The 70,614-nt window shown below is 44.8% G+C and overlaps 3 protein-coding genes and 1 non-coding gene across 5 annotated transcripts in view; 2 read left to right on the top strand and 2 right to left on the bottom strand.

Moving 5' to 3' along the window:
* Positions 1-4,834: 4,834 nt before the first annotated feature.
* On the bottom strand, positions 4,835-8,098 carry S100A9 (S100 calcium binding protein A9). The gene is made up of 3 exons (XM_002810166.5): positions 7,965-8,098; positions 7,413-7,577; positions 4,835-5,214 (listed from the first exon to the last, which is right to left on the bottom strand). Exons 2-3 carry the CDS (start codon positions 7,560-7,562, stop codon positions 5,020-5,022), a joined length of 345 nt encoding a protein of 114 aa, XP_002810212.1. The 5' UTR covers positions 7,563-7,577; positions 7,965-8,098; the 3' UTR covers positions 4,835-5,019.
* Positions 8,099-17,727: 9,629 nt separating this feature from the next.
* Positions 17,728-40,900, top strand: PGLYRP4 (peptidoglycan recognition protein 4). 2 transcript variants are annotated; one of them, XM_002810165.3, is made up of 8 exons: positions 17,728-17,981; positions 19,352-19,441; positions 20,157-20,370; positions 22,550-22,668; positions 23,985-24,137; positions 25,173-25,371; positions 33,803-33,921; positions 40,076-40,900. In XM_002810165.3, the coding sequence occupies exons 1-8, from the start codon at positions 17,735-17,737 to the stop codon at positions 40,252-40,254; spliced, it is 1,320 nt and encodes a 439-aa protein (XP_002810211.2). In that variant the 5' UTR covers positions 17,728-17,734; the 3' UTR covers positions 40,255-40,900. The 2 variants fall into 2 exon arrangements, with proteins under 2 accessions (XP_002810211.2, XP_054383657.1); XM_054527682.1 differs by having other exon boundaries at positions 20,169-20,370; positions 40,076-40,696.
* LOC112130951 (U6 spliceosomal RNA) lies at positions 39,293-39,399 on the bottom strand. Its single transcript, XR_002913117.1, has one exon. It is a non-coding gene; the product is annotated as a U6 spliceosomal RNA (small nuclear RNA).
* Positions 40,901-60,493: 19,593 nt separating the features above from the next.
* Positions 60,494-70,614, top strand: part of PGLYRP3 (peptidoglycan recognition protein 3) — a 16,646-nt gene continuing 6,525 nt past the window's right edge. The window contains exons 1-5 of the mRNA XM_002810168.2: positions 60,494-60,803; positions 62,737-62,832; positions 66,195-66,396; positions 68,396-68,514; positions 70,221-70,373. Coding sequence (XP_002810214.2) covers positions 62,778-62,832; positions 66,195-66,396; positions 68,396-68,514; positions 70,221-70,373 — 529 coding nt within the window. The 5' untranslated portion in view covers positions 60,494-60,803; positions 62,737-62,777. The remainder of the gene's footprint in view (positions 60,804-62,736; positions 62,833-66,194; positions 66,397-68,395; positions 68,515-70,220; positions 70,374-70,614) is intronic.

Below are 70,614 nucleotides of genomic sequence, written 5' to 3' on the forward strand. Positions count from 1 at the left end.
CAAACCCCTTCCTCACTGTACAGTCTGCATGCAGCAATTTTGGGTACGTGGGCAAGAGTGGGAGAACTCATGCAGAAAAGGAAAGCCTAGATGTAGTTGTTTTGAGCCAGCACCAATAGCAGTGCTCTGCGTTTAGTTGGGACTCTGCATTCCGTGGGACACTCAGGAAGGAGGCCAGCTGGCTGTCCCTCAGGGGCTCCCTTTCCCTGTCTCCTGTGTCTAGGAGTGAATCTCTGAAGACAGGGGTGGTCTGATCATCCAGGGACTGATTGTCATCTTGGGATAGAGAAACTGTTTCAGGTCAGAGCAGGCAATAGGACTTGAGAAACCAGTTGTTTCAGTCCTGCTGTCACTTTGGTAACTGGAGTGTCAAAATCCATGACACGGGGCTTTCTAAAATATATGTTTTAAGCAACTGCTGGAAGAGGGGGCAGTTGGATTATGGAGCTTACTTCAGAGCAGGGCTGCATCAGGGTTGTGTAAGGTTGGCTCACCGGGCTGGTGAAAGCTGAGATCTTCCTTCCTGGAAAGGTCTTGGCAAATAGCATGAAATGATCTTATTTATCATGTTGCAGTCACACCTAGCCTAATTGAGGTGAAGCTTGGGGTAGTTTGAGGCTCTAGCATTACTTTTTCTGAGAAGCACCGCTTAGACTCTTAAGTGCTCACCTGTGCTATTGCAACAGACTCCCCACAGGCCATGTGCCTGGGGTCTCATTCCCACCCCAAACCCATCCCATAAAACACAGATAGAGAAACTTCTATGAAATGCAAATGTGATTATATCATTGCCCTCCCTGAAGCCTTCGGGGCTCTGCCCCTGTTCTGCTGAATGGAGTGTGAGCTCCTTGGCCTGGTACCTACCCTGTTCTCCTCTGTCTCTCTTACCTCTCCCCGCCACGCCCCCAGTGCTCCTCATTCCCCCTCAAACCCCACGCCTGCCCATTTCCAGGCCTTTGCATACACAGTCTCCTGAAGCACCTTCATGTTTATCCTGGGATGTCTACAGGTACCAGCCTTGATGTCACACTGATACTCACCCCTCCATGGAGATGGCCCCAGTGAAGGGAATCATTCCCACCTCAAAGTCCCACCGAACTATATCCCACTGAAATCTTTTAGCTGGACCTCCCTGGCCTCTCATTTTCCACATCAGATTAATTTGAGGAGCTGTCTTGTCTCCCTGCAGGCCCGAGAACTTGACAACATGGACAAGCCTTATTTATCATGAAGGCCCCTCAGAGCATTATACTGTGCCAGACACATAGTAAGCCTGCAGTTAATGTCTGTTGAGTGAATGAAGGGACATACAAGTGAATGGACAAGTGAATTCATTTCTCCCCCAAGTTCTGGAGCCATCCCACCACCACTCAGGCCCCAGACCACATTCAGAGCACTGTGAAGTGTCTGGGAAGAGTTTAGCAGCTTAGACTACTTCTGATCCTTCCTCATTCCTCCCAGAAAGGCATCTAGCAGTTCAGGTTCCACTGCCAACACCAGCCTGGAGGGCAACTCATTGTTGCAGGAATTGTTGGATAGTCATCTGAAGACAGGTTGTCTCTGGTTCTTTAGTCACCTTGGTTCTGGGAAAGTCCCCAAAGGTCATGTTTCCCCAAAGGACTCATTAATCACAGAGACAGCTACTGATTCTCACTTGGAGTGGGAATCTTAACCTTGACATGGACATGGACATGCTTGCTCTCTCTATCTGAGAAAAGAAGCCCACTCTGCTCTACTCAACAGAATGAGGTTTTTTTTTGAATTGAAAGAGGCTAATGAGAATGAAGAGGTTAAGTCACCTTGATGAGTTCTGTTAAACTACGTTTAAAGAAAATTCCACAGGGTGCAAGTGGCTTGTTGTCAGACCTTCCCCCAGGGTCTGAAACAATTGCCTACATGCAGACTGACTTACTAGAGACAAGGCAAATGGAAGAATCCTTGGTACCTGGGGAGGTCTCTGGGTCATCCTCCTACTCAGCTGCTCTGCTATCGGCCAGCCCCAGGTCTCCAGACAGCTGGCACCCCCCACCCCAGTTCCTGAGAGCCACTCCTACCTCACACCCACATTCAAGCAAAGCACCCATTTCTGCTCTAGAACCATCCTATCTTCACTTTGTGGATGAACAAGTGGATGGTCCATGCTGGGATCTTGAATGTGGGGGAAAGTCAGCCATAGTCCCTGCTTTCAGGGGTTCATAGTCTTGGCAAATGAGTATTTGCAATTCAGTATTTGAAGTGCAATGGTGGAATTATCAGAGTTCTGTTGGCCTGGAGGAGGAAGTCCCTATCTTCTTGAGAAGGGTGGATGGTGAGGAAGCAGTAACACTGGCTCTGAGGCTTAATGGATCCTAAGGGACTTACAAGAGACACCAGGATGGAGCACAGCATTTTTGGTGCAAAGGTGAAGAGGCTGGAGAAAGCCTGGATGTAATTTAGGGAGGGTGTTTTGAAGAAGTGGAGGAATAAACATGTGGATGGGAGGATGGATGATAAGGGGTTAGATTTGTTCTGTGTCCTCAAAGGGGAGGAAAAGTAGGACTAATGCTGGGTGGGCATGAGGAGATGGATTTTGGCTCAGTATAATGAGGGACATTCCAAGTGTCACTCCCAAAGGAGGAAATTCTCCTTTCCTGGAGGAATTCAGGCAGGGTTGGTTCAGTCACTTGGCAGGGATGTTGGCAAGAATCACTCTAGAGTGTAGGTGGGACAGATCGGATTAAGTCCATAGTTTTCACACTTTTTTCAAGACAAATCTCTTCCTTCAAATCAAATTGGTCTGATTGAACAGGGGGGTGGAGGGGCCCTCAGATTCCATCAATTTGCTGCTCCTTACCTTCAGGTTTGAGATTCTGTAATGCTAATGCAGAAGCCTTCCATTTGCAGGTTTTGATCTCCTCTTGCCTTTTTTTCCCCACATCATCCCTTGAGAAGAGAACATAGAACACGTGAGAAATTTAGGACATTATACAGGCAGTATTTGCTGAGAACCTTCCATGTAGCAGCCACTACTCTAGGTGCTGGGAATAAATCAGAAAAAAAACAGATGGACTTTGCTCTCTTGGAGTTATCAGTCTGGAGGGGTAGGCAGAGACATAAACATATTTAGGCACATTGTGATAAGTAGTGGTGGGCAGAGGGCGTGGGGGGGCAGTTACTACCCTACTGGAAGCATCTGGTCTAAGGCCCTCCAATCCCCAGGATGCTTCTCTCTCCCCATTACCAAGCTGTGTTCAGAAGGGAGTGAAGACAGTGACTCCTCCCTGGATGTGAGCATGGGAGCAGAAGGGCTGTCAGAAGATGAGTGTCCCCAGCTGTCAGGTCTCCAAGTCAGGCACAGAAGGGACTGATGAGGGCTTCTAGACTCTGCTGCCTAAGCTGTCACCCTGAGACAGTTCCTGGAAACATCCTCATACCCTCGAGTGGGAGCCCTTAAAACCCTGTACCCAGAGCGGAGCCCCCAGGCCCTTAGAGGAGGAGTCTGCAACAGGCAGGTTGGGGGCACAACCATAGCCAGGCTGTGAGGGGAGGGCTGAAATCCAACACTGGCAGCTCTATATCTTCCTGTTCTGCACTGGGGAAGTGGCTGGGGAGGTGCAGCCAGTGGGGCAGATATGATTCAAGCTATTTATCGTACTGCATTATTTTGAGCAACTCTGTCATTTGTATGACTTTGGACTAGTCTCTTCTCCATATTACGCCTCGGTTTCTTCACTTATGAAAAGGGAGAGTAGATGACTGCTAGTCTTCCCAGCTTCCCCAGATCCTAATTCTGTGAGTCTTCTTTCTGCTGAAAGGACAGGGGTCAGAGGACCTTGATCTGGACTCTGGTTTTTGGAAGACCAAATCCCACTGGTTATAACTTAGGAAAGGGACTTTATAGCCAAAGGGCAGGAAGATGGCAGAGGAGTCCCTGAACTGAGCACTTGGATCCGGGGCAGCTTGAAGGGGGAGCTGCAGCAGTAGCCCTGAGGCAGCTGGGGCCAGGCCTGGTAGCAGGCTTTGCAGAGAGAAGCAGATACTTGTGCTGGCCCCAGCTCTCAGCTACCCACCAGAAAGGATAGCTGGCTCTCAAAGCTTAAAATCAGAATCTTCAGACCCCCAGGCTCTCCGGACCCAGAGCACAGACTTCTCCTGGTAGTCACGGAGTCTTTTAGCTGCAGAGCCAGGACTGGAGCTCATTTCTTCACTCTGCCATTCTGTTGAGACCAGGGTGGGCATAGGGCTAAGCTCCCAGACTCCCACTTGTGTGAGCACTCCTGTTGATTAGGGTGGCAGGTCTGTTAAGAGAGACCCAATTGCTCTCTTGGATCCAGAAAAAGTCTGAGAGTAAACACACCGGATCTGTCCTTGTTTCCACTGCCTGGGTGCCGGTATTCCTCCCCAGACATGGCACTGTCTAGGTCCATTTCTGAAAGACTTTCAGAGGAATAGAATTCTGTTAGGAGAGAGAGGGCTGCGTAGACAGTGATGGGTGAAGACAGACTTGGGGCTGGTTGGTGAGGTAGCTGGCATATCAAGGGGCAGGGATAGGCCCTTTTGCTTTCTACAGTGTACAGTGACAAGGGCCATTTGTCAGGCTGGACAGGCTGGACAGGGTGTCTGAGATGGCGCAGGGAGCCTGGGATCTGAGCACTGGGGCCTGAAGTCAGAGGTGAGGACATGGTCAGGGAGGTGAGCCCAAGGGGCCCAGCACAGACCCATGTTTTGCTGCTTCTCATTTTGTTAATACTGAATGAGGGGGCTGAGTCACAGATAACGACAGGGCCGTCTAATGCCCAGAGCCCTGGGAAGGCAGGGTTGGAGAAGAGGTGGAAGAAGCACACAGAGCACTGACTTGGAAGAAGAGACTTTATTTGGCCCCAGCCCCTAGCCCCACAGCCAAGACAGTTTGGCATAACAGGCCCTGGGGCCCTGGTTGGGTAGAGGCAGGGTGGCCTGGCCTCCTGATTAGTGGCTGTGGCCGTGGCCACCATGACTGTGGCCGTGGCCGTGGCCACTGTGATCTTGGCCACTGTGGTCTTAGGGGGTGTCCTCCCCGAGGCCTGGCTTATGGTGGTGGCCGGGGCCCTCATCACCCTCGTGCATCTTCTCGTGGGAGGCCCAGGTTAGCCTCGCCATCAGCATGATGAACTCCTCGAAGCTCAGCTGCTTGTCTGCGTTTGTGTCCAGGTCCTCCATGATGTGCTCTATGACCTTTTCCTTCTTATTCTCCTTCTGTGGGTGGGGAGAGAAGGCTGTGAGAGCTGGGTGTGGCCAGAGGTGGGGACTGGGAGCACAGTAAATGACCAGCTGGCAAATGTACAGGGAAGCCTCACCCTGGGGCTGGATTTAAAAATTAAAAATGACCATGGGCTGAGTGCCCCCAGTGGAGCAGACACTGAGCACATACCAAACGCTCTCCAGTTTATTCCCTCCATGACCCTGTGACTTGGGTGCTGATTCTCTATTTATAGAAGAGGAAGCTGAGTTCCAGGGTCTTGCCCTGGTCATGGCATGAGTAAGCCTGGAAATGTCACCTCATTTGGTGCTTATAACAACTTTAACAGCTAGGAATGGTATCTTCCTGGAGGAAGACTCGAAACCGGTCCTAGAAAGGGTCATTAGTTTTCACAGCTTGACTACTCAGGGCACGCAAATTCAGATCTGACTTAGAGGCCACTTCCACTCTGCTACCCCTCTGCACTTCACTCCTTCCCCTGCCCTCACTTCCCTTCCCTCTGGAGGTTACCAATTAGTGAAACGTATTTCAACCAACACAACGGGGAAACACCTAGAAAAACTAGGTGTGGGCAGGGGAGATGGAGGGTCAGAGAGCAGAGTATGTGCTCCGCTGACCTTCAAGGGTGTGATAAAGTATAAAAGGGGAGACAGCCGGACAGGGTGGCTCATGCTTGTAATCCCAGCACTTTGGAAGGCCGAGGCAGGCAGATCACCTAAGGTCAAGAGTTCGAGACCAGCCTGACCAACATGGAGAAACCTCGTCTCTACAAAAAATACAAAATTAGCCAGGCGTGGTGGTGCATGTCTGTAATCCCAGCTATTCAGGAGGCTGAAGCAGGAGAATCGCTTGAACCCGGGAGGTGGAGGTTGTGGTGAGCCGAGATTGTGCCATTGCACTCCAGCCTGGGCAACAAGAGCGAAACTCAGTCTCAAAAAAAAAAAAAAAAAATGGAGAGACATCAGGGGAGGTAGAAGACCCAGGCGGGGTCCAAGAGAGCACTGGCTGGTTCCGGCTCTGCCACCTTCTGGCTGAGTCACCTTGCTAAGTCCCCTCCCAGAACCTGTGGGGCACCCAGCCAATGCGAGCACTCTCCTGTGCAGCCCATCCATGAGGCTCTGCTTCCTTTCCCGCAGCATCGCTTTGCTTCTGGCGGGGGATGTCAGGTGGGGGGTGAAGCGGGCATAGGGGGTCACATGGAGGATAGCTTTGCCATGCAGCCTCTCTGCTGGGCCCTTTCTTGCCTACCCCACCGAGTGTCCTGCCAGCCTGAGGCTCCCACCTATGGAGAGCTGTCAGGGCCCCTAACTCTGAAGGCTGCAATTCTCCACCTTACCAAGGCAGAGGGAGGGGCACTGGGAGGGCTGGGGACCTACCCCAGGATGTCTGGCTCCAGGAGTGGAACTGAGACTGAGACCCATGTGTTCCACCCTTCTTAATGCAGGCCTCTGTTTCCCGACTTTCCCCAAATTTGAAAAGAAAACAAAAAGGCTGTTGGAAGTGCTCAGCCTTTTTCTTAGAACTGCCTAATCACTTTTGGAGCAGGGGAAAAACCTCCCAGTTCCCTGAGTGCTGTGCAGGTGCTCTCCATGTGCTATTTATGCATTCATTTTCCACCGCAGACCCTTAGGATTAGAAAAGCCCTCCAAGTCTTCCACCCCAAGTTCCCACCTGAGGCTTAGGGTCTCCTCAGCTTTGTGCCAAGTGTCATCCTCAGGGGCTTCCCTCCCCGACATTCGGGGCTCAGCTCAAATGTTACCTCCTCAAAGAGGCCCTTCTCACGTACCCTAACTGGTCACCTCCACCCTGCCCAGCCCCATTGCCCACAGCACACTCTATCTCATTTTCTTCCAGGCACTTATTGGCATTTGGCTTTATCTGTGCTCTTTATTGGCCAACGACTTTACTGTGTGTCCCCCTCCACTGGAATAGTGGGCTCCCCATTTACCACTACATCCCTCTGCCCAGAACAGGGCCCGACAAATAGTAGGTGTTCAGTTGAGCTATTTCTTGACCCTGTTGTCCTGTGTAACTGTGAGCACCTGCCCTGTATAATAGGACACCCGCTGCGTCTTGGGGCTGGGCTCCAGGAGCTCAAATCTTCCCCTTGATTGCTGTAGGCCATACTCTCATCCTCCCTTGTCAACCCAAATTGCTGTGAGGCTGGGTCAGACCTGCCAGAGTCCAGCCCTACCTTGAGAAAGTTTTGCAGATCTTTTTGCACCAGCTCTTTGAATTCCCCCTGGTTCAGGGTGTCTGGGTGCCCCAGCTTCACAGAGTATTGGTGGAAGGTGTTGATGATGGTCTCTATGTTGCGTTCCAGCTGCGACATTTTGCAAGTCATCGTCTTGCACTCTGTCTGTGTAATGGAAAACCAAGAGTTGGGACACTTAGAAGAAAATGCTGTCAAGCTTCTTTGACACTTCCTACTAAGCACTCACAGAAATAGTGGGGGAAGTGCAAAATAAAAAGAAAGCACAGGCTGCAACTTAACTGGGAGATGACCTGTCACACACATGTACAAAATGATTTTTTAGAATATCTACAGAGTGCCAAAAAGCAAAGAATTTGAGGGCAGGAGACCCCAGGGGAACATGACCTAAGAAAATGTGAAAGAAGCTTTAAAGTAGGCAGGGCCAACCAAAGAGGGCTTCCAGGAGGAGGATTTGGAAGGAAGTTGGGTCAGGGAAGGAAAGAAGGAATTGGCAGGCAGGCTTCTGCCTGCGGAAGCTGGCAGCTCACTTACCAAAACCGAGGAGCCACACAGAGTGTTTGCCAGAGCTGTGCAGGCTCTGCATTTATAGGCAGCTCCTGACTGGGGCACTTGGCCCTTTGGGCCTGTCTCCGGAAGATTGCTTCACAGGTGAGCAGTGTGGTAATGCTGCCAGGAAGGGGGCTGGGGCGGGGCAGGAAATGTTCACAGAGCGCCTTTTGCTTTTTTGTGAAATTCCCAGCCCTGGCCTGAAACTGGTTTGGGAGGAAGCTGGTTGTTTAGTTCATTTCCCTTCTATCCTAAGCCCCTGCTCTCCCCGAGTGAGCCTGCTGCTCCTCTGGCACCACTCAGCCCCCCGTCCCCTTTGAGGTTGAAGCAGGCTGAAGACCTATGGGGGCCTGACCCTCTCGGCTGCCCCCCACGGGCAGTCTGCCCCTTCCTTTTAGTCCAACAAGGATGGTCTGAGCCCTCCCCCATGCTTGCCTGGCTCTGTGATACTTAGGATGGTGAGGGGTTGGTATGGGATTCTTAGATTCGTAGGGTGAGAGTTGGGGTTAGAAGTGTTCTCAGAGGTGGGCAACTCTCTTGCATTGTAGATGAAGAAACTGACACCCGGAGATGGACCTGAGCAAGGTCACATAGCTGGTTGCTGACTTGGCAGGAAGGGGACCCAGCTATTCTGGTTCCTGGTTAAGGGCAATTCTGATGATACCTCCCTCTTGCAGTCTGAGTGAGAGAGCCTCAGGGCGAATATGTTTCTAGCATCTCTCAGCATCATTTTTCTAAATCCTGCTCCCAGCAAGGGTTCCAGGGAGACAACTGTTTTTATATAGCCTCCTGGTGGGCAAGACGTGTCCTTCCCCTGCTACAAACCTCCAGTGGCTCCCCATTGCCTATGGAGAAAGCTTGGCTTAGCCCTGCACACAAAGCCCTCTTGGAATGGCCCTGCCTGTCTGGCCAGCTTCCCTTTCACTACCTCCCTGCTCACTGTGGGAACACAGGGCCCACCTCCCATCTTGCCACCCCAGGAGTGCCCTTCCCCCACTCCACAGTGATATCCTGCCCACCTCCACGGCTCAGTTCTAATGCACTCCCTTCCAAGGAGACTGCTCTGTGCTTCCCATTTGGAAACAGTTTCTGTCTTCCTGACAATGATTCTCATACCACTTCTGGCTCTCAACACTTGCTTTGCTGGAGTAAAATTATTTACATATTTTGCCTCTGTCCGACAATTGGCTGTAGCTCCTCAAAAGTAGGTTCTCATTCATGTTCGTGTTCTCCTATGCACACAGCCCAGGGCTTGGCACGAGGGACACCCTTGGATTTGCTGATTGATCCTTGCTGAAGTCCTTGCTGGCATCCTTTCCCCTCACCCCTGGAAGCCAGTATGGATGATCCACCCTGGGACTCCCTCTTGCTTGCTGCCCCCTCTCTCTATCAGGAAAGATGGTTCTCTTCTTCTACCTGCACTGGTTCTTTTGTTCTGTCTCCATGAAGCCTTCCTTTATTGCCCCAGCCCCTCCTGACTGCTTTGTCCTCTGAAAGCCCGAGAAAATCTCTGTGTGTGCTAAGCATTGGCCCTAAGCATGGCCTGCCTCACACCGCTGAGATGCACCTGGAGTAGTGGTTAAGACTTCAGACTGTCTGTGTGACCTTAGGCAATTTACTTAACTTCTCTGTGCCTTACTTTTCTTATCAATAAAATAGGATAATATCAGGACTTACCTTGAGGATTGTGACAATACATGGAAAGTTGGGAAGAGCCCAGTAAATAAAAGGTATTGTTACTAAGAATCTTTTCATTCATTTATGCAATAAATATTTGTTGAGCACCTACTGAGTGCCAGATATGAATGCTAGATGCTGGGAGAACTTGATGAGTGAGTCACAATACAAAGGGGAGACATAATCTTATATCCTGTCTTCCAAATTACATTTTAAACTCTTGGTAGCTAAGGACAGGGCTTGGCACAGTGCTAAGCACACAGCAAGCATTTAATAAATAAACGAATGAGTGCTTGAATGCATGAGTCGTCTATGAATGAATGAACAGTGCAGACACAGCTCAGGAAAGCATGAAGTAGATTTCCTATCCAAGTCCGCCTTCCATTGTTTAAGCTGACGGAGGAAGCCCAGCCAGCAGCCAGCAGCCGACCCTGTGTGCCAATGCAGCCTGTTCTGCAGTCCCTGCACGGCCCCAGGCGCCCTTCCTGTGTGCTCCCATGGCGCCCTCTGCTGCCTCTGACAAAGCACTTCTCACCCTGAACCAAGGATCTCCAACTCACCCTTGCAGGAACCAGACCCAAGGTGAAGCTGGCGGGGCACGAGAACATCGACGGCAGCAGTAGGGCAACTTGTGGCCACTGATATGGGGCCTCAGTGTTGGGGACACTGGACAGTGGTGGCAACTGTGGGGAATGAGAACGTTCCTAACTTGAAGGGACAGCCAGTGTCAGGCCAGGGCTGCCAAGTGGGAAAGTAGACCGGATGTTCTTGGACCTCCTGAGGGCCCAGGACATCTGAAGCTTTATGTGAAAATTCCTGTTTAATACAATTTGTCCATTAATTTAAAATAAAAACAAAAAAAGCATGACAATGAAGCAGGGTGTGTGTTAATCAAACCCTGAGTGATGGTGTGCGGCAGGCATCTCTGCTTTGTCATGGAGCTCTCAACTTTCAGGTTGACTTTCTGACTCCTCCACACCACTGTGGCTCCTCTAGGCAGGGATGCTGCCTGCTCACCTCTGAAGTCTTAGCACTGGGCAAGGGCTGGCTCAGTAGGCACTGGATGAACACTTATTGATTGAATAAATTCAGGAGTGCATGAATCAATGATGAAGTGAGTGAATGTGACATAACCACTGGCCTGTCACCCTCTGTTCTGTGACTTTCTGCAGAGCCACTGACTGTGGTCATTTAGTGCTGATTCAGAATGAAAGTAAAATAAGGAGTCAGGGGAGAGAAGGCTCAGCAGTGGGTGGGAATGAACAGCGGGTCAGGGTTTCAAAACAGATGGGAATCTGCACTTGGGGGATCTGATGCTGACAGTGGGCCCCCATCTTAGAAGGCCACTGCAGGCCCCCAGTTTCTGGGCTAGCCCAGGTGCAGGTGAGGCCAGGGCTGAGCCATTCCGGTTCTGACTGGAGCAGACAATTCCTGGCATGATCAGTAGGTGGCCGACACCCACCTGCCTCCTCACTGCCAGCCGAGGCCAGAGATTGGACTGAGGGATGGTGGGATGGGGGTCTTCCCCTCTGGGCACTGATTTTCCAGGGAAATTCAGAGCCTCCTGCTAGGGCATGAAGTGGGTGGGCCAATTTTCCTGGCTCTGTACAATGACTCGAGGTTTTCACTGGGAGAAAAGGGCGTGGCTTTTTGGGTTAAAAAACAAATAAGTGGCCGGGCGCGGAGGTTCACGCCTGTAATCCCAGCACTTTGGGAGCACGAGGCAGGTGGATCACGAGGTCAGGAGTTCGAGACCAGCATGGCCAACATGGTGAAACCTCCATCTTTACTAAAGATACAAAAAATTAGTCGGGTGTGGTGGTGCGCACCTGTAATCCCAGCTACTCGGGAGTCTGAGGCAGGAGGACCGCTTGAACCTGGGAGGCGGAGGTTGCAGTGAGCCAAGATCGCGCCATGGCACTCCGGCCTGGGTGACAGGGTGAGACTCCATTTCAAACAAACAAACAACCAAGCAAGCAAACAAACAAGCAGGCAGAGGTTCCTTCAGCTACCATCAAATCACTGTGCTCTTTCCCAGATGCCTGGGACCCACTGTGGGTCTGTCTTTTCCTTCTCTGCAGCTCCCACTGTGGCCTTTCAGGGAGCTTTGCCCCTCCTGCGTTGTAATGGGGGTGTTACAGCAGGCACACAGTGGGACCCGGACTGAGGGACTGAGCTGGGTTTTAGTCCTTAGCTTTCCCAGACTTGCTGGTGGTCTTTAGAAGTGATTTCCATGTTCGGGCCTCCATTTTCTTGTCCATTACATAAGGAGATTGGGACAGCTGACCCTTAGGTCGTTTCTAGCACAGATTCCAAGTTTTGATGGACTCTTGGTGGGCTTCATGACTACCACTAGCCTCATGGCCCCTGGGCACTGTCTCCTGGCCTACTTGCTCCACCTGCAGGTGAAGTCAGGTCCCTCTCCTCACAGGGACTCTCATGCCTGAGGCCCAGCCCCACTCAGGCTGCGCACAGCCTGCTGCCTATTCCTCCATTCCCTGTCCTCCTCCTTGCTGGCAGTCCCAGGTGCTCTTCCTTGGAGATCTCTGGATACGGGTCTCCTAACCACAATCCCCCTAACATCCCCCATTTCCCCAGTGCTCATTCTAGACTCTAGTGCATTAGGATGACTTGCAGAAGCTATCCACGGGTAGCTTCAGACCATTGTTCTACCACGTTTGGGCTCAGTCCACACCAAGCTTTGACCACCCCTGGCATCCTTGTGGCCTCCACTGACTGGCCATCCTGAGGTCTCTAAGGCCCCCTGCTGAGAGCAGCCCCACTCCCTGCTCCCATGCTGGGCTGCTCCAGCATCCACAGTGAGGCCGCTCCAGTGATCTGGCTTCTTAGACATTCAACCTAAGCTTCCCCAAGTCTGGACCTCTCCCTCTGTCTCCACCTCGGCTGCCTCTGCTCATCATCCTCCTAATTTCTCAGACACGCCACCTTCAAAATTGAGAAAGCTGGCATTCCCTTTTGTTGCCTGGCTTCTGTTGCTCCAATCATTTCTCCTCCCCGATCTCTTGGGAACCTGGCTTTTGTGCTCACTATGTCCCTAGGTTCCAGATCCCTGCAGAAATTTTTGATGAGTATCTCAGCATCTGGCTTTTGGCATCCTCTGCTCTCAGGACTCCCTTTGAAGTCCACAGCCCTTTGTAAAGAATGAAGGGTTTTCACACTCAGCAGGCATTATAATCACTGGCCTTTGGATCTGTCTCCCTCATTATATTATTAACTACTTGAGAGCAGTGTTCTCAATGTACTCATCCCTGGATGATAAGCTTTGCATATGAGTGACACCTGACAAATGTTTGCAGAATAAAATGAATGACTGGCTTGGTTTGGCCAGAACTTATGCTTAGGAGATGGCTATGTCCTGTAATTATGAAGGCGTTGGTGGATAAAGCTAGTTAGAAAAAAAAAAAGACGTGCAACACAGAAGCATGAAGGTAACGAAGGAAGTGGAAGGGAGTGATGGATGAAAGAGGTTGCTCAGAGACTCCTAGTGAGTGAAAGGTGGCTCCGGAGTTATCAGAGGGCGCATGCTGCCACCTTGTGGCCTATCTGCATCAGGACAGCTGTGGGATTCCTTTGGCCCCAGGTTTTTAATCTTTTTGCTCTCTGGACCCTTTTATATGTATTCATAGAAGTTATTGAGTATCCCAAAGAGCTTTTGTGGATTATATGTATCAGTATTTACTACATTAAAAGTTTAAAAAATTTAAAATGATTTATTAACTCACTTAAAGTACCATTAAACACATTATGTATTACCACATTTTTAAACAATTAAAAATAATTTTTTTATATATATATGTCAAAAGCTAGTGAGAAGAGTGTTTTTTTTTTCACATTTTTGCAGACCTTTTTACTGTATGGCTTCAAAGAAGACAGCTGGTTTATCACATCTATTTCTGCATACAAGGTATTGCTGTATGTTGCTTTGGTTGAAGATTTGAAGAAAATCCAATCTCCCACAGATAAGTAGTTGCAAAGGGGATGAATACATTAATAGCTTTTAAATATATAATTGTGGATATTCTTCTCTCATATTACATCAAAACCCAACAAGTGATGGTTTCTCAAAGGTTAGTTGCAACGTAGAGTCTGAAACCATATCAATGAATTATTTGTTCTCTATTACGTTAGAATCAATTGGTCCCTCTTAAAATTTAATGGATCTTTTATCCAAACTTTGTGACTTTGTGACTTCATATATTGATCATTTGGAAAATATTGGTTGACTGTTATGTACGTCTTCTAAATGCCGACACCATTTATTACTCAATATATATACATATTTATATATATCACACACACATATAAATAAAACACATTTGGCCAGGCGTGGTGGCTCACGCCTGTAATCCCAGCACTTTGGGAGGCTGAGGCGGGCAGATCATGAGGTCAGGAGATCGAGACCATCCTGGCTAACACTATGAAACCCCATCTCTACTAAAAATACAAAAAATTAGCCATGTGTGGTAGCACATCCCTGTAGTCTCAGCTACTTGGGACGCTGAGGCAGGAGAATCACTTGAACCCGGGAGGCAGAGGTTGCAGTGAGCAGAGATCATGCCACTGCACTCCAGCCTGGGCAACAGAGATAGATTCCATCTCAAAAACAAAACAAAACAAAAAAAGCAAGCCCCACCACATTTGTTAATATCACCACTGATCCTATCAGTAGTCTTCAAGTATTGGGAAGCTGTCAAACTCATGGTGGCAGACACAAATTTTCCAAAATTCAAATTTTTGCCTGAAAGCTCCAATTTTATTATGCTAACAAATTCTAGTTGTTTTCCTGGAAGTGAAAGGCTCACTTTGTTAATTTTCAAGAAAATGTATGCCGCATACCCAAATATGAGTATCCATAGTTTGGCTATCATTTGTTCTATGTTATTTGTTCATGACGTCCATGAAAAAGTGGCTGGTTCAGCTCACAACTCTAGCACACAAATGCTTTTCCTTGAGAGAATCAGGGTTGAGATTTAATAAAATGAGTAATTCTCACTGCTTCATCAAGAACATTCCTAAGTGAGGCTCCTTTTCTTGAAAGAATACATTGTGAGGAATACAATGACTGCTAGTGCATTTGATGCCACACATAGGTTCATGTCTCTGTCGGTTTTTTCTACCATTGTTTTTGTGTCATCAGTGCAAATATCAGCACAGTGAGGAAAGTGAGAAGCCGAGAGTCTTGGTTTGTGGGCAGTTTCCTGTGGTGGGCAATTCAGGGAATATTGTTCTGGAATTAGTTTTGATCTCATGGACCCCCGCAAGGGGCCTTGGGGTCCCCCAGTTTCCCCTGGGCCACTCTTTGAGAACCACTGCCTTAGGTACTTGAAGGTGTGCATTATTTGAAGCAGGTCGGTGTGCTCGCTTGCTTTTCCTTTCCACTTCTTCTTTTGACACCTTTTAAAAGTGTGTCCTGTTTAAGTCTCTTTCTTTCTTTCTTTCTTTCTTTCTTTCTTTCTTTCTTTCTTTCTTTCTTTCTTTCTTTCTTTCTTTCTTTCTTTCTTTCTTTCTTTCTCTCTCTCTCTCTCTCTTCTTTCTTTCTTCCTCTCTGTCTTCTTTCTTTCCTTCCTCTTTCTTTCTTTTTCTTTCTTTCTTTCTCTCTCTCTCTCTTCCTCCCTCCCTCCCTCCCTCCCTTCCTTCTTTATCTGACAAATACTTATTGAGTTTCTAACATGTGTCAGCATTATGCCAGACACTAAGCTAAACCCTGAGACTACAGAATAAAGTATAATTCCCACCTCTGTGAAATTCACAGCTGGAGGGAAGCTTAAGACAGAGGACCAAAAAAATGTAAATATAAATAATGATATTATTAAAGGCAGGTAAAGAGACAGACTTGAGAACTGCTCTTGAGGAGATTATAATTACAATTCATACAGGTGCTAGAATGGAGAAGAGAGACTCTGAGCCTCTACCAGTCCTGACTAGTCACGGAGTGCTTTCCAAAGATGCCAGGCTGAAGTGGAGCCTCTGGGCGCAGGTGGGGAGTGAGGCTGGGCACTTGGGAAGGGTCCTGAGATGGTGGAAGGTGGGGCAGAGAGCACAGCCTGCTCTGGCAGCGTGGAGTGAGATGGGGCTGAGGGCCAGATAATTTAGGACTTACGAGGTCCTCTCGGGATTCTGAGTTCACAGAATCAGAGAGGGACAACCCACACTGCTCTCTTCCTCCCTCCTGATGCCCTCAGTCTGTTAGTCCTCAAGAATCTGCTGGTCTCTAGATGGGGCAGAGAATCTGTTGGTCCACTTAGGCAGCTACCACCCAATCTCTTCTTGGGCTTCTCCTCCCCAAGCCGCTCCAAAAAGGGGAACCGAGTCTTCTCAAGTCCCTGGTGCCCCGGATGCAAGCCCAGAAACCTTCTCATTTTGAGAGCTGTTCTACTTATTTAGGATGGGCGGCCAGCAAAAGGCATGGAGAAACAGCATGCTGCCAGGCTGGGGAAACTACCAGGGTCCCTACAGTGCTGGTCCCAGGCTCCAGTTCTTGGTCTCCTTCATCTCTGTCTCCGTCTCTGCCCCACATTCACCCTCACCCTAGGACAGAGCTCAGCAGCCCCCTGCTCATCACACAGCTCCAGCCTGGGTCTGGGTGCATGACTGGGATGAATACCAGGTAGACCTGGCACATTCTCAAGGGGCCCCATCCAGAGAGCGCTCCTGGGGAGCCTGGGCTGAGAGTGGGACTGCAGCTCACTGAGAGCAACTGTTCTGGATTCAGGGCACTTCCTCAGTGTCTAGGGAGGCTGCCCCACTCTCCAGGACATGAGAGGCTCTGCAGGTCCCCCTGGAGACTGCACCCTACTGCGTTCTTGGAAAGTGTCATGCAGAGTTTCCTCTGTGAAGACTCAAGGGCTGGAAGTCCAGGTTGAAGAATGTGGAATGAGATTAGGTGACAACTGGAATATGGCGAGGAGCTGGAGATTCTTGGTTTGTGGGAGGCTTTCTGTGGTAGGTGGCAGCTTGATGCTGACAGTGGGGAGTGACAGGCGGGAAGATGATGGGCAGACATGTAAGCTATTGGGGCAGAATTAGGCATCGTGAGCTGTTTCCTGAGATTGTACCTCCTAGTTTCTCTCTGTCCATCCTGACCCTGCTCATGACCCTGGTAAAAGCGGGTGTTGGTGAGTGACTTCAATCCACAGTCTTCAGGCTCCTGGAGCAGATCTTCACAGGCAGGAAGTTTCTAGATGTTGCAGACACAACCCTCAGGCCCTGCAGGCTTTCCCAGGTTGGGGCTGAGGACGAGCTCTCCGGAGTGTTGGGCAATCTTGCCCTTTCCCAGGGAGGAGCTACCTGGGCTTATTCACAGGGCGGGTCCCCAGGTGCTCTCAGCCTGAGTCTGGTCCCACTTGCATTTCTCCAGGTGCTGTGAAAGGAGCTGGCTCAGAGCCTTGCCCTCTGTTTTCCCCTTCTCTCCCATCTTTTGTTAGGGATCCTGGGCTCTCCTCTTCTCTCTGGGAAGCTAGAGCCCGAGTGCTCCATTCCCAGGGAGGGAGTGCCCTCTAGGGCCAGGGAGAGTGAGGGCTGGAGGAGGAGCCACCAGCTGGTGAAGAAGGGCAGGGCCTGGAGGCCAAGTCTGGAAGGGAAGGAGCTGCTGGCCAATCAGGGGCAAGCTGACTGCACCCTGACCTGCTGGGCTGGGACAGCACAGGACCCACAGGTATCTGTGAGTTGAGTATGTGTTTCTTCTTCAGAAGCCCTCTTCCAGCAAAGGGACTGGAATCCACCAGAAAGAGTGTTAAGGGTTGGATTTTCTCTGCCCTAGAACTAGGAACCCCTCCTACTCCTATATCTCCCTCATCTGGCATATTCCCAGCTGGGAAGGGATTCTCTGCATCAGACCCATTCATATGAGTCTGGATTTCTCGGTTGTACCATTCTTGGATCTTAATTCCTTTGTCTGTAAAAATGGGGGTTAACCGTCTTACATGACAGGATTAGTGTGAGGACTAATTAAATAAGACTGCATGTGCAAGTGCGTACACAGCCTTGCATGCAGTGCACATGTGATGAAATTGAGTTGCTTGGGTAATAATAGGACAGGGATGCTGAGCACCTGCTGTATGCTGGGGGCCCTGAGAATCCTGAAGCAGGTGCTGGCCCTCAGGAGGCCACAGGATGGTAGAGGAGGCAGATGGCACCCACGGCAGTCAGGGTTGGGGATGCTCTGCAGATTGAGAATGGTCATGTTAACAACTGTCAGTGTCTCTCTCAGGCCGCCATCCACACTCTCCAGATTGGTGTCCTGGGACCACGTGGGGATGCTGCCGTGGCTTCTTGTCTTCTCTGCTTTGGGTCTCCAGGCCTGGGGTAAGTTTTCTTTCCCTGGGTCAAAGAGCAACTGAGAAGTGTGATCCTAAAGTCTCATAATAGGAATTAAAAAATACCTACTGTCCATCTGAGCCTGAGGAGTTCAAGGCTGTAGTGAGCCGAGATCCCACCACTGCACTCCAGCTTGGGTGACAGAGGAAGAACTTGTCTCAAAAACAAACAAACAAACAACAAAAAAAACCCTACTCTCTCTTGGCCGGGGGTGGTGGCTCACGCTTGTAATCCCAGCACTTTGGGAGGCCGAGGCGGGCGGATCACAAGGTCAAGAGATCGAGACCATTCTGGCCAACATGGTGAAACTGTGTCTGGCATGCGCCTGTAGTCCCAGCTACTCGGGAGGCGGCATGAGAGAACTGCTTGAACCTGGGAGGCAGAGGTTGTAGTGAGCCAAGATTGAGCCACTGCACTCCAGCCTGGTGACAGAGTGAGACTCTGTCTCAAACAAACAAACAAACAAACAAAAAACAAAACAAAATGAAAAAACCCCCCAAAACCTACTCTCTCTTAAGGAGAAAGAATAGATTGTACATAGAGCACAGAACTTGGAGCCTATAGACCTGGATTCAAGTCCTTGCTCTGCCTCTAGGAATGATTTTAAACAAGCAATTAAGCTCTATAAACCTTTATTTTCCCTCCTGAAAACTGAGATAGTTATGACTTCCTAAACTCACTGTGAGGATTAAATGAGATAATGCATCTGAAGATATAGCAATACGTGGGCAGTAAAAGCAAATAAACAGGAGCAAGGATTACATTTGTATTATTATGATGTCAATCAGAGTCCAGCCTATGGCTTGTGTTTGTGCTTGTCAACAAGAGAAAGCTCCTTGCAGCTAAGGGTCTCAATCAACACCCTGCCCATCCCCCATGGGCCTTCAGACAGGAGAATGGGCATAGCACATGTCCCTAAAATCAATCCTGGGGGAACTGGTCTGAGCCATGCAGGTGATTCTAACCCGTTCTTCACACACGCTTCCCCATTGCTTCAGTAAAATGCACACAAGAGAGGACTTTGGTTTTGAAGTGTCTGAATACATTTCCAGGTTTTTTTTTTTTTTTTTTTTTTGCCAATTGTGTGTGTAGATACAGCTCATGAGAAAAGGATAACATTTCCAACTCCCTGCCTATCCCAGGGGATTTCCAAGAGTTGGCATGGGAGGAAGTTATGCCACCTGCTGCTATTAGAGGTGGCCCTCTGGTCAGCCCAGAGGGATTTCTTAGAGGGGGCTCTGGGATTTGAGGAGGCAGAGGGGCAGTGGAGAGGGGATGGCTGTTTCTGTTCAGAGCTGGTGCCACCATGATGGCTGGTATTGGTGCTCTCTGATGCAAAATGGGATATTCCTTTGCAGGTGATTCCTCCTGGAACAAAACACAGGCTAAAGAGGTATCAGAGGGGCTCCAGTACCTATTTGAGAACATCTCCCAGCTCACTGAAAAAGGTAAACTGGATCTAGATAGTAAGGGGGTTTTGGGACTAGCTGGGGTTTTTCATGTGATCAGAAATGTTTCTGAGGTCTACAAAGCCACATGCGACTGGGAGGGGGCAAATGGGGTTGAAGTGCAGAGAGCAGTACCAGTAAACCACCTGCATTAATTGCCCTAGGTCCTTGGGATGGAAGGCTGGTGCTGGAGGGCTAGAAACCCAGGAAGGGGAGAAAGCCTCTGCAGACAGGGACCCCCTGTGGAGGGAGACCCAAACCTTGCCCTCAGGGAGTCCTCAGACTGAGGGGGAGACAGAGCCCCTGCTGCGGGGAGAAGATGCAGTCCCCTCAGGGAACACTCCGAACCACAAAGGAAATGATCAGAGAGCACACATTGAATGCTGAGGTGACACCAAGCCAGGCTGCTCAGGGCTTTCCCCAGGGATAAGCAGGTGATGCTTCCTGAAGTGCAGAGCCTGGACCACAGCAGGGGAGGAGATGAGTAGGGGACATTATGGGATGGGGGAGCAAAGCATTAGGCTCCCTGGCCAGGTGCAGAGTCTGTTCGGGGTGAGTGTTGGAGACATGGGGATGCAGAGGTGAGCAGGGCAGGTGCACCTGCCTGATGAAGGCTCTTTCACTACCACGGGGCCGACCCGCCCATGCCTGCATGTTCAGCTTGGCCGGCTAATGCGGTAGTGATGGGGCAGGTGCGCTGAGTGACGTCTCCAAGGCCTCCCCACAGATGTCTCCACCACGGTCTCTCGCAAGGCATGGGGGGCAGAAGCTGTTGGCTGCAGTATTCAGCTGACCACGCCAGTGAATGTCCTTGTTATACATCACATCCCTGGACTGGAGTGTCATGACTGGAGAGTCTGCAGCCAGAGACTGCGGGAACTGCAGGCCCATCATGTCCACAACAACAGCGGGTGTGATGTGGCCTACAAGTAAGAGCTGGGTCTGGGTCCCAAGGCAATGGTCAGTGTTGCTTCCCTGGGATGCTTCTCCTGTCCCTTCTCATCCCTTTTCCTCATTTTCTGGGTTGTGGTCCTATATGTTTTATAATGAATAAAATATTTAAAACCCCCATGAAACTCCCAATCCTTTGGATTTTTCTGTGAGGTGCCTGTCTCTGAGAGCTCCCAGAAGGAAGCAAGGAAGGTTAAGTAATAACTGTATTCTCTACCCTCCCCCAACCCTGGCTTGCACAGCACACCACAGATTACAAACGACTTCCTCATACATGAGGGCTTTAGCTCTCCCGACTGGTAGGCAGGTGTCACCATCTCTTTGCCCTGGGAAGCGGGGCCCAAGGGAGGGAGGCTGATTAATTTGAGGTCACATATCTATGGACTCATGGAGCCTAAACTGGCTCTCTTCATCCCTGGTGTGCTCCTCCACACCACACACATGGGCTCCAGCCTCAGTGAGGCAAATGTCCATCTGTTCCTGTAATGATTGCTCTGGTAGGTCATACTGGTGCCCATACCACATGCCCTTGGCTCACCTCTGACTTTGGCTAGCTGTGGACAGTTCCTGAGTGTGGTGATGGCTTCCTGCCTCAAGTGCCCAACACATCTCTCTGCTTTCCTGCTTCAGACCTTCCCCCAGCCCCTGACGACAAAAGGGAGTAAATGCCTTCCTGGGCGACAGGGCTTGGTGTGTAGCCTCCTCAACCCCAGCCCTTATGAGAGGCAGTTCTAAAGCGCATGTACACAGCTCCTGGGAAGGCCACAGGGTGGGGTGGAGCCGCAGGTAGCCACTGTGAGCCAGCCCAATTTCACACCCTTTGCTGGCTTTCTTCCTTCTGTCTCACTCTCCTCACCCTGGCTTCTGGGATCCTGTAAGAATTAAAGAAAGAGGAAAGAAACATGAAAGGTGGCTCGACAGTTGAGGACTGGTTTATTTTAGAGAAAACAAAACTGAGAGAGGCTTTTGGCCAAGTTAGGTCAGAGCCCACTCTCTTACAGACTAAGAGTGTGTAAGAGCTGGATCTGGGTCCCAAGGCACATGGTCAGTGTTGCTTCCCTGGGATGCTTCTCCTGTCCCTTCTCATCCCTTTTCCTCATTTTCTGGGTTGTGGTCCTATATGTTTTATAATGAATAAAATATTTAAAACCCCCATGAAACTCCCAATCCTTTGGAGTTTTCTGTGAGGTGCCTGTCTCTGAGAGCTCCCAGAAGGAAGCAAGGTGGGAGGGTGGGAGAGTTTATCAGAGGCTTGGACTGCTTCTGTGTCTTTGTTGTGCTTATCTGGGAGGGAGAGTTGTGTGTCTGTTCCCATACATCTTTCTGCAGCTGCAGGCATACCCCCACCACCCCCCAGTCTGCTTTTAGCTTCCTTATCTTAGTGCACCTGAAGGGAAAGGAATGTGCTTATTAAGGCCCACTGTTTTACTGGGGCCAATTGTATGAGGGTGAAGTTTGGCAGTTACTCAAGGGCCTTTCCCCTCACCCCTCTCTGTGCCCTAGCTGTCTTATCTGTGTTTTACTGTCTGCTCTTTCTGGCTGCTTGTTTTTAGAAGAGAAGTGATTTCCTCGAAATACATGAGGCTAGAAAGGGAGCTGGAACTTAAAGTGGTGGTGTTTGTCCAAGATGAAGGTGCTCCTGCTCTGTTAGATCCCTTTGCAAATAAAGTGCCTGCATCCTCATCCCTGTCTCAGGAGCTACTTCTTGGGAAGTCTATGTAGGACATTTACGTGACAGGGAGAAATCAAATGAACAGCTCTGCATGGATCACACAGGCAGCACACACTTTGGAGGAGGTAGGAGAGCCATGTTTAAGGAAGTGTGGAAGATAGAAGAGTCTTCCATTGTGTGGTCAGGTCAGTGTTAGTTACCATGGAACCTCTAGGACCTCTTCTCCTGAGCATGCAGAATGATTTATGGTAAAACTGCAGCCTCTGAAAAGGGAAGGAGGTAGGGAGTGTGAGAGTGGGTCCTTCTGAATTCTAAGGACTAGTATAAATGACTTGTTCTTTTCAATGCCTGGGAAGAGTTCATGCAAATTCCTTTTAGTGAACGTGGCTTCAGCCCTTCTCCATTTTGAGGCTGGGTAAGTGGTTTCCCCTTTCAGGAATGTCCTACAGTGCCAGCCATGAAACCTGTATTATCTTGCTCCATAGCTTCCTGGTTGGGGATGATGGCAGGGTGTATGAAGGTGTTGGCTGGAACATCCAAGGAGTGCACACCCAAGGCTACAACAACATCTCCCTGGGCTTTGCCTTCTTCGGCACTAAGAAAGGTAACAGTTATCACAGCAGACCTTCTCCAAAGAGTTCTCTAATCCTTTGTCTCAGGGGCCACTTCATGGGAAGTAGCTATCTGCTACTCTGCTGTCTTCTTATCCTTCTCATACTTCTCTGAAGACCCACTCTCTGTTGGAATTCTCTTCTTCCTTGATTTCCAGGAAATAACTTCGTGAAGGGTTTCTTCCTACTGCCCTGGCTTCCTTCTCAACCCCTGTAAACAGCTCCTCTTCCTCTAGCCATCTTGTACGTGGAGATGCTGACCAGTTGTCTCTCTGCAAGCTTATCTGGGCTTCAGCTCTCTCCTCTACGTCAATGACTAACACATCTTCCTCTTGAGCTCTGACCATTCTGTGGCTGTGGGCCATGCTTTCCAAGTTCCTGCCAGGCACCTCTTCCTTTCATCTCTTACTCCTAGATTTTCTATATATTTCTAAAAAAAAAAAAACCACTCTGGGTCCCCTAACCTCTGACTCTCTTCCACTTCTTTCTGGACTGTTGCTCCAAGGCCCCTTGCCACATGAATCCTAGCATATGTACTCCAGGACCATTCCTTTGAATTTGTGCACACTTTCCCATTAACAGAGATCTTGCATACCTAGTTTCTCATTTTCCCCTCCCAGTACCTTTTGAGATAGTCCAGGTAGATTTCATGACCCCTGTTGTGCAGAAGTGCAGCCTGGGTTTCAGAGAGGTCGATGACCCCAAGTGACACAGCTAGAAGGAGAGGAATCAGAACATGGTCCATATCTTTTATCTCCAGTTCCTGGGTGGTTTCCCCAGCATTCCAGAGGACTCTGTGTTTATCTTGTTTTTGCTTTTGTTTTCATGACTACTCATTTCCATTTGTTGTTAGCTTGGGATCTTGAGCATGTTACTTCTCATAGTCTCAAGTTCCTCTTCACAAATAATGCAGTTAATAATAGCATTTCTCAGAGGTTTGTGCTACGGATTAAATGAGTTATTGTAGGCAAAGAGCCTGATGCATGCCTGGAGGGGCCCCTTCTGATGGGAAACCCTGGCCTGGCCTGGAGGGTGCTGCTGGGCTTGGTGCTGCTTCTGAGCTCTTTCATGGAGAGAGGGGGAGAAGTTTGGCAGGTATTTGGGATGGGAAAGGACTTCATTTTGAGCCACTGAGAGATCTTTCCAGGCAGATCCTTAATTCTCAGCATCTCCAACTGGGGGCATAACCTGTTCCCTTTTCTTCCTCTCCATCAGCTGTGCAGGGGCTGGCAGAGCATCTTCTCCTTCCCCAAAAGATCCCCTGAAACTCAGGCTGGGTGGAGGTTTCCCACAGATTTCTCTCTTCTAGGCCACAGTCCCAGCCCTGCTGCCCTGTCGGCCATGGAAAACCTAATCGCCTATGCTGTCCAGAAGGGCCACCTGTCATCCAGTTATGTTCAACCACTTCTTGTGAAAGGCGAGAACTGCCTGGCCCCTCCGCAGAAGACAAGCCTGAAGAAAGGTAAGACCTTTCTTCAACCCTACTTGGCCTGCCGCTGGGCTCACCCCAACTAACTCGCAAATACCATTGAGAGTGACCTTTTCAGTAGGGCCCATTAGATTCCTTCTGGAAGGCAACTGGCCAACCAACTCTCTGAACTCTTGGGGCTGGCAAATCTTGAGAGGAAACCTCCAGGCCACCTCTTTGTCCCCCAAATTCCTCATATGAAAGAGCCATAGCATTATCCCTGGTGTCATATATGCACACTCCTTTCTTCCATCACTCAACAAGCGTTTACTGAACACCTTCTAGACCCCGAAAATATACTCAGGAATGAAAAGCAAAAGTCCCTGGCCTCATGAAGTTTCAGTCTAGAGGGCAGAGAAAGACAATAAGCAAATAAATAAGTGACATATTTGTTATGTTATATAGAGAAAAGTGCAAGGGAGGAAGCAATGGAAAGGGACTGGATACATTTACACATATTTATACACTCATATGTTTACACATGAACACACACACACTAACACACATTTCTGAATACAAAAACCAAAACAACACAAATAGACTGAAGTGCTGCAGAAAACTTAGACCACCACTTACACAGACTTTAAAGAAAGAGCTTAACATAATTCAGATAATAAAAGGTGGATATCATTTTGGGTTTAACAAGCAGCAACATCAAAAACAGTAAATTTAATAAGCTTTTTCAGTCTTTACTTGGGCTTAATCAAGATTGAAAGAAGATTCATCTCTATTATATTAAAGCCTTGAGTAAATTTGATCTCTGGTGCCATCTGTCAATATAAATGATCGCTTACATTGACAGAGAGTTTCATGGATTACAAATGACTCAAAGACATATTCTTAGAATAAAATGTCCATGTCCCACTGCGGGACACTGTCTGCTCTCAAGTCCCACTGTTGGGGGCAGGGTGGGAGACCCAGAGGGGTTTGGGAAGTTGAGGGTCCTGAGCATTATATCAGCCTACAGTGGAGAAGTGGCTGGCATAGATGGGGAAGATGAACACTCTGTGGTTTCTTGCCCCACCTCAGCTTGCCCCAGCATTGTCCCACGGTCCGTGTGGGGAGCCAGGGAGACCCACTGTCCCAGGATGACTCTCCCAGCGAAGTATGGCATCATTATCCACACTGCCGGGAGGACCTGCAACATTTCTGATGAGTGCCGCCTGCTGGTCCGGGACATCCAGTCTTTCTACATAGACAGGCTCAAGTCATGCGACATTGGGTATAAGTGAGTGGGTCTGGGTACTGTGGGCTTCTCTTTCCCTGGGGGAAGAAACTGAACCTTTGAAAGGAAGGGGAAAGGGAACTAATGTTTACTGAGTAGTCACCATAGGAGAGGCACTGTATGGATAACCAAATGAATTCATCAAACGACCCTGCCTGGGTCTTTCTTAGGAGATAGCCAAGGGGGTAGTCATTTGCCCAAACATGTTCTCAAGACGTGTACCTACTAAAGGTAGTAAACTGGCATGATGGATGCTAAAATTCTGCCAAAAAGTCACTGGAGGAAGCAGTACGCAGGCAAGATTGTGACATCTGTAGAAAAGATAATCGAAAGATTGTGCTTTGTTTGTGTAACCACCGCCTCCTACTCAGAGGCTGGGGCTCTGCTGCTCACTTTGACCACAACCTGAAGTGGTTCCCCCTCATGGTAGCCCGTGCTGCTTCTCTGCTTCTAGAAACGACCAACTTCCTTGGGAAGAATATCCTTCCTGTCTGAAGGCGGGGGAGAGACCAAATACTATCTTTTGATTTCTCTAATGCTAAGGTCTGTGATTCTTTAATAAGGAACACACCGACCTAAGTGGAAGAATAAATATTTATTTTTTTTCCCCATTAAGCATTATCTTAAAGGGTCTCAAAATTCTGTGACACATTTTTGATCAGGATGTTTCCATTAAAAAGTACTGATTTTAAAAACTGCTACACAAACACACAAAATAAATAGTCTACAAAACAAGTAGAAATTTCTTGAAGGATGCTTTCAGAGTTTGCAGATAAGACATCCGGGGTTAGACCCCATGTAATGTCCCATCAGGAACAATCACACTAAATTTTTTTTTTTTTTTTTGTGTGTGTGTGTGTGTTTCTGTTTGAGGAACTTTATTTAATATGATGTTGATTTATTAACACTGAACTCACAACCAACAGCTCTAAACCTCATGCCTGAACGAAACTTATTTAACTTGTATTTTCTCCAGAAGGCACATGACAGCTTTCTTTTTTTTTTTTTTTTTTAGATTTTTTTTCTTTTATTATTATTATTATTATTATTATACTTTAGGTTTTATGGTACATGTGCACAATGTGCAGGTAAGTTACATATGTACACATGTGCCATGCTGGTGCGCTGCACCCACCAACTTGTCATCTAGCATTAGGTATATCTCCCAATGCTATCCTTCCCCCCTCCCCCCACTCCACAACAGTCCCCGAAGTGTGATGTTCCCCTTCCTGTGTCCATGTGTTCTCATTGTTCAATTCCCACCTATGAGTGAGAATATGCGGTGTTTGGTTTTTTGTTCTTGAGATAGTTTACTGAGAATGATGATTTCCAATTTCATCCATGTCCCTACAAAGGACATGAACTCATCATTTTTTATGGCTGCATAGTATTCCATGGTGTATATGTGCCACATTTTCTTAATCCAGTCTATCATTGTTGGACATTTGGGTTGGTTCCAAGTCTTTGCTATTGTGAATAATGCCGCAATAAACATACGTGTGCATGTGTCTTTATAGCAGCATGATTTATAGTCCTTTGGGTATATACCCAGTAATGGGATGGCTGGGCTGAATGGAATTTCTAGTTCTAGATCCCTGAGGAATCGCCACACTGACTTCCACAAGGGTTGAACTAGTTTACAGTCCCACCAACAGTGTAAAAGTGTTCCTATTTCTCCACATCCTCTCCAGCACCTGTTGTTTCCTGACTTTTTAATGATTGCCATTCTAACTGGTGTGAGATGGTATCTCATTGTGGTTTTGATTTGCATTTCTCTGATGGCCAATGATGGTGAGCATTTTTTCATGTGTTTTTTGGCTACATAAATGTCTTCTTTTGAGAAGTGTCTGTTCATGTCCTTCGCCCACTTTTTGATGGGGTTGTTTGTTTTTTTCTTGTAAATTTGTTGGAGTTCATTGTAGATTCTGGATATTAGACCTTTGTCAGATGAGTAGGTTGTGAAAATTTTCTCCCATTTTGTAGGTTGCCTGTTCACTCTGATGGTAGTTTCCTTTGCTGTGCAGAAGCTCTTTAGTTTAATTGGATCCCATTTGTCAATTTTGGCTTTTGTTGCCATTGCTTTTGGTGTTTTAGACATGAAGTCCTTGCCCATGCCTATGTCCTGAATGGTAATGCCTAGGTTTTCTTCTAGGGTTTTTATGGTTTTAGGTCTAACGTTTACGTCTTTAATCCATCTTGAGTTGATTTTTGTATAAGGTGTAAGGAAGGGATCCAGTTTCAGCTTTCTACAAATGGCTAGCCAGTTTTCCCAGCACCATTTATTAAATAGGGAATGTTTTCCCCATTTCTTGTTTTTGTCAGGTTTGTCAAAGATCAGATACTTGTAGATATGTGGCATTACTTCTGATGGCTCTGTTCTGTTCCATTGATCTATATCTCTGTTTTGGTACCAGTACCATGCTGTTTTGGTTACTGTAGCCTTGTAGTATAGTTTGAAGTCAGGTAGTATGATGCCTCCAGCTTTGTTCTTTTGGCTTAGGATTGACTTGGCGATGCGGGCTCTTTTTTGTTTCCATATGAACTTTAAAGTAGTTTTTTCCAATTCTGTGAAGAAAGTCATTGGTAGCTTGATGGGGATGGCACTGAATCTGTAAATTACCTTGGGAAGGATGGCCATTTTCACGATATTGATTCTTCCTACCCATGAGCATGGAATGTTCTTCCATTTGTTTGTATCCTCTTTTATTTCCTTGAGCAGTGGTTTGTAGTTCTCCTTGAAGAGGTCTTTCACATCCCTTGTAAGTTGGATTCCTAGGTATTTTATTCTCTTTGAAGCAATTGTGAATGGGAGTTCACTCATGATTTGGCTCTCTGTTTGTCTGTTATTGATGTATAAGAATGCTTGTGATTTTTGCACATTGATTTTGTATCCTGAGACTTTGCTGAAGTTGCTTATCAGCTTAAGGAGATTTTGGGCTGAGACAATGGGGTTTTCTAGATATACTATCATGTCATCTGCAAACAGGGACAATTTGACTTCCTCTTTTCCTAATTGAATACCCTTGATTTCCTTCTCCTGCCTAATTGCCCTGGCCAGAACTTCCAACACTATGTTGAATAGAAGTGGTGAGAGAGGGCATCCCTGTCTTGTGCCAGTTTTCAAAGGGAATGCTTCCAGTTTTTGCCCATTCAGTATGATATTGGCTGTGGGTTTGTCATAAATAGCTCTTATTATTTTGAGATACATCCCATCAATTCCTAATTTATTGAGAGTTTTTATCATGAAGGGTTGTTGAATTTTGTCAAAGGCCTTTTCTGCATCTATTGAGATAATCATGTGGTTTTTGTCTTTGGTTCTGTTTATATGCTGGATTACATTTATTGATTTGCATATATTGAACCAGCCTTGCATCCCAGGGATGAAGCCCACTTGATCATGGTGGATAAGCTTTTTGATGTGCTGCTGGATTCTGTTTGCCAGTATTTTATTGAGGATTTTTGCATCAATGTTCATCAAGGATATTGGTCTAAAATTCTCTTTTTTTGTTGTGTCTCTGCCAGGCTTTGGTATCAGGATGATGCTGGCCTCATAAAATGAGTTAGGGAGGATTCCCTCTTTTTCTATTGATTGGAATAGTTTCAGAAGGAATGGTACCAGCTCCTCCTTGTACCTCTGGTAGAATTCGGCTGTGAACCCATCTGGTCCTGGACTTTTTTTGGTTGGTAAGCTATTGATTATTGCCACAATTTCAGCTCCTGTTATTGGTCTATTCAGAGATTCAACTTCTTCCTGGTTTAGTCTGGGGAGGGTGTATGTGTTGAGGAATTCATCCATTTCTTCTAGATTTTCTAGTTTATTTGCATAGAGGTGTTTATAGTATTCTCTGATGGTAGTTTGTATTTCTGTGGGATTGGTGGTGATATCCCCTTTATCATTTTTTATTGCATCTATTTGATTCTTCTCTCTTTTTTTCTTTATTAATCTTGCTAGTGGTCTATCAATTTTGTTGATCCTTTCAAAAAACCAGCTCCTGGATTCATTTATTTTTTGAAGGGTTTTTTGTGTCTGTATTTCCTTCAGTTCTGCTCTGATTTTAGTTATTTCTTGCCTTCTGCTAGCTTTTGAATGTGTTTGCTCTTGCTTTTCTAGTTCTTTTAATTGTGATGTTAGGGTGTCAATTTTGGATCTTTCCTGCTTTCTCTTGTGGGCATTTAGTGCTATAAATTTCCCTCTACACACTGCTTTGAATGCATCCCAGAGATTCTGGTATGTTGTGTCTTGGTTCTCGTTGGTTTCAAAGAACATCTTTATTTCTGCCTTCATTTTGTTATGTACCCAGTAGTCATTCAGGAGCAGGTTGTTCAGTTTCCACATAGTTGAGCGGTTTTGAGTGAGATTCTTAATCCTGAGTTCTAGCTTGATTGCACTGTGATCTGAGAGACAGTTTGTTACAATTTCTGTTCTTTTACATTTATTGAGGAGAGCTTTACTTCCAAGGATATGGTCAATTTTGGAATAGGTGTGGTGTGGTGCTGAAAAAAATGTATATTCTGTTGATTTGGGGTGGAGAGTTCTGTAGATGTCTATTAGGTCTGCTTGGTGCAGAGCTGAGTTCAATTCCTGGGTATCCTTGTTGAATTTCTGTCTCGTTGATCTGTCTAATGTTGACAGTGGGGTGTTAAGGTCTCCCATTATTAATGTGTGGGAGTCTAAGTCTCTTTGTAGGTCGCTCAGGACTTGCTTTATGAATCTGGGTGCTCCTGTATTGGGTGCATATATATTTAGGATAGTTAGCTCTTCTTGTTGAATTAATCCCTTTACCATTATGTAATGGCCTTCTTTGTCTCTTTTGATCTTTGTTGGTTTAAAGTCTGTTTTATCAGAGACTAGGATTGCAACCCCTGCCTTTTTTTGTTTTCCATTTGCTTGGTAGATCTTCCTCCATCCTTTTATTTTGAGCCTATGTGTGTCTCTGCATGTGAGATGGGTTTCCTGAATACAGCACACTGATGGGTCTTGAGTCTTTATCCAATTTGCCAGTCTGTGTCTTTTAATTGGAGCATTTAGTCCATTTACATTTAAAGTTAATATTGTTATGTGTGAATTTGATCCTGTCATTATGATGTTAGCTGGATATTTTGCTCGTTAGTTGATGCAGTCTCTTCCTAGTCTCGATGGTCTTTACATTTCGGTATGATTTTGCAGTGGCTGGTACCGGTTGTGCCTGTCCATGTTTAGCGCTTCCTTCAGGAGCTCTTTTAGGGCAGGCCTGGTGGTGACAAAATCTCTCAGCATTTGCTTGTCTGTAAAGTATTTTATTTCTCCTTCACTTATGAAGCTTAGTTTGGCAGGATATGAAATTCTGGGTTGAAAATTCTTTTCTTTAAGAATGTTGAATATTGGCCCCCACTCTCTTCTGGCTTGTAGGGTTTCTGCCGAGAGATCCGCTGTTAGTCTGATGGGCTTCCCTTTGATGGTAACCCGAGCTTTCTCTCTGGCTGCCCTTAACATTTTTTCCTTCATTTCAACTTTGGTGAATCTGACAATTATGTGTCTTGGAGTTGCTCTTCTCGAGGAGTATCTTTGTGGCGTTCTCTGTATTTCCTGAATCTGAATGTTGGCCTGCCTTGCTAGATTGGGGAAGTCATGCAGAGTGTTTTCCAACTTGTTTCCATTCTCCCCGTCACTTTCAGGTACACCAATCAGATGTAGATTTGGTCTTTTCACATAGTCCAACATTTCTTGGAGGCTTTGCTCGTTTCTTTTTATTCTTTTTTCTCTAAACTTCCCTTCTCGCTTCATTTCATTCATTTCATCTTCCAGGGCTGATACCCTTTCTTCCATTTGATTGCATCGGCTCCTGAGGCTTCTGCATTCTTCACGTAGTTCTCGAGCCTTGGTTTTCAGCTCCATCAGCTCCTTTAAGCACTTCTCTGTATTGGTTATTCTAGTTATACATTCTTCTAAATTTTTTTCAAAGTTTTCAACTTCTTTGCCTTTGGTTTGAATATCCTCCCGTAGCTCGGAGTAATTTGATCGTCTGAAGCCTTCTTCTCTCAGCTCGTCAAAGTCATTCTCCATCCAGCTTTGTTCCGTTGCTGGTGAGGAACTGCGTTCCTCAGATGGAAATGCAGAAATCACCCGTCTTCTGCGTCGCTTGCGCTGGGAGCTGTAGACCGGAGCTGTTCCTATTCGGCCATCTTGGCTCAATCACACTAAATTTTAAATCTCAGAAAAGGCTACTGGTAGCCCATTTGGCATATTCATGCACATTCATAGAAGTAACCCTTAACTCTAGGGCCATTTATGGCTTAGCGATGAATTTACCATCTCTTGGTACATGATTCTGGGCTGACTGTCTCTCCCCTCTCTGGCCCCCCACTCTCTGTCCCCATTTTAGTAGCACCCTTTTCAAGATAGGAGAAAACTTTCCCTCCAACATCTATGATGTATCAGCACCTACCAAGTGCTTTGCTAGGTCCTGCCATACAGGATTACTTGCAGCATTGCTGTTTTTAATAAGAGTGGATACCTGAAAATGGACTGTAAATTTGGAAAGCCTAAACTGGAAAGTGGTGGAGGCTGAGGGGAGGCCCTTTCCCTTTTTCCATTCAGGTCTCAGAGGGTAGTTGCCTGTCCCTTGACTTGGACCTTGTATTGTATCCTCTTCTATTATAGCATTATGACCATGTCATTTTCTTTCATTGAGGTGGTCTGTAGTCAGGATGACACACTCCCTGCCTCATAGATTACAATTCACTGAACATGTAATTGAATGTGTACTCTGCGTGGCACAAGGCTACTCTGGGGATGCCATTGGATGTGCCTCACAGATATGGTTCTTGCCTGCGTGGAGCCAATGCTTTAGTGAAGAAGAAAAATAATTCAAACAAATAAGTTCTAGTAGGGTAGGTTAAACATTATGATAGGGGACACATGGAGGGTAGACGGGAGGTTTAGGATGCCGGGAAAACAGGCATGAAGGAAGCAATCCCTGTGGGAGCATCAGATTAGCTGAGGCCTTATGGGTGAGTGGGAGGAGGAAGCAGGAAGAGTGATTCAGGAAGAGGGAAATGGCCTCTGTGGAAAGGACTCAATTCCAGCCTGAGAGAGGTGCCTGTGGGGAGCTGAGAGAAGTTCATTGGGATAAATATAGATGTCAAAGAGGAGTGTGGTAGAGCTGATGCTGGGGAGGCAGACAGGGTCCATGTCAGAAAGATCTTGTAACTTAAGCTGGGGTGTGTGCACGCAGTGCTGAGGGACTGAAAACAGGGTTTGGACATAGTAAGATTTGTATTTTAGAAAGACCAGTCTGGCTACCCTTTAGGAATGGACTGGATGGGAAAGGGTGGAACTGGAGGCCGTGAGATCTGAGGACTGTGCAGCAATCCAGGCAGGACTGAGTGGTGACATCCCTGTGATGGTAGCAGAGGTCACAGAGAGAAGTGGAAGAATTTCAGAGGTCAGTGGAGGTTAATGGTTAATGACCAGGGTGCAGGGCAGATCAGGGAGTGTAGTTGGGAGACATCATTGACAAGCCTGAGTTAATGAGTGGGTGAAGTGGGTGGGCTGATGCCTGTATTCCTGGCTGTGGCCAGTGGGTGGATGGGTGACCATGCCTTTCACCAAGATGGGGATCCCAGAAAGGGGAACAGGTGAGGAAGAAGATGGGTCCAGTTGTGAACATGCGGACTGTCATGGATGGCAACTGAAGCCAAGGAAGTGGATGGGTTAGTCCTGTGTGGAGTATGGGGAGAAGAGGGCTCAGGATAGCATCCTGAGGAACCCCACATTTAAGGAAAGGGTGCAGAAAGTTGAGGTGTGGAGGGAGAGCAGCTGGAGAAGAAAGCCAAGAGAGTGTGGTGTGATGGAAGCTAAGGGAAGAGAATGTTTGGAGAAGTCAAGAGGGGTGGCAGAGTCAAATGTACAGAAAGATCAAGTCAGGAAAGATTGGGGAAGTTTACGTTGTATTTAATGGTAAAGAGATCCTGGGTCACCTTGGGGGAAACCGTTTTCTTGGTGAGAAGGAGAAAAGGCCTAGGGATTGAAAGCTGTCATTCTCTTTTATCTTCATTGACTGTGAGCTACTTGGGGGCCACAGTGGTGTGCTGGAGCCAAATGGGCTTGTGCCAGCTCATGAGAGCTGATTGTTAGAGATTCTGGAATTTTGAGAGCTGGTTGTTAAATTGTTGGTCACCTGAAATCTGCTATAGTGAGAGGTTTACACAACAGAAATCAGCATATGCCGTAAATTGGGATTCCCTCTCCCTACCCTGCCTCCCTCATTCCCCCTGAGCTAGTTTACCAGCACTCCATTGGCAAGGACTCTGTCTTGTTTCTGTAACCCAGTGCTTAGAATCCAATAGATAATCAAAGTCTGAAGCAGTAAAGACACGAATAAATTGATACATGAAAGAGAGAAACAATTCCAGAATTTCATGCTGGTCTCCATCTCCCCTTGTGGTCCTCTAGCTTCCTGGTGGGCCAGGATGGTGCCATTTATGAAGGGGTGGGCTGGAATGTCCAAGGCTCCTCCACCCCTGGCTACGACGACATTGCCCTGGGCATTACCTTCATGGGCACCTTCACAGGTAAGTGGATGCTTTGGGCAGTAGGGTCATTGCATGGTATTTGAAAGAGAGCATTTGACATGGAAGACAAAGTCTCAGTCTCAAGCATCATTTTAGTGCCTGCATATACTTGATTGACCCAGCTTCCAATCCAAAATTTGACTCAGGTGAGTGTGACCAGAGGTGACCCCCAGACATAATGCTCACCCTACATCTACCCTCCTTTAAACCCAGCCAAATGTCTCTTTCTTCTAATATGTAAGGAACATGCAAAGTAAGGGGAAAAGATTTTTGTGCTTATTTTTAGCTCATCTTGGTCAGCTGATGCATCTTCTCTTGGTTACCATGACAACAATGTACAGACACTTTGCCTTATATGCCAAAACCACAGTGAGCCCCAGTCTTTGCACTGAGAGTGCACACTGAGAATTGTCATGGCTCAGAGCTCTATTTGACTTTTTTTTTCATTTTTATAGATTTAGGGGCTACAAATCCATTGTGTTACATGGGTATATTACACAGTGGTGAAGTCTGGGCTTTCAGTGTACCCATCACCTGAGTAGTGTACATGGTACCCATTAAATAACGTCTTGTCCCTAATCCTGCTCTCACCTTCCCACCTTTTGAAGTCTCTGATGTCTATTATTGTACTCTGTGTGCCAATATGTACCCATTGTTTAGCTTTCACTTATAAGTGAGAACATGTAGTTTTTCGTTTTCTGTTTTTGAGTCATTTCACTTAGGAATATGGCCTCCATTTCCACTTATGTTGCTGTAAAAGACATGATTTCTTTTCTTTTCTTTCTTTCTTTTTTTTTGAGATGGAGTCTCGCTCTGTCACCCAGGCTGGAATGCAATGTGCAGTTTTGGCTCACTGAAACCTCCGCCTCCTGGGTTCAAGCGATTCTCTGGCCTCAGCCTCCTGAGTAGCTAGGACTACAGGCATATGCCACCACACCTGGCCAATTTTTGTATTTTTAGTAGAGACAGGCTATGGTCATATTGGCCAGACTGGTCTCGAACTCCTGACCTCGTGATCCCCCCGTCTCGGCCTCCCAAAGTGAGCCACTCTGCCATGATTTCATTTTTTAATGGCTGAATAGTATTCCATGGTGTACACACACACACACACACACCCTACCTTTTCTTTATTCAGTCATCCATTGATGGACATTGAAGTGATTCAATGCCTTTGCTATTATGAATAGTGTTGAGATAAACATATGAGTGCAAATGTCTTTTTGATATAATGATTTCTTTTTCTTTGGGGTGATACTCACTATTTGGATTGCTGAATCAAATGGGTATTTTATTTTTAGCTCTTTGATAAATCTCCGTAGAGGTTGTACTAATTTACATTCTCATCAATAGTGTGTAAGCATTCCCTTTTCTCTGCATCCTCAGCAACATCTGTTATTTTTTGACTTATTTATTTATTTATTTTATTTAGACAGTCTTGCTCTGTCGCCAGGCTGGAGTGCAGTGGTGTGATCTCGGCTCACTGCAACCTTCACCTCCCGGGTTCAAGCAATTCTCCTGCCTCAGCCTCCCGAGTAGCTTAGGACCACAGGTGCATGCCACCATACCCAGTTAATTTTTTTATTTTTAGTAGAGACATGACTTCACCATGTTGGCCATGATAGTCTCGATCTTTGTCAATCTGATTGGTGTCAGATGGTATCTCATTGTGATTTTAATTTGCATTTCTCTGATGATTAGTAATGTTCAGCATTTTTTCATGGTTTTTGGCTGCTAGCATGTCTTCTTTTGAAAAATGTCTGTCTACGTCCTTTGCTCACTTTTTAATGAGCTGACTTTTTTCCTTAAACGTTGTTTGAGTTCCTTGTAGATTCCGGATATTAGCTCTTTGTCAGATGCATAGTTTGCACACATTTTCTTCCATTCTGTAGGTTGTCTGTTTACTCTGTTGATTATTTCTTTTGCTGTGAAGAAACATTTTAGTTTAATTAAGTCCCATTTGTCTTTTTTTGTTTTTGTTGCATTTGCTTTTGAGGACTGAGTCATAAATGCTTTACCTAGGCCCATTTCCAAAAGAGTTTTTTCCTAGGTTTTCTTCTAAGATTTTTATAGTTTGAGATCTTAAATTTAAGTCTTTAATCCATCTTGAGTTAATGTTTGTATACAGGGGGTCTAGTTTCATTCTTCTGCATGTACTATTCAATTTTCTCAGCACCATTTATTCAATAGGGTGTCCTTTCCCTGGTGTATATTTTTGTCAACTTTGTCAAAGATCAGTTGAGTGTAGCTATGTGGCTTTATTTCTGGGTTCTCTATTCTGTTCCATTGATCTATGTATCTGTTTTTAAACCAGTACCATGCTAATTTGGTTACTATAGTCTTGTAGTATAATTTGAAGTCAGGTAATATGATACCTCCAGCTTTATTCTTTTTACTTAGAGTTGCTTTGGCTATTTGGGTTCTTTCTTGGTTCCATATGAATTATAGAATAGTTTTTTCAAATTGTGTGAAAAATGATGTTTGTAATTTGATAGGAACTGCGTTGAATCTGTAGATTGCTTTAGGCAGTATGGTCACTTTAATGACATTGATCCTTCAAATCCATGAGCATGGGATGTCTTCTCATTTGTTTGTGTCATCTACAATTTTTTGCATCAGTGTTCTGTAGTTCTTCTTGTAGAGATCTTTCACCTCCTTAGTATATACATATATATGTATACATATACACACTAGGAATACATACATATATATACACTAGGAATACATATATGCACACTAGGAATACATATATATACATACAAACATATACACACCTATATATAATAGGTGTATTTATCTATCTATATCTATCTATATGTAGCTATTGTATATGGAATTGAGTTCTTGATTTGGTTCTTAGCTTGATTGTTATTGGTGTATACAAATGCTACTGATTTTTGTACATTGATTTTGTATCTTGAAACTACTGAAATTATTTATTAAATATAGGAGTTTTTTGAAGGAGTCTTGAGGGTTTTGTAGGTATAAGATTATATCATCAGTGAACACAGATGATTTGACTTCCTCTTTTCCAATTTGGGTGCCTTTTATTTCTCTCTCTTGCATAATTGTTTTATTCAATACTGTGTTGAATAGGAGTGGTGAAAGTGGGCATCTTTGTCTTTTTCTAGTTCTTAGGGGGAATGTTTTCAACTTTTTACCATTCAGTATGACGTTGATTGTGATTTTGTCATATATGGATTTATTATTCTGAGGTATGTTCTTTTGATGCCTAGTTTGTTGAGAGTTTTTATCATGAAGTAATGTTGGATTTAATTGAATGCTTTTTCTGCATCAAAACTATTATACAGTTTTTGTTTTAATTCTGCTTACGTGGTGAATCACATTTATTTATTTGCATATGTTGAACCATCTCTGCTTGCCAGGAATAAAGCCCACTTGATTGTGGGAATTAACTTTTTGATGTGTTGTTGGATTTAGTTCGCTAGTTTTTTGTTGTGAACTTTTGCATCGATATTAATCTGGGCTATTGGCCTGTAGTTTTGGTTGTTGTTGTTGTGTCCTTACCTGGCGTTGGTATCAGAGTCGCTTTGTAGATGAGTTGGGGAGGATTCCCTCCTCCTCAGTTTTTGGGAACAATTTTAGTAGGGTTGGTATTCTTCCTTTTACATCTGGTAGAATTCGGCTTTTTGTTGTTGGGAGAATCTTTTTTTAATTACTGATTTAATTTAATTATTTGTTATTGGTCTATTAATGATTTCTATTTCTTCCTGGTTCAGTCTTGGGATGTTGTATGTTTCCAGGAATTTATCCATTTCCTCTAGGTTTTTTAGTTTATATGCGTAGAGATGCTCATAGTAATCTCTGGCAATCTTTTGTTATTTCTGTGGTATCAACTGTAATGCAACCTTTATTATTTCTGATTGTGGGTGTTCTAATCTTATCTCTTTTTTTCTTGGTTAATCTAGCTAGTGGTCTGTGAGTTCTGTTTATCTTTTCAAATAACCAACTTTTTGTTTCACTGATCCTTTCTATTTCTTTTTTTTTTTTGGTCTCATATAGAGACCAAATGCTCAAAGAAGTTCTACACAATACCATTTAGTTCTGCTGTGATTTTTATTATTTCTTCTGCTAGTTTTGGGTTTTGTTTGTTCTAGATTTTCTATTTTTTTGAGTTGTGGCATTAGGTTGTTAATTTGAGACCTTTCTGTCTTTCTGATAGAGGCATTCAATGCTGTAACATTCTGTCTTATCACTGTTTTTTGTTGTATCCCAGAGGTTTTGGTATGTTGTGTCTCTATTTTCATTCATTTCAAAAAATCTTTAATTTTTGCCTTAATTTTATCATTGACCCAATGACCATTCAGGAGCAGGTTGTTTAATTTCCATGTATTTGTACAGTTTTGAGAGTTACTCTTGGTATTGATTTCTAGTTTTCTTCCACTGTGGTCCAATCAGATACTTGATATGATTTTAATTTTTAAAAAATTTATTGAGGCTTGCTTTGTGGCCTAGCATATGGTCTATTTTTGAGAATGTTCTGTGTGCAGAAGAGATGAATACATATTCTGCCATTGTTGATTAGAAAGTTCTGTAAATGTCTGCTAGGTCTATTTGATCTAGAGTCCAGTTTAAGTCTAGAGTTTCTTTGTTGATTTTCTGCCTTGATGATCTGTCTAGTGCTGTCAGTGGGGTGTTGAAGCTCCCCACTATTATTATATTGCCATTCATCTCTTTTCTTAGGTCTAGCAATATTTGTTTTATGAATGTGGGTGCTCTGGTAATGAGAACTTAAATTTAAGTCTTTAATCCATCTTGAGTTAATGTTGCATTATATATATATGATTTGGGTGCATATATATTTAGGACTGTTATATCTTCTTATTGAATTGATCCTTTTATCATTACATAATGAACTTCCTTATCTTTTTTTTTTTTAACTGTTTTGACTTAAAGTCCGTTTTACTTGATATAGTGTAGCAACTCCTGCTCCTTTTTGGTTTCCATTTACATGAAATATCTTTCTCTACCCTTGATTTTGAGTCTGTAAATTTATTTACCAGTTAAGGGGTTTCTTGTAAGCAGCATATGGTTGGATTTTGTGTTTTTATTCATTCGTCAGCCTATATTTTTTAAGTGAAGCATTTAGTTCATTTTTGTTTAAGGTGAATATTGATATGTGAGGATTTATTCCTGTCATAATGTTAATGGTTACCCAGTTGCTTTGCAGTCTCGATTGAGTAATTGCTTTATAAGTTCTGTGAGTTTTATACTTTCATATGTTTTTATGATAGTGTGTATTGCCCTTTAGTTTCCATGTGTAGAACTTCTTTGAGCATTTCTTATAGGACCAGCCTAGTGGTGACAAATTCCCTTAGCATTTGCTCGTTTAGGAAACACTTTATTTCTCCTTACAAATATGGAATGCTTCACGAATTTGTATGTCATCCTACTTCAGGGGCCACCCTAATCTTCTCTGTATCATTCCAATTTTAATGTATGTCCTACCAAAGTGAGAACAACTCAAAGCTCTTAATCAGTTTGTTTAGACTCAAGGGCCTTTCACTGAACCTCTGAAAAGATGAGGCCATGTCACTGGGGCTGATTCAGTGACATGGCCCATACTAAAATGGGCATTGGGTTGGGGGTTGGGGTGAACCAGGACTGTGACTTGATACTGGGCTGAGCATTGAGCTAGACATGAAAGGGTACAGGCAGCACATGTGTGATTAAATCAAGTTTCTCAACCTCAGTACAATTGACATTTTGGCTCAGATAATTCATTGTTGTCAGAGGCTGTCCTGTCCTAGGATGTTTAGCAGTATCCTTGGCTTCTACCGACTAGCATTCCCTTGCATGCCAGTTTTCACAACCAAAAATATCTCGTGACATTGCCAAATATCCTCTGGGGGGCTAAATTGCACCCTTATAAAGAACTACCAGGCTAAACTTTTGCAGTGGATAAAAGCTTTGTATATCCCCAGAAGAATATATTATCCCAGGCTTGGCTCTTTTTATTCAGGAAAACTTTGGCACTAAGAAATCTGAAGTCTTGACCTTGTTTTTTTGCCTGTCTCTAGGGAGGCTGCCAACAGTAGAATCTATGAGCTTGGTGATGAGGGTGGGTTCTGGGGATATGTTCTATTTTGCAGGGTGCTCTGTAATCCTGTGGACAATGGGCTGCTGTGTTTTGCAGGTATACCACCCAATGCTGCAGCACTAGAGGCAGCCCAAGACCTGATCCAGTGTGCCATGGTCAAGGGGTACCTGACTCCCAACTACCTGCTGGTGGGCCACAGTGATGTGGCCCTAACCTTGTCTCCTGGGCAGGCTTTGTACAACATCATCAGCACCTGGCCTCATTTCAAACACTGAGAGAAGCCCCAGGTCCTTCTGAGACTGCTCTCCCTCCCCTGTCGGGTCTCTCCTGTCCTCACCATCCACCTTGGCTCAACACCTTGTGCCCTCCTCCCCTGCCACACCGTCCTGTGCCTCCTTTTTCAGGTTGGGATGATCATGCCCTCTCCTGCCAACATCCTCCAAGGGCCTCCAAACCTCATAGCTGGACATTCACAGCCCTCTGGGTCTGAGTCCAGACTTCTTCTCTCCTTACCTTCCTCTCCCCTGGAAACCCAACTCCTCAGCCAGGTGAGACAATGGGCTAGTTCTTGATTCATTTCTCTCTCTCTCTCCATGCCCCTCTGCCTGGTGAGCCTTCCCCTGGTGTCTGCCTGGCAGCCCCCACCTCCCATCTATCACCCCTCACCCATAACTCAGGTCAATGTGACCACCCTTCCTTGCTTACACATAAACTTGTATATATTTGGATGCAGCCCTTATTTAACAGCTGTCATTATTTACAGATATGTCTATCCTTGCTACTTGGTTGTGAGTTTCTCCAGGGAGGAACTGTGTTTTCTTCATCTCTATGTCTTCTGTTTCTCAGCAGTGTCTGAAATTTAATAGGTTCTACTGATGTTTATTAGAGAAATGGATGAATAAATGAATGAAGAGATCCAAATTCATGTTCACCTTGCCAATTCACTACATCATCCCCTATTTGGAGGAGAACTTTCTGGACAGTGCCCCCATACCACCATCATTTTCTGTGTTTCCGTTCCCTCCCAGTCCAAGAGCCATAAGATCTCTATGGTACCAGCATCTGTGTAAGAGGAAGCAAAGCGAAGCAACAGGGTGTCTGGTGGACATGAGAACCTAAAATAACCAAGATATTTTTACCCCAAATTTTTGACAGCTTAGCATCTAAAATCAAGAGGCCTTTTTGCACACTCCAATGGTGTGTAAACACAAAGGATTCTGTAGTAAGATCTGCAGGAACTGGAATGGTCTGGGTCCTATGCCTCTCAAAACTAGCCAGCTAAAATTCCCTTCTAGAACAAAGCCCCACAGGGGATAACTGCTGGAAACAGAATCTAATTCAGTCCAGGCCTAAGAGATTAAAAAAAGAAAAAACAAAAAAGAAGCTCACCTGAAAGTGTGGAAAGGCAGTGGAGCAAGAAGCTCTCTGAATATAAGCCATCATAATGTTGAATATTTACTTGAAAAAAATAATAGAAGGTGTTCCAGAGTGATTGAATTAAAAAAGCTTTTCAAAACCATACATCTTCTTTAAAGTTGAGGAAAGCTAACATATAAAATAAACAACAGAAAATAATTGAGGTTCAAACCTATATAAAGTCATTTTAAGATAAAAATAGAAATCAGGAGCAGAATCAAGAAAATAAAAGCATTACATAAAGACATGCTTACGGGTGAAAACTATAAACTACAATTTCAAACTGAGCTAAAATAATTAGGAAAATAATACAAGATATGAAATAACAACTAATGGAAAGTACAAAAACTCAGAAATAAGGTAATGGGGCTCAGAAGAGAATAAGAAATAAAGGAAATATCAATTTCAGAAATAACCAGTAAAAAAAAAATGTTAAAAGTGGATATACATAATGGATAATGCCTTTAAAGAAAAATAAGATAAAACGAAGGAAAATTCTAAAATAAAAAATAAATGAAAAAGTAACATTAAAATAATTAGAGAGAAAGTGATAAATATAAAAGATAGGCAAAGAAGATACAAGATACATGTATACATGTAACTGGAGTCCCTAAAGAAGAAAACTGAAGTAAAGGAACAGAACAAATATTCAGAACTACTATGCTAGGAAACACCTCCTGAAATAAAAAAAATTTGACATTTTGTTTTTAAACGGCACACTTCATACCAGAAAAGATGAACTCAAAATGATGAATGCAAACATATGGTCTACTTGAACTAATGGATTTTTAAGAACTCATTCTCTTTAGTGGAAAGTATCCTTTGGGCATTCAGGAAAAAACAAAAAAACTACTAATAAGAGAGAAAAATATCATCAGACTTATTAACAACAACATTTTGGGCTAGGAGAAAATATAATAACACATTTTAAAAATAAGAAAAAATGTGATCCAAGGATTATGTTCAATCAAATTGACTTTTATGTACAAAGGTCACAGATAAACTCTCATGAACACGGAAGAACTCTGTGAATACTATTCCCATGAGACTCTTTGTAAGAATCTACAGGAGAATGTCTTTAAAAATGACCAAAATAACTTTAGAGACACTGGCATTATGACTGGTGGTAAGCATTTAATATATATTTACTTGTAGAATTAAGACCAAATGAAAGTTACTAGAAAAATAGTATTGTATGTAATGGTTAAGAACTCTGACAATGTAGTATAAGGTAGAACTGTAAAAAAGTGGGGAGAGAATAAGGAGAGCATCTGCAAGTTAGTTTTTAAAATCATTTTAGTAATCATATTATAGTTCTAATATTAATACTGTTATTAGAAGAAAGTTTAGCATGAGATGTTGAATCAAACAAATGAGTAATTATGTGATATTCTAATTCCATCATCCCCAGTGTTTTTGAAAGTAGGATTCTCAGTGTGGGAAAAGGAGATATAGATTAACACAGTAGAGGTTAAGTGATACACTGTGTCCCTGGATGTGAATTAAAAAAACAATAGGGTGAACTCATTTATGGACATATGAGGTATTTCATCTTAAATAATTTTACCTTTGCTCACTGAAAGGGCCCAGAAACCTGATCAATATGGTAGCAATAAGTATCTGTAGCACCTAAGTTGTGATCTTAAAATACCATTTCCCAGTAAAAAAAATCAACAGTTCTTAGAGAAATGGCTGATTTCAGGTCTGGGATGGGAAACACATAAGTTAAAACATTTTATCATATCAGATAGCAATGAAGCTATTAAATATTTCTCATATTGGGTAGAAAGGACTTGGGAAATTTCTACTGTCTAATGGGAAAATTCCAATGTCTAATGGCTAATGACAATATTAGCATCAATAGCAACAATAACTGCAATGGGTCTGAACTTGTTAAGTTTAAATCAACACATTCATAATAATACCAAAAAAACCCCGAATTGTCACTGCTAGGACATCCACTGAATCTACTTTTTTACTTTAAAACTTGTAAAAAAAGGGAAAGAGAAATGTACCTATTCTTCCTTTCCTGTACAAAGAATACAATTGAATAACCAAATAGTAGAGAACTTCTCCTAATAGATGTACTCTAATAAATACATGAAAAAGTAATGGTAGAAATGGAATATCATCACCTTGCAAGCCCTAATAAAAAATCTAGGCATTAATGACTGTTAACGTCACACACACAGCTCCCAACTGATGAAAGATCTGTGAACTGTTTACCTACTCAAGCTTCAGCAATGGTGGACGCCCCTCCCCCAGCCTCACTGCTGCCTTGCAGTTCCATCTCAGACTGTGCTAGCAGTGAGTGAGGCTCTGTGGGCGTGGGACCCTCTGAACCAGGTGCGGTATAGAATCTCCTGGTGTGCCGTTTGCTAAGACCGTTGGAAAAGTGCAGTATTAGGGTAGGAGTGTCCCAATTTTCCAGGTACTGTCTGTCATGGCTTCCCTTGGCTAGAAAAGGGAATTCTGTGACCCCTTGCGCTTCCCAAGTGAGGCGATTCCCCGCCCTGCTTTGGCTCACACTCCGTGGGCTGCACCCACTGTCTGACAAGCCCCAGTGAGATGAACCCAGTACCTCAGTTGGAAATGCAGAAATCACCTGTCTTCTGCATCACTCATGCCGGGAGCTGTAAACTGGAGCTGTTCCTATTCAGCCATCTTGGAACCCGTCCTGATCTCTAAAATTAATCTTAAAAAGGATTAATTGGTAAAATTCTGATGAGTTTAACTGAGAAAGAGGGGGTGGAGGAGAAACATATATAACTAATATCAGAAATTAAGCAAGGAACATTACTGAAGATCATTGAAGACATAGTAAGAAGATAGTATGAAAAGCAGTATTCAATACATTTGCAAACTGACATTAAATAGAAAAATTCCTAAAAAGGTGCACATCACCAAATTTGACACGAGAAGAAATAGAAAACCTAACTTGTCCTAAACGTTAAAGAAATGGCATCTGTAATTAATACCTTCTTACGACAACAAAACAAAACAAAACAACAATTAAAAAAGTTAGTCTGAGGTATCTTCACTAATGAATTCTACAAGAGAAGAAGTTAGAAATAACAACCATTTTAAACAACCTTTTTATAGTAGGAAAAGAGGAACACTCTCCAACTTGTTGTATGATGAGGAAGCATAATAAAAATACCCCCTTATGGAATATTTTAAATTTATACAAACCTATAGAGACTAATATATTTAACTCATATGTACCCAAAATCTAGCTTAAATGATTAATTCATGGCTAATTACATTTAAACCATACTCCCTACACATTTCCTCAAAAGAAATTCATATGTATCATACAATGTCACCTATAAATATTTCATTATATGTTGCTGAAATAAAATGACAGTAAGAAATAGTCAATATCATTATCATGCCTAAAAGAATCAACAATCAATAATAATTTCTCAATATCATAAAATGCTGAGTCTGTGCACAAATTTGTCTTGCTTTTTTCCTGTTTGTTAGAATTGGCATCCAAATAAGGTCCATACATTGTGGTTTTTTAAATTTATTTTTTATTTTTTATTTTTTTTGAGACAGAATCTCACTCTGTCACCCAGGCTGGAGTGCAGTGGTGTGGTCTTGGCTCACTGCAATCTCTACCTCCAGGGTTCAAGCGATTCTAAGCCCTCAGCCTCCTGAATGGCTGGGATTACAGGTGCCCGCCACCACTCCTGGCTAATTTTTGTGTTTTTAGTAGAGACAGGGTTTCACCATTTTGGTCAGGCTGGTCTTGAACTCCTGGCCTATGTGATCCACCCACTCCAGACTCCCAAAGTTCTGGGATTACAGATGTGAGCCACTGCACCCAGCCCATACATTGTGTTTGATATGTCTTTTATAATTCCTCTAAGCTGTAGGCTCCTAGCATCTCTTTTTTTCCTTGCTATTTATTTGTTGAAGAAACTAGTTTGGTTTGCTATAGTTTTCCACAGCATAGATTTTGCAATTTTGTATCCATGGTACATTTTAAGACATCTCTCTGCTCTGAAATTTCCTGTAAGTAGATCTAGAGTTTTTTGGTTCAATTTTTTTGAGGGCAAGAATACTTAATGATGGGGTTAGATTCTTCCATCAGAAGTCACATAATGCCTGATGGCCTGTTTAGCTCTTCTTTTTGATGTTAGCAGCCACTGATAATTATGTTCAGAAATTTATTAGGGATGATAAGGTGCTGATATTATAATTCAATCATTCCAGCTTCATTTATTAGCTGGAATACTTTTATAAAGGGAAACTTCCCTTTACCAACCATTTGAATACCATGAGATAGAGTTTATACAGAAAAAATAAAAAACAATATGTACACACACACACACACACACACACACACACCCCAAACAAAAGCTTGATTCTTTAAAATAATATATTGGTTCCCCAATGTAGCACTTGCCACAATAATGTTGCCTCACAAATCACCTCAAAACTTAGCAGAATACAACAATAAGCATTTATTCTCACACTGAGAATCAAGTGTGAATGAGTTGATTTAGAGTTGACTGACAGGCTTTGCTTCAAGCTGTGGCTCTGTCTGGGTTTGGCTTCTTGCTCCAGACTAGACACAGATCACCTCCATGCATATTTATTCTGGGGCCCAACTGCACATGTAAATTTCAAGCTTTTGCACCTCACTTCTATGATCTACTTATTGGCCAAAGCAAGTCACATGGCCAGATCAATACTACTAAGACAGAAAAGTACACTTTTCTTCTTCTTCTTCTTTTTTTTTTTTTGAAGACAAAGTCTCACTCTGTTGCCCAGGGTGGAGTGCAGTGGTGTGATCTCGGCTCACTGCAACCTCCTCCTCCCAGGTTCAAGTGATTCTCCTGCCTCAGCTTCCTGAGTAGCTGGGACTACTGGTGTGTACCACCATGTCCAGCTAATTTTTGTATTTTTAGTAGAGACAGGGTTTCACCATGTTGGCTGGGATGACACTTTGTTACTATTAGGAGGAGAGGGGAGTGAATATTTGTGGAATTGCCTTTACAACAAATGCTGCTAGAATAATTGGATTTTCCTACAGAAAAAATAAAACTTATCCTTCACACGATGCACAAATATCAATTCCAGGTGAATTGTAGATCTGCATACAATAGGCTAAACATAAGCGATGTAGAAGATAATATATCCATCTTCATTTTTTATCGCATAAGAAAAGACTTCTTAAAAATGATGGAAAAAACATTAACCCTAAAAGAAAAGATTATAAGTTGGATTACGTTAAAATTAATAACTACTGTTCATCAAATGACACTATTAAGAAAGTGCAAAGGTAAGCCGCCAAGTTAGAGAAAGCATCTGCAAAGCACAGATGACAAAAATATCATATACAGAATATTTTAAAGATCTGGAATTTATAAAGAGGTGAGATTCATAGAAGTAAGTCTAACCAATTTGATTGGTTAAAAATGGCATTTACATGAAATTTTAATATACATTCTCTTATAAGTGACCTTGAGTATCTTTTCATGTGTTTAAGGGAGATTTGTATCTCTCTTTCCATCCTTACTTCTTGTCCTTTGCCCATTTTTCTATTTGATTGTTGGTCTTCTGCTTCTAAGTGCTTTCATGCAAAAATATATACATTAGATAAATTAGCTTTTTTTTGTGAAACTAATTGCAAATATTTTTCCCAGGCTTGTTATCTGCTTTTTGCCTTTGCTTATGATACATTTTTAGTTTTTGGAGTATGCAAGAGTTTTTTACTTTAAGTAGCCAATTTATCATCTTTTATGATTTCTGAGTCATATTTAGAAAGGCCTACCACTCCCATGTTATAATAAAATTAATTCATGTTTTCTCAAGTAATTCAATGTTTTAATTTTTGTATGTATTTTTTGATTCATTTAGAGTTTATTTTTGTGTTGTGTATGGTATGGATAAAAAATTTATCTCTTTCCATACGACTGTCTACTTGTTTCAATAATATTTATTAAAGATGCCCATTCACTTGTTGGATCTACTTTTGTGTCCTTCAGACTTGTTTTAGCCCTAGTTCTACAGTTAAACACATTTGATGCTCACCACAAGTTTTTAGTTTTTTTAGCTGAAATTTCTCCAATAACCTGTTGACTGGATAAAGATTATTCTCTAATAAAGAGCTTGCCTTAGTCCATTTTGTGCTGCTATAACAGTATACCTGACTCTGGGTAATTTATAATAAACAGGAATTTATTGGCTTACTGTTCTGGAGGCTGGGAAGTCTGAGACTACGGCACAAGCATCTGGTGAAGGCCTTTTTGTTACATCCTCATATAGTGGAAGGCAGATAGGCATGAGCCCTCATGACTTAAACGCCCCTCATTAGGCCCTACCTTTCAGAATTATCACATTGGGAATTACATTTCCAACACATAGATTCTGGGGAACACATTAAAACCATAGCAGGGCTCATGGAGCAAAAAGATTTACCTAGTTACTACATATTCAAAACAGTTTTTATCTGTAGCCTTTATACTTTGAAGGACAGATTGGGTGGACATAAAATCCTTGGCTCATGCTATCTTTTCTTTGATGAGTGTCTTGTAGGTTCTTCTTCACAATCTGCCTGTGAATGTTGTTGTTGAGAAGCCTGATGGCAATCTAATTTTTTCTCTTATAAATGGCTTGGTCTCTTCACATGACTGACTAAAAAGTTTATTTCTTCATATTTTAAGTCCATAGCATGGTTTAGCAATTACTATTGCAAGTTAATTCTCACAGGTAAAAGTGTGGTCTTTCAATATGTAGAGTTGTATCTTTGATTTCAAAACATTTTTTCTTGAATTATTGTTTAAAGTATTTACTCTTTTACATGGTTTTCTTCTTTTGGTACATGAATTATATGTATGTTGGATCTCCTTTGCCTGTCTTCTACATTGATCACTTTTGCTTTAATTCTTTTTTCCTCCAATTTTTTATTGTGGTGAAATACACATACAGTTTACCATCTTAAGTATTAAGTGTACAGTTCTGAGATAATAAGTACATCATATTGTGTACAAACCCTCTCTCATTCTTTTTTATCTCTGTCTTTTTAAAAAATTTTAGTTTCTTTGGACTTTTAAAATTTCTTTTCTCTAGACCCCTGACATGTGTTTTCTGGGGCACATGCTCCCCTTTGTACTCCTTGTATTTTAGTCTTAATTCCTGAGATGACTATGTCACTTCTCTTTCACATCCTCCTATTGCCTAGTTAAATTCTTTTTTTTCTTTTTATTATTTTTATTTTTATTTTTTTATTTATGAAGTATTTATTGATCATTCTTGGGTGTTTCTCGGAGAGGGGGATATGGCAGGGTCATAGGATAATAGTGGAGAGAAGGTCAGGAGATAAACACATGAACAAAGGTCTCTGGTTTTCCTAGGCAGAGGTCCCTGCGGCCTTCTGCAGTGTTTGTGCCCCTGGGTACTTGAGATTAGGGAGTGGTGATGACTCTTAAAGAGCATGTTGCCTTCAAGCATCTGTTTAACAAAGCACATCTTGCACCGCCCTTAATCCATTTAACCTTGAGTTGACACAGCACATGTTTCAGAGAGCACGGGGCTGGGGGAAAGGCCATAGATCAACAGCATCCCAAGGCAGAAGAATTTCTCCTAGTCAGAACAAAATGGAGTCTCCTATGCCCACCTCTTTCTACACAGACACAGCAACAACCTGATCTCTCCTTCCTTTCCCCACACTTCCCCCCCTTCTTTTCAACAAAACCGCCATCGTCCTCATGGCCTGCTCCCTATGGTCGCTGTCTCTTCAGAGCTGTTGGGTACACCTCCCAGACAGGGCAGCGGGCAGAGGCACTCCTCACCTCCCAGACAGGGCGGCCAGGCAGAGGCACTCCTCACTTCCCAGATGGGGCCACAGGGCAGAGGCGCTCCTCACTTCCCAGATGGGGCAGCCGGGCAGAGGCACTCCTCACTTCCTCCCAGACGGGGTGGCAGCCAGGCAGAGGCGCTCTTCACCTCCCAGACGGGGCGGCCGGGCAGAGGTGCTCCTTACTTCCCAGAGGGGGCGGCCGGGCAGAGGCGCTCCTCACTTCCCAGACGGGGCGGCCGGGCAGAGGCGCTCCTCACCTCCCAGACGGGGTGGCCAGGCAGAGGCGCTCCTCACTTCCCAGATGATGTGGAGGCTGGGCAGAGGCGCTCCTCACTTCCCAAATGGGGCAGCCAGGCAGAGGCGCTCCTCGCTTCCTCCCAGACGGGATGGCGGCCAGGCAGAGGCACTCCTCACTTCCCAGACGGGGTGGCCGGGCAGAGGTGCTCCTCACTTCCTCCCAGAGGGGGTGGCGGCTGGGCAAAGGCACTCCTCACCTCCCAGATGGGGCGGCCGGGCAGAGGCGCTCCTCACCTCCCAGACGGGGTGGTCAGGCAGAGGTGCTCCTCACTTCCCATACGGGGTGGCAGCCAGGCAGAGGCACTCCTCACTTTCCAGATGGGGCAGCCAGGCAGAGGCGCTCCTCACTTCCTCCCAGACGGGGTGGCGGCCAGGCAGAGGCGCTCCTCACCTCCCAGATGGGGAGGCCGGGCAGAGGTGCTCTTCATCTCCCAGACGGGGCAGCCGGGCAGAGGTGCTCCTCACTTCCTCCCAGACGGGGTGGCGGCCGGGCAGAGGCACTCCTTACCTCCCAGGTGGGGCGGCTGGGCAGAGGTGCTCCTCACCTCCCAGACGGGGTGGCCAGGCAGAGGCGCTCCTCACTTCCCATATGGGGTGGTGGCCAGGCAGAGGCGCTCCTCACTACCCAGATGGGGCAGCTGGGCAGAGGCGCTCCTCACTTCCTCCCAGACGGGGTGGCGGCCAGGCAGAGGCGCTCCTCACCTCCCAGATGGGGCGGCCAGGCAGAGGTGCTCCTCATCTCCCAGACGGGGCAGCCGGGCAGAGGTGCTCCTCACTTCCTCCCAGACGGGGTGGCAGCTGGGCAGAGGCACTTCTCACCTCCCAGATGGGGCGGCCGGGCAGAGGAGCTCCTCACTTCCCAGACGGGGCGGCCGGGCAGAGGTGCTCCTCACTTCCCAGACAGGGCGGCCAGGCAGAGGCGCTCCTCACTTCCCAGACGTTGGGTGACTGGGCAGAGGCGCTCCTCACTTCCCAGATGGGGCAGCCGGGCAGAGGCGCTCCTCACATCCCAGACGATGGGCGGCCGGGCAGAGACATTCCTCACTTCCTATACGGGATGGCGGCGGGGGCAGAGGCTGTAATCTTAGCACTTTAAGAGGCCAAGGCAGGGGGCTGGTAGGTGGAGGTTGTAGCCAGCCGAGATCACGCCACTGCACTCCGGCCTGAGCACCTTTGAGCATTGAGTGAGCGAGACTCCGTCTGCAATCCCAGCAACTCGGGAGGCCAAGGCAGGCAGACCACTCGAAGCCGGGAGCTGGAGACCAGCCCGGTCAACATGGCGAAACCCCGTCTCCACCAAAAATACAAAAACCATTCAGGCATGGCGGCGCACGCCTGCAATCCCAGGCACCCGGCAGGCCGAGGCAGGAGGGTCGCAGGAGAGTCACAGGAGCCCGAGGCAGGGCGGTTGCAGCGAGCCAAGATCACGGCAGCACAGTCCAGCTTCGGCAACAGAGGGAGACCGAAAAAAGAAGGAGAGGGAGACCGAAGAAAGGGGAGAGGGAGAGGGAGACCGAAGAAAGGGGAGAGGGAGAGGGAGAGTGAGAGGGAGAGGGCGAGGGCTTAAATTCTTCTTTGAGGTCTTTTACTTCTGTTTTGTGAATTTTTTAATAGGTGGACAATTAGGAAAATTATGTTGAAATATGTTTCTCCTCTGCCTATTGGAACCTTTTTTAATGATGAGTTTTTTGTTAATAAAATATGATCTTATGCCATATATTTAAATGGAGGCTTTGTTTGGATGTGACAGTTTGCCTTTTTATTATTCATATTTGAATGAGTTGGTTTTTTTCTGGTCCAGTTGCTACAGGAGTATCCTGTGGCAGTTGTGTTTGGAGGTGGGAGAAAATTAATGTAGCTTCTCCTGTTTCTCAGCTCACTGGCTCCTCCATCTGTTGCACTCAATTGGTAGTTTATTGGATATATTTTGATACTACCTTTGTTTTCCTTGCACTCCCAGTCATTTCTGTTGATCTGCACCAGTTTTCATGCAATACCCTTTTCATTCTTAGAACTGTCCAGAGCAGTGCCCCTCTAGGTGGTCCCTCACATTCTGGTAATGAATATGTGCTGTGGATTCCAGATTATAATGATCTCTTTTTCCATCTCCACGTTTCCTCATAGCACTGACAATTCTACTACCTCACCATTCATTGTTATGGCTTCTAGTATTAGTTTCTTGACTTGCCCTCTACCTTCTCCACACTTACTTTCATATACCTAGAAGTTTGTGGCCATTTTTGTCTTCTTAAATTATATATATTTACAGCATACTACATGATGTTTTGGTACATGTATACATTGTGAAATGGTTAAATCAAGCAAATTAACATATCCATCACCACGCATACTTGTTTTTTTTTGTGGTGAGAAGATATAAGATCTACTCTCAGCAATTTTCAAGTATGCAATATATTAGTATTAAATATGATCACCTTGTGGTACTACAGATCTCCGAAACATATTCATCCTTTGTAACTAAAATTGGATTTTTTTCATCTGCTTATTTTGCTAAAGGTGTAGGATTTTAAGATATTCTTCTTGTGTCTTTGTATGGTTATGAGAAAGATACATCAAAGATTCCATTCTAAGCTGTTGACATGCTCCTATAGGGCCAGGAGACTACCTGATTATCTTAGATACTGTGTTTGTTTTCTATTGCTGCATAACAAATGGCCACAAACTTAGCAGCTTAAAACAACAACATTTATTATTTCATAGTTTCCATGGGTCAGAAATCTGGGCACGACTTATGTAGGTCCTCTGCTAAAGTCCTTACAGGGCTAAGTTAAGGTCTGAAGGGCTGCATTCTCATCTGGAGGCTTGACTGGGGAAAAATCTCTTCCCAAGCTCATTCAGTTTGTTGGCATCATTCATTTCCTTATGGCTGTGTGACTGAGGCCCCTGTTTTCTTGTTAGATGCTGGCCTGGAATCATTCTTAGCTCCCAGAGGCCTCTCTCAGATCCACTCTGGGGCCCCCTTCATAGGCCTTCTCACAACATGACAGGTTACTCTTTCAAGCAGGATCATTTCTCTTCAGGAAGTAAGACAACTAGGTTGGGCACAGTGGCTCACACCTATAATCCCAGCACTCTGGGAGGCCAAGGCAGGTGGATTGCTTGAGCTCAGGAGTTCAAGACCAGCCTGGGCAATATGATGAAACCCCATCTCTACAAAAATACAAAAATTAGCCAGGTGTAGCGGTGCACCTGGAATCTCAGCTATTTGGGAAGCTGAGGTGGGTGCACACAAACCTGGGAGGTCAAGGGTGCAGTGAGCCAAGATTGCACCACTTCACTCCAGCCTGGGTGACAAAGCAAGACCCTATCCCAACAAAAAAAGAAAAAAGAAAGAAAAGAAAGTAAGGCAACTAAACATATTGAGTATGCCAAGAGAGTGCTCTTCCAAGATGGCCGAATAGGAACGGCTTCGGTCTGTAGCTCCCAGTGAGATTGACGCAGAAGACAGGTGATTTCTGCATTTCCAACTGAGGTACCTGGTTTATTGGTTCATCTCATCAAGACTGGTTGGACAGTGGGTGCAGTCCACGGAGGGTGAGCTGAAGCAGGGCGGGGCATCACCTCACCCGGGAAGTGCAAGGAGTCAGGGAATTTCCCTTTTCCAGCCAAGGGAAGCTGTGAGAGACTGTACCAGGAGTAACGGTACACTCCTGCCCAAATACTGCACTTTTGCCATGGTCTCTGCAACTGGCAGACCAGGAGATTTCCTCTGGTGCCTGGCTCGGTGGGTCCCACGCCCATGGAGCCCAGCAAGCTAAGATCCATTGGCTTGAAATTCTTGCTGCTAGAGCAGCAGTCTGAAATTGACCTGGAATGCTGGAGCTTGGCGGGGGGAAGGGCATCCACCATTGCTGAGGCTTGAGTAGGCGGTTTTATGCTCATAGTGTAAATAAAGCTGCCGGGAAGCTTGAACTGGTCAGAGCCCACTGCAGCTCAGCAAGGCTGACTGCCTCTCTAGATTCCACCTCTGTGGGCAGTGCATATCTGAACAAAAGGCAGCAGCCCCAGCCAGGGACTTATAGATAAAACCCTCATCTCCCTGGGACAGAGCACCTGGGGAAAGGGGCAGCTGTGGGCACAGCTTCTCCAGACTTAAACGTCCCTGCCTGACAGCTCTGAAGAGAGCAGTGGTTCTCCCAGCATGGCATTTGTGCTCTGATAACGGACAGACTGCCTCCTTAAGTGGGTCCCTGACCCCTGTGTAGCCTGACTGGGAGACACCTCCCAGTAGGGACTGAGAGACACCTCATACAGGAGAGCTCTGGCTGGCATCTGGTCGGTGCCCCTCTGGGATGAAGCTTCCAGAGGAAGGATCAGGAAGCAATATTTGCTGTTCTGCAGCCTCTGCTGGTGATGCTCAGGCAATCAGGGTCTGGAGTGGACCTCCAGCAAACTCCAACAGACCTGCAGCTGAGGGGCCTGACTGTTAGAAGGAAGACTAACAAACAGAAAGGAATAGCATCAACATCAACAAAAAGGACATCCACACCAAAACCCCATCTGTAGGTCACCAACATCAAAGACCAAAGGTAGATAAAACCACAAAGATGGGGAGAAACCAGAGCAGAAAGGCTGAAAATTCCAAAAATCAGAACATTTCTTCTCCAAAGGACCACAACTCCTCACCAGCAAGGGAACAAAACTGGATGGAGAATGAGTTTGATGAGTTGACAGAAGTAGGCTTCAGAAGGTGGGTAATAACGAACTTCTCCGAGCTAAAGAAGCATGTTCTAACCCATCACAAGCAAACTGAAAACCTTGAAAAAAGGTTAGAGGAATGGCTAACTAGAATAACCAGTGTAGAGAAGAACATAAATGACCTGATGGAGCTGAAAAACACAGCATGAGAACTTCATGAATCATACGCAAGCTTCAATAGCTGATTTGATCAAGGGAAGAAAGGATATCAGTGATTGAAGATCAAATTAATGAAATAAAGTAAGAAGACAAGATTAGAGAAAAAAGAGTGGAAAGAAATGAACAAAGCCTCCAAGGAATATGGGACTATGTGAAAAGACCAAATCTACGTTTGATTGGTGTACCTGAAAGTGACAGGGAGAATGGAACCAAGTTAGAAAACACTCTTCAGGATATTATCCAAGAGAACTTCCCCAACATAACAAGGTAGGCCAACATTCAAATTCAGGAAATACAGAGAATGCCACAAAGATATTCCTCTAGAAGAGCAACCCCAAGACACATAATCGTCAGATTCACCAAGGCTGAAATGAAGAAAAAAATGTTAAGGGCAGCCAGAGAGAAAGGTCCCACAAAGGGAAGCCCATCAGACTAACAGTGGATCTCTTGGCAGAAACTCTACAAGTCAGAAGAGAGTGGGGGCCAATATTCAACATTCTTAAAGAAAAGAATTTTCAACCCAGAATTTCATATCCAACCAAACTAAACTTCATAAATGAAGGAGAAATAAAATCCTTTACAGACAAGCAAATACTGACTGATTTTGTCACCACCAAGCCTGCCTTACAAGAGCTCCTGAAGGAAGCACTAAACATGGAAAGGAACAACTGGTACCAGCCATGGCAAAAACATGCCAAATTGTAAAGACCATTGACGTTATGAAGAAACTGCATCAACTAACGTGCAAAACAACAAGCTAACATCATAATGACAGGATCAAATTCACACATAACAATATTAACCTTAAATGTAAATGGCCTAAATGCCCCAATTAAAAGACACAGACTAGAAAATTGGATAAAGAGTCAAGACCCATCAATGTGCTGTATTCAGGAGAACCATCTCACATGCAAAGACAGACATAGGCTCAAAATAAAGGGATGGAAGAAGATCTACTAAGCAAATGGAAAGCAAAAAAAAAAAAAAAAAAAAAAAAAAAGTAGGGGTTGCAATCCTAGTCTCTGATAAAACAGACTTTAAATGAACAAAGATCAAAAGAGACAAAGAAGGCCATTACATAATGGTAAAGGGATCAATTCAACAAGAAGAGCTAACTATACTAAATATCTGTGCACCCAATACAGGAGCACCCAGATTCATAAAACAAGTCCTTAGAGACCTACAAAGAGACTGAGACTCCCACACAATAATAATGGGAGACTTTAACAGCCCACTGTCAATATTAGACAGATCATTGAGACAGAAAATTAACAAGGATATCCAGGAATTGAACTCAGCTCTGCACCAAGTGGACCTAATAGACATCTACAGAACTCTCCACCCCAAATGTTGCAACAAAATATACATTCTTCTCAGCATCACAATGCACTTATTCTAAAATTGACCACATAATTGGAAGTAAAACACTCCTCAGCAAATGTAAAAGAACAGAAATCACAACAAACTGTCTCTCTGACCACAGTGCAATCAAACTAGAACTCAGGATTAAGAAACTCACTCAAAACCGCACAACTACATGGAAACCGAACAACTTGCTCCTGAATGACTACTGGGTCAACAATGAAATGAAGGCAGAAATAAAGATGTTCTTTGAAACCAATGAGAACAAAGACACAATGTACCAGAATGTCTGGGACACATTTAAAGCAGTGTGTAGAGGGAAATTTATAGCACTAAATGCCCAGAAGAGAAAGCAGGAAAGATCTAAAATCAACACCCTAACATCACAATTAAAAGAACTAGAGAAGCAAGAGCAAACACATTTAAAAGCTAGCAGAAGACAAGAATAACTAAGATCAGAGCAGAACTGAAGGAGATAAAGACACCAAAAACCCTTCAAAAAATCAATGAATCCAGGAGCTGGTTTTTTTGAAAAGATCAACAAAATTGATAGACTGATAGCAAGACAAAGAAGAAAAGAAAGAAGAATCAAATAGGTGCACTAAAAAATAATAAAGGGGATATCACCACTGATCCCACAGAAATACAAACTACCATCAGAGAATACTACAAACACCTCTACGCAAATAAATTAGAAAATCTAGAAGAAATGGATGAATTCCTGGACACATACACCCTCCCAAGACTAAACCAGGAAAAAATTGAATCTCTGAATAGACCAATAACAGGTTCTGAAATTGAGGCAATAATTAATAGCCTACCAACCAAAAAAAGTCCAGGACCAGACAGATTCACAGCCAAATTCTACTAGAGGTACAAAGAGGAGCTGGTACCATTCCTTCTGAAACTTTTCCAATCAATAGAAAAAGAGGGAATCCTCCATAACTCATTCTATGAGGCCAGCATCATCCTGACACCAAAGCCTGGCAGAGACACAACAAAAAAGAGAATTTTAGGCCAATGTCCTTGATGAACATCAATGCGAAAATCCTCAATAAAATACTGGCAAACAGAATCCAGCAGCAAATCAAAAAGCTTATCCACCACAATGAAGTCAGCTTCATCCCTGGGATGCAAGGCTGGTTCAACATATGAAAATCAATAAATGTAATCCATCACATAAACAGAACTAATGACAAAAACCACATGATTATCTCAATAGATGCAGAAAAGGCCTTGGACAAAATTCAACAGCCCTTCATGCTAAAAACTCTCAATAAACTAGGTACTGATGGAACGTATCTCAAAATAATAAGAGCTGTTAATGACAAACCCACAGCCAATATCATACTGAATGGGCAAAAGCTGGAAGCATTCCCTTTGAAAACTGGCAGAAGACAAGGATGCCCTCTCTCACCACTCCTATTCTACATAGTATTAGAAGTTCTGGCCAGGGCAATCACGCAAGAGAAAGAAATAAAGGGTATTCAATTAGGAAAAGAGGAAGTCAAATTGTCCCTGTTTGCAGATGACATGATTGTACATTTAGAAAACCCCACTGTGTCAGCCCAAAATCTCCTTAAGCTGATAAGCAACTTCAGCAAAGTCTCAGGATACAAAATCAATGTGAAAAAATCACAAGCATTCCTATACACCAATAACAGACAAACAGAGTGCCAAATCATGAGTGAACTCCCATTCACTATTGCTACAAAGGGAATAAAATACCTAGGAATCCAACTTATAAGGTATGTGAAGGACCTCTTCAACGAGAACTACAAACCACTGCTCAATGAAATAAAGGAGGACACAAACAAATGGAAGAATATTCCATGCTCATGGATAGAAGGAATCAATATCATGAAAATGGCCACACTGCCCAAAGTAATTTATAGATTCAATGCTATCAAGCTACCACTGACTTTCTTCACAGAATTGGAAAAAACTACTTTAAAGTTCATATGGAACCAAAAAAGAGCCTGCATAGCCAAGACAATCCTAAGCAAAATGAACAAAGCTGGAGGCAACACGCTACCTGACTTCAAACTATACTACAAGGCTACAGTAACCAAAACAGCATGGTGCTGGTACCAAAACAGAGGTATAGATCAATGGAACAGAACAGAGCCTCAGAAATAACACCACACATCTACAAGTATCTGATCTTTGACAAACCTGACAAAAACAAGAAATGGGGAAAGGATTCCCTATTTAATAAATGGTGCTGGGAGAACTGGCTAGCCATACAGAAAGCTGAAACTGGATCCCTTCCTTACACCTTCTACAAAAATTAAATCAAGATGGATTAAAGACTTAAATGTAAGACCTAAAACCATAAAAACCCTAGAAGAAAACTCAGGCAATACCATTCAGGACATATGCATGGGCAAATACTTCATGACTAAAATACCAAAAGCAATGGCAACAAAAGCCAAAATCGACAAATGGGATCTAATTAAACTAAAGAGCTTCTGCACAGCAAAATAAACTATCAGCAGAGTGAACAGGCAACCTACAGAATGGGAGAAAAATTTTACAATCTATCCATCTGACAAAGGGCTAATATCCAGAATCTACAAAGAACTTAAACAAATTTACAAGAAAAAAACAAACAACGCCATCATAAAGTGGACAAAGGATATGAACAGACACTTCTCAAAAGAAGACATTTATGCAGCCAACAGACACATGAAAAAATCCTCATCATCACTGGTCATTAGAGAAATGCAAATCAAAACTACAATTAGATACCATCTCACGCCAATTAGAATGGTGATCATTAAAAAGTCAGGAAACAACAGATGCTGGAGAGGATGTGGAGAAATAGGAACACTTTAACACTGCTGGTGGGAGGGTAAATTAGTTCAACCATTGTGGAAGACAGTGTGGCAGTTCCTCAGGGATCTAGAACTAGAAATACCATTTGACCCAGCCATCCATTACTGGGTATATACCCAAAGGATTATAAATCATGCTGCTATAAAGACACATGCACACATACATTTATTGCAGCACTATTCACAATAGCAAAGACTTGGAACCAACACAAATGTCCATCAATAATAGACTGGATAAAGAAAATGTGGCACATATACACCAAGGAATACTATGCAGCCATAAAAAAGGATGAGTTCATGTCCTTTGCAGGGACGTGGATGAAGGTGGAAATCATCATTCTCAGCAAACTGTCACAAGGACAGAAAACCAAACACCACATATTCTCACTTATAAGTGGGAGTTGAACAATGAGAACACATGGACACAGGGAGGAGAACATCACATATTGGGGCCTGTCAGGGGGTTGGGGGCTGGGGGAGGGATAGCATTAGGAGAAATACCTAATATAAATGACAAGTTGATGGGTGCAGCAAACCAACATGGCACATGTATACCTATGTAACAAATCTGCATGTTGTGCACATGTACCCCAGAACTTAAAGTATAACTAAAAAAAATTATATGTGAGTGACTTTGAGTTCCTAATTATTGTGATTAAAAATTCAAAGTGCTATTTTGTTTAATAATTCAATTTACATAATTTATACAAAGTAGCTGTTTATCCTAATTGCTTTCATTAACATATTAGCTATAACTTTTACCTGTAGAAGGAACACTTTCTCTAATTTTAATGAAAATACCATTTGGGTAACAGTGGTCTTGCTTCAGACTTTCTGCCAGATAATCCCTTGGTGTCCTTCGATCTCTAGATGGGGACTGCAGGATCCTACCCATTTTCCTTTCCTTTTGTGGGCTGTCACTGCTCCCTTTATCACTTGGGTTTCTTCTCTTCCATGTCTGGTCTTAGAGTGAGACAGTCTCTCAGTTCTCCCTAACTTGCTGTTCTAAAGATGAGCTTAAGAACCATTTTCATTTTAAGGACTTAATCATGATTGCAAAAGATCCAAAGTCATAAATAAAACTTTCAGACTCATAAGGTAGTGTCTGTCATTGTCACCAACTATAATTCCCAGTCCCCTTGCTAGATGTCTGCCTCTGAGGTCCTCAACCAAGATTCCCCACCGTATGGAAAATGGAGGTCACTCAGCATGTCTCCCTCAGATGCTGGCAGCCATGTGAGGCTGTGGGGTCTAGGAGAGGTCTCCTCAGCTTTTGTCCCTGAAGTGTGGTTTGGGCTGATCAGTGTATAGAACAGAGTGGGTATCCAAGTATCTTCTAAAGGGTGCATGGTACTTTCCAAGACCTCTGGCCTGAGCATTCCCTATCCAGGGGGCTGCAGCTCAGGTACTCTTGGCTGAGCCCGACTGGAAAGTCTTATGCATCAGCCTCTTCAGAGAAAAGACAGGGATTCTTGGAGACCAGAGTTGAGGATTGAGGGCCACTGTCAGGAATGCCTGAGGAGGGGAGAGCCTTGGTTTGTTTCAAGGGAAGAGTTTGAAGTTGAGATGCAGTGGTGGATGAATGGGCATGATAGCTACAGGGTCAGAATAAGTTCTAGTGATGACACATTGCTAGCTGCCTCCTGGGAATGTGCCTTTCAATTTCTGTCCCTTCCTCCTGCCCCTGCTGGTGACTCCAGTGGAACCTGGAACAGATAGATCTTCATTGGTAGGAAGTTCCCAGATGTCAGGGACAGAACCCCTGGGACCCCAGGTCTACAAGGCATAAGGGCTGGGGATGAGGAAGGAAATCAGGGAGTGTTGGGCAATCACGCCCTTTCCCAGGGAGGAGCTACCTGGGCTTATTCACAGGGCGGGTCCCCAGGTGCTCTCAGCCTGGGTCTGTTCCCACTTAAGTTTCTCTGGGTGCTGTAAATGGAGCTGGCTTGGAGGCTCAGCCCTCTGCCTTTCTCTTCTCTTCCATCTTTTGTTAGGGATCCTGGGCTCTCCTCTTTTCTCTGGGAAGCCAGAGCCCAAGTGCTCCATTCCCAGGGAGGGAGTGCCCTCTAGGGCCAGGGGGAGTGAAGGCCTGAGGAGGCACCAGCTGGAGAAGAAGGGCAGGGCCTGGAGGCCAAGTCTGGAAGGGAAGGAGCTGCTGGCCAATCAGGGGCGAGCCAACTGCACCCTGACCTGCTGGGCTGGGACAGCACAGAACCCTCAGGTATCTGTGAGTTTGAGTGTGTGTGTGTGTGTGTGTGTTTCTTTAGAAGCCCTCTTCCAGCAATGGGACTGAAGTCTATAGGGTTAAAATGTGTACATGGTAGGGAAACTCCCCTGATCTCCCTTTTGGAACTCTTTCTCCAAATAAGAAAACTTTCTTCATTCTAAATTCTTCTAAATGAATTTGATTTCACCACTGCTGGATCTTTCTTGGCAAGGCTGTGGGTTCTGGGGTTACCTCTACCCAATTTCTTCCTTTTCTGTAGAGCCCTAAATTCTTATCTATTATGTCTCACTTGTCTCCTACTCTAATGTTTCTTTAAGTATACAGGATGCACAGCAATGTGAGCCAAGGTGGTAAATCCTTGGCTCCAGCTTATCCTACCAGCTTAGTGTTTGCAGTTCATGGTGTGGGTTGGAGACACTATCAGTTCTGTCTCTGGCAAGGTCAGGGACTGGGCTGAAGCCTTGATATTTTGGATGTATGATATGACAAACTTGGGGCAGGATTTGCCATACTGACTTTTCATGGTTGTGGAAGCACCGTGATTAAATGACCGGGGTGCAAACCAGAATTGATAGTGGCTTCCAGTAGCTTTGCAGGAGGCTAGCTCCTAACAGGGCTTCAATCTTGGGAAAGTGAATCCTTACCTCTCATTTAACTAACGAGGGAGGCTGAACATTTTTCCTTATATTTATTAGGTGCCTGCCTCATTTGTAATTGGCTCATTTTGTCTTCACTGCAGTTTTCCTGAATGAATGGAATCCTGGGTGTTATCTGCTAAGTGGTTGCTTGTCCTGACCCAGGAGGCTTCCACGTGCTCTACTCTTAAGACATGGTTTTAAAAATTTTCCATCTGGGGACTGCTGATTGCAGTTTAAAAACCCTGGAGGGCAATGATCAATCCCATTTTGTTTCAAACTCCACTTTATATTATTTTGTCAGTAGGAAAATTGGGGGGAAAGTTGATGTTTTGGGTGGTAGCTCATAGAGCTGAAGTTTCAGTCTGACTGAGTATGAGTAAGCAATTCACTTCTACCTGAAAAAGCAGGAAAGATTCCTGGAGCTGGAAAAGACTATAGTGATCCTATAGTTCAACCTCTTGGGCCCACGTTGAGAATGTCCGTCAGAAACTCAAACAAGTTGTGAAGTTTCAGGCAGAGGCTCTGGAGTCAGACAGACCTGGGTATGAATCTGGCTCTGACTCTATTATCTGGGAAACTTAGGACAAGTGACTCAAACTCTCTGAGGCCCAGTGTTCTGATGATAAGTGTGGGTCTCATAGGTCATTGTGAGACTATTTAGTGAATATCCATGGAGTCCTCAGCAAAAACCTCGGAACAAAGAATGCAGTCAGTAAGTGGTAGCTGTTATTATGATTCTCACTAAAGAAGAGGTTAGTCAAACAGCTGTCAGGGATCTTTGCAGAGTGGATGACTGAATTGAATGACTTTATGTACCTGGGACTCTCAAATGGTGCAGGGGGCGAAGCCAAGCCTGCTTCTGCTTATAGTTCACTCTGTCTGAGCCTCAATGTTCTTACCTATAAAAATTGGATCAAATATGAAATTGCATCACTAGATATGAAAATACATACACAGGGTTTTTACATAACAGCTACCTGGAGGATTTTAGAAATTGTTATTTTCTACCCTGAAAGGCCTAAGATCAGGCACTGCGCTTCTATGAGGAACCAGGAGTTGCCCAGGGCAACAGGAGGTGCGTGGGGAGTCGGTGGCTAGACATAGCCATTAGTGTCCTCACATTTATTGGGCACCTGATGTGTTTAAGGGGCCCTGAGAAGCCTGAGCCAGGTGCTGGCCCTCAGGAAGCCACAGGATGGTAGGGGAGGCAGACAGTGGTGCCACATAGTAGGTGGGTGCTCCACTTGCAGAGTTAGCACGGTTGTGTTAACTGTTAGCCTCTCTTCCAGGGCTGCCGTCCACACTCTCCCGGTCAGAGTCCTGGGACCACATGGGGATGCTCCTGTGGCTTCTTGCCTTCTCCATTCTGGGTCTCCAGGCTTCGGGTAAGTTTTCTTTACTTGTATCAGAAGTGCTTTTGATGAGCAAGAGAAGACCGTTCTCAAGTTTAATAATAGAAACCCATCCAAGTGCTTTCCCTTTGTTAGTGTATAGTGTAGCTTTGCAATCTGGAGCCCTGTTCTAGGGTTTACAGATTTTTGTTCAAAACCTTGCCTGCCCTTTGTTATGGTCTTCAACAAGTTATTCAATTTCTTTGAATCTTATTTGCTGCCATGATAAAAGGATAATATTGCTCATTTCTTAGGGTTGTTTTTGAGGATTAAATTAGATCACAAGTGTGCGCCATTTAGCACAATGCCCAAGTAGTAAGTGCTGGGTAATTTGTAGCTATGATTTAATTATTATCACCATCATTATTATACCAGTAGTAGTTAAACCCAGCACTTGGGTCTACATTTGTAAATAAAAGCAAATTCCCCAAGAGTAGCAATGCCCTTTCTCTAGATTAAGAAGATTTCTTATCGTTTTATACATAAGAGTAGACACATAGCAATGTTCAGTAAACAAATGCTGTTGAATTAAAATGAAAGTGAGATTGGTGATTCTTAAATATGACATGTTTTTCAGTTTGTCTTACATACGCAGACCTCCTTCTGAAGGAAAAATGTAATATAGCTTTCTCTCTGTCCTCTGCTACTCAGACAGCAAATTTAATGGGATTACCTGGAGTTAGTGTTAGAGAAACTCACAGGCCTTTCATTGTATGAATGGAGAAGCTAAGGCCCTGATGGGGAAATTAACTTGCCCAAGCAAGGCAGGGAGTTTTGTGTGGTCCTCATCCCTGCCTCCTGGTTCCTGCCCTGCCCCTGTCCTGCCTGCCAGGTGTCAGTGTTGGCCTGCGGGCTGCTCCTCCACTCTGAGAGTCCTGTGGGTTTCATTTGTAAAGTGTCCTCTCCAGGCTCCTCCCTCCTCCTCCCTAGTCCTCTGTGTCCCCTTCACAGCTCAGGCTCTCTGCCTGCTGAGGTGGGCTCCTGTCCTCAGCAGTCTCTCTAGCACACCTTGGACTTGGTGTCCTGGTCATGTATTTGCTCTTGATTTCACAGAAGGACAGAACTCCAGAACCATGGTGGAGACCCTCGGTGACTTTGTCTTGTAGGAAGAGAAACAGGTCACATTGTGGCAGTGACTAACCCAAGTTCATCTGACAACTTTGGGGAGGCTGTAGAGTACAGTTGTTATGAACAGGGGCTTCGGGCTCAGATATTCTGATTGGAATCTAAATCTACGCTTAAAACCTCTGTTATGTTAGACAAGTAACCTAACTTCCCTAAGACTTGGTTTCCCTTCTGTTTAGAGAGCATAGTTGCTTTGCTTAACTCATGAAGTTTTTTTAAGCCACAATTCTGATAGCATCCTTGGATGTGCTTTGTAACCACAGGGCTGGTCTGTGGGAGGTGGGGTTGCTGACAATGTCACTGCTGCCACTGGCTACTGCTCCCAGGACCCCTGGTACTGAATGGGAGCAGTGGGGGATAAGGACAGGCTGGCAGTGGCTAATCCACAGTAAAACGTCTCTAAAACGTCTAGTTTTTGAAGGCAGTCACAATGATCTGTATATTTCTGTTTCAAGAACCTTGTTTGGCACCAATAGGTGATTAGGACATGTGTGTTAGCTCAACATGTCACGACTGTCTTGGTATGTGACACTCTGCTGGGTACCCATGGTTTGATTAGTAGGTCTGCCGGTGAATCAGGAAAGTTGGCACTGCCCAGATAAGGCAGCAGGCGAGACTGCAGTGCTCCTGGAATGGAGGGAGGCTGGGGGAGGTGGGAGGACAAAAGCCTCTCTGGGCAGATGTGGAAGGCAGAGGCAGGCCAAGGCCAGAGACTTCTGTGGTTCTCCTCTGTGTGCTTACTAGAAGACGTTAGGTGACCTGGGGAGGAGAAGAGGCTATGCACTGCGGAGTGGGATGTCTGGCCCAGCCTCTGAGCTTGCTGGCCACGTGCACTCCAAGGAGTGCACCAATGCACCCGTGCTCTCTTGCAGAGGATTTTCCACAGTTCTCCTGGAATGAGACCCAAGCCAGAGGCTTGTCCCAGAGGCTTATGGACCTGTTTGTCAGCATCTCACAGTTCATTCACAAGGGTCACAATGGTGAGGCGGTTTGGAGATTGGCTGGGGCTTCTTAAGTGGTCAGAAATGTTTCTCAGGACTTGATAATGTCTGGGCTGACAGTCAATGGAGTGGGGAGGAATCCCAAGAGGTTCATTTCCAACCATTCCCATGGATCATCCTGAGTCCTTAGGCAAAGGGGAGTTCCTCAGCCTAAAGAGAGAAAAAGAAGAGAAACTCAAATGAAGAAAGAGAAGGAGGCTGGGCGCGGTGGCTCACGCCTATAATCCCAGCACTTTGGGAGGCTGAGGAGGGTGGATCACGAGGTCACGAGATCGAGACCATTCTGGCTAACACGGTGAAACCCTGTCTCTACTAAAAATACAAAAAATTAGTTTGGCATAGTGGCACGCACCTGTAATTCCAGTTACTTGGGAGGCTGAAGCAAGAGAATCGCTTGAATCCAGGAGGTGGAGACTGCAGTGAGCTGAGATCGTGCCACTGCACTGCAGCCTGGGTGACAGAGTGAGACTCCACCTCAAAAAAAAAAAAAAGAGAGAGAGAGAGAGAAGGAGAAAAAACCCAGAGAGAAAAGACATGTCCTCCACTCCCAGCTCCAGCATGACAGTGTGTCCATTGTCCCTCAGAGTGCTCCTGAGGCTCCTATGATGAGAATGGAGAAAGGGAGCCCTGAGGTAGCCTGCCGCCGTGGGTGGGATCTCACAGCCCTGCCGCTAGGGAGTGTTCGCCTGGAAGGAAGAGGTGCAGACCCCGTGTTTATGGAGCCTCCTGTGGGCTCTGGAGTCCCTAGTTGAGGAGACTGATAGAGCTTCCTTCAGAGAGTCACGGTTCTTAGGGGAGGGGAAGACAAGAGACACAGTTGAGAGCAGGGCAAATGGCAGTGAGGAAAATGCATCCTCAGGCTTCTGGGCTAAGGAGGCAGCTCAGAGCCCCAGGTTGGGTGGCGGGGTTGGCTGGGGTGCTTTCTGAAGGAGGGGAGCATGTAGGCCAGGGGGCAGTAGGGGATGGGATTTGCCCTTCTGGGAAAGACAAGGAGAGATTGTCTGGGAACAAGGCGGCATGACTTCCCAGGTTGAGTGCAGCGTGTGTCTGGGCAGTGGTTCAGCCGTGGTGGAGAGGAGGAGGGGGCTGTGGGGGTGAAGGGCTCCCCCAGGGTGTCTCCCATGGGAGGGGCAGGCTGGGCCTGAGCATGAGAAGTCAGGGCACACGGTCGACCTGTTGGGGGAAGATGGGCAGGGCCTGCTATGTGCCATTCTGTGGTCTTCCCTACAGATACTCCCTCCATCGTCTCCCGCAAGGAGTGGGGGGCGAGACCGCTCTCCTGCAGGGCCCTGCTGACCCTGCCTGTGGCCTACATCATCACAGACCAGCTCCCAGGGATGCAGTGCCAGGAGCAGAGCATTTGCAGCCAGATGCTGAGGGGGTTGCAGTCCCATTCCGTCTACACCATAGGCTGGTGCGACGTGGCGTACAAGTAAGAGGCTAGCCAAGTCCCTGAGGCCCACATCCAAAGTCACGAGGGTGCTTCCCACTTCCCCTTCTCTGTGGCTCTTATTTTCTGGGCCTCATTTACGTTGCTTTTGTAATGAATAGAAATGGTAAAAGGGAAATCAAACAAAATCCGAATCCTTCGGGGATTGTAAGAGGGATGACTCTAAGCCACTTATTTAAGTGGCTTTCGATTCTGGTGCTCCTGTGAAAAAGCACGGAAGGTTATGTAACAACTGCAGTTTTAACTGAGCCCTTGGAACTCATGAAACGTTACAGTTTACAGAGGTCTTCACAAATATCACCCAATTTGGCCCTCCCAGCTACTCTGAGAAATGGGTTCCTACCCATATTCCTACCCTTATTTCACAGGTGGGAAAGCCTGTGAATTAAAAGCTCTGCTCAGAGAGAGGAAGCATGTACCCAGAGCTGTGTGAGGGTACCTGCCAGTGTAGCCCTTGCTCCTCTCCACCTCACAGGGACTCGCACCTGGGAAGCAGTGTCCCACTTGTTACCCTGAAGGACCACTCTGACAGCGAGTCCGGGGACCCTACCGGGGAGAGTGGGCGTTGGGAATGGCGGGGAGGAGAGACCCGCAAGAAACAAGGGAGGGCATGAAGGAGCTGTACACTGTGCATTGAGTTTCTGCTCTGGGGATCATCAGTGGAAGCCCAGAACCTTTTCTCCCTTAGCCTCAAGAATGAGGAGACACATGTAGAAGGAGAGGGAAAGAGAGAGTGGGAATGGGGCTGTCCCGCGTGGAACTCTAAAGACAAACATAAATAATTTCTGAATTATCCATTTTGGAAAGGAAAATCTAAGTCTTCTTATTTATTTCTGTATTTATTTTTAAACACAAATAAATAAGAGCAGCTGCAGGCCCTGGTTTTGGCCCCCAACACCTCTGGGATGGCTGGGTCTTCCCTGTCTGCCCATGGGGCATGCCGTGTCAACCACGACTCACTTGCTGCCCCTGCCACCAGCACCTCCACCATCCTGCTGTTGTCGCTGCTGTGTTGTCTGGTTTGGTCACTGTATTCCTGTTATTTCAGCCACTGCATCTCTAAGTCAGGTTTCAACCTGACAACTTGACAATCTCCAGTTTTTGCAATGCAGCTGACAGTAGCTGTAAGGGACTGTTCACAGTGTACTAACCACAGGCTGCTGCAGGAGTGACCAAGGAACCTGTGAAAGTACTGGCAGCAAAGCCAGGGAAGGGGTGGACACACCAGGCTCCACACCCATTCCTCAGGTTGACATCGGTGTAGGGTGGAAAGTCGGCCTGACTCAGTTCAGGGTCTTTCCTTGACCTAAGGTAGGTGTTCTTTCTGTGTTCAGTTTGCTGTGGAAACTCATGTTCTATTAAAAGATGAATACGGCAAAGGTGTGAAAACATCAATTCTGAAGACTGATTGGAAAGTGGAGGAGAGAAATTATAAAGAGGCAGGAATAAAAGAAGTAGAATAAAAAATTGATTTAAAAAGTAAATGTTAAAAAGGAACATTCTAAACAAATTTCTATGATAAAGAAGAGCTTAAGGAAATTCCCAAAGAGAATCTGAAGGAAAACATCAATACAAAATGAACTATTGAATCTGGCATAATTGTTTTAGAGAATGTTCAAGTGTTTGGTCCTATAATTTAAAAACAAGTGTTTGGTGTATTAATTTTTAAGCTCTTGAAAAGCGTTGGACTAATGTCCTCAGGTCCTTGAGTGTCATGCAGTCAAATTCCACTTTGAACCAAATGAGTATTTTTAAAGTGAGGTTCTGGAAAACACATGCAAGCTAAATTGCAACAAAAATTAAAATATATTCCCATGTCTCTTGGAGGTCTAAAACCGGTTATTCTGCACCTCCCATTGTTATGTTATTGGAACATAGTACTTACTCATGAGCCTCCAGAACCCCTTTTCCTTTTGAGGATCAGTGAGAGGTTTTCATTTATGAGGATTTGCCAGTAAACCCATTATTTCCTTCTTGTCAGCTTCCTGGTTGGGGATGATGGCAGGGTGTATGAAGGTGTTGGCTGGAACATCCAAGGCTTGCACACCCAGGGCTACAACAACATTTCCCTGGGCATCGCCTTCTTTGGCAATAAGATAGGTAAGGGTCACTCCCTGCGGACCCTGTACTAGAGAGTTGTGTACACTCTTTTCCTCCACTCCCAAGGCTCAACACTCATCTTTTCACCCTACATCATACTTACCTTCTCTGATGATCATCCTTCTCTTGAAGTTCTTTTCTCCTTTGGATTCTGTGACATGCATACATTTTGTCTTCTGCCTCTCTTTACTGGTCTGTACTCTTGTGATATTGCTGAAGCCTGCATGGGCATTGCTTGAGCTCACGGTTATTGCTGTCACTTCTAAAGTCTGAGGTTGTTTGACATAGATGCTGTGACTGCCAGAGGCAGAGAAGCATGGCTCATCTCTTATTCCAGTTTCTACCATTGGTAGAAACTGACCAGAAGGCAGCAGGCAAGGAAATCTGGAGGTATAATTTGCAGGCTTCTAGCCCCTAGAAAAATAGAGAAAAGCACAGAACAGGGATGGAGTTGAGAAATAATACATACAGAACCAGCACTTGCCAGCATCCTCATTTTATTATTATTATTATTATTATTATACTTTAGGTTTTATGGTACATGTGCGCAATGTGCAGGTAAGTTACATATGTATACATGTGCCATGCTGGTGCGCTGCACCCACTAACTCGTCATCTAGCATTAGGTATATCTCCCAGTGCTATCCCTCCCCCCTCCCCCCACCCCGCAACAGTCCCCGAAGTGTGATGTTCCCCTTCCTGTGTCCATGTGTTCTCATTGTTCAATTCCTACCTATGAGTGAGAATATGCAGTGTTTGGTTTTTTGTTCTTGCGATAGTTTACTGAGAATGATGATTTCCAATTTCATCCATGTCCCTACAAAGGACATGAACTCATCATTTTTTATGGCTGCATAGTATTCCATGGTGTATATGTGCCACATTTTCTTAATCCAGTCTATCATTGTTGGATATTTGGGTTGGTTCCAAGTCTTTGCTATTGTGAATAATGCCACAATAAACATACGTGTGCATGTGTCTTTATAGCAGCATGATTTATAGTCCTTTGGGTATATACCCAGTAATGGGATGGCTGGGCTGAATGGAATTTCTAGTTCTAGATCCCTGAGGAATCGCCACACTGACTTCCACAAGGGTTGAACTAGTTTACAGTCCCACCAACAGTGTAAAAGTGTTCCTATTTCTCCACATCCTCTCCAGCACCTGTTGTTTCCTGACTTTTTAATGATTGCCATTCTAACTGGTGTGAGATGGTATCTCATTGTGGTTTTGATTTGCATTTCTCTGACAGCATCCTCATTTGACAGATGGGGCTAGGTAACAGCATTTCTCTCAGAGGTTTTCTGTGAGAATTATGAGTTAACAGACATAAAGAGCCTACTGCACACCTGATCAGGGGAGCTATGAGTAAATTCTGGTTGCCTTTTCTCCTGTGCTAGTGCACACCTGACTTGGTCAGGTGGGCCTCCCTTTGCATGTATCCTTCACTGCCTTCCAGCTCTTCTGCCTAGAGATGGAGTGGATAAAGTCTTAGCTTAGCTCTTGGAAGAAGTTTTCAGCCTTGGCTTCTAAGAGATCTAAGTAGTTTCTTGCCTCTTAGGCACTCTGTTCTGGCAACTGGGCCAGTTTCCTCTCTTCCAATCCAGTTATTCAGGCTCAGGTGGTAATATCATCCTCCCTTCAGGTGCCTGGTCCAGGTGGAGTTTCTTACTGACATTTCTGTGCTCCCTGTCCTCCTCTTTAAGGCAGCAGTCCTAGCCCTGCTGCCTTATCAGCTGCAGAGAGTCTGATCTCCTATGCCATCCAGAAGGGTCACCTGTCGCCCAGGTATATTCAGCCACTTCTTCTGAAAGAAGAGACCTGCCTGGACCCTCAACATCCAGTGATGCCCAGGAAGGGTAAGACCCTCCATGTCACCTCGCCCTCCTCTTCGTCACCACCCAGCCATGTTTGGGAGCCATGTATGGGAGTGCTTTTTCCTGTTAGACCCCATGGGATTCTGGGACCAAGAACATCTGATGCCTACTTTGAGATCTGGAAAATTCTGAGAGGGCATCTTCCTGGCCTCCTCTCCATCCCATCAGAATGAGATAGCCATAGACTTCTTCTTAAAACAAATACATATGTACAGAGATTTTC

The sequence above is a fragment of the Pongo abelii genome, chromosome 1, assembly GCF_028885655.2.
Source record: "Pongo abelii isolate AG06213 chromosome 1, NHGRI_mPonAbe1-v2.0_pri, whole genome shotgun sequence".
NCBI classification, from domain to species: Eukaryota; Metazoa; Chordata; class Mammalia; order Primates; family Hominidae; genus Pongo; species Pongo abelii.

Coding starts and splice junctions, on each gene's coding strand:
- S100A9 (XM_002810166.5), bottom strand. CDS start 7,562: ATGACTTGCAAAATGTCGCAGCTGGAACGCAACATAGAGACCATCATC. Junction 5,215..7,412: donor ATCTGCAAAACTTTCTCAAG/GTAGGGCTGGAC, acceptor CCCCACCCACAG/AAGGAGAATAAGAAGGAAAA.
- PGLYRP4 (XM_002810165.3), top strand. CDS start 17,735: ATGCTGGGGGCCCTGAGAATCCTGAAGCAGGTGCTGGCCCTCAGGAGG. Junction 17,982..19,351: donor TTTGGGTCTCCAGGCCTGGG/GTAAGTTTTCTT, acceptor ATTCCTTTGCAG/GTGATTCCTCCTGGAACAAA. Junction 20,371..22,549: donor GGGTGTGATGTGGCCTACAA/GTAAGAGCTGGG, acceptor CTTGCTCCATAG/CTTCCTGGTTGGGGATGATG.